The sequence below is a fragment of the Pseudophryne corroboree genome, chromosome 4 (assembly GCF_028390025.1).
Source record: "Pseudophryne corroboree isolate aPseCor3 chromosome 4, aPseCor3.hap2, whole genome shotgun sequence".
In the NCBI taxonomy this organism is placed as follows: domain Eukaryota; kingdom Metazoa; phylum Chordata; class Amphibia; order Anura; family Myobatrachidae; genus Pseudophryne; species Pseudophryne corroboree.
The window spans coordinates 673,868,313-673,940,401 of record NC_086447.1 but is presented as its reverse complement, the minus strand read 5'-3'; the positions used below and the strand labels follow the sequence as shown (position 1 = coordinate 673,940,401).

At 43.4% G+C, this 72,089-nt stretch overlaps 1 long non-coding RNA gene across 1 annotated transcript; it reads right to left on the bottom strand.

Annotated features, from left to right (window-relative positions):
* Positions 1-41,489: 41,489 nt before the first annotated feature.
* LOC134911690 (uncharacterized) lies at positions 41,490-56,983 on the bottom strand. The gene is made up of 3 exons (XR_010176769.1): positions 56,865-56,983; positions 56,291-56,457; positions 41,490-41,544 (listed from the first exon to the last, which is right to left on the bottom strand). It is a non-coding gene; the product is annotated as an uncharacterized LOC134911690 (long non-coding RNA).
* Positions 56,984-72,089: the final 15,106 nt, after the last annotated feature.

Below are 72,089 nucleotides of genomic sequence, written 5' to 3'. Positions count from 1 at the left end.
AATGAGGGCCATATTACATTTAAAATTGTGCATGTGTGCACATAAAAATGTGCACACATGCACACATAGGCAAAAACACAGAAAGCTCAGTCACACTTTTATTTTCAATTTGTAAATAAAATATAGTATATGAAATAAACAAGAAAAATAAAAATATAAATAAATATACCACATATAGATCTAGGGGAGAGATTAATACACTTTTTTTTTCTTTTATATTTCTTTTAAATGTGCAATGGACCATGGGGATAGACAGGCTCCGCAGGAGACATGGGCACTTTAAGAAAGACTTTAGGTATGGGTGTGCACTGGCTCCTCCCTCTATGCCCCTCCTCCAGACCTCAGTTTACTACTGTGCCCAGAGGAGACTGGGTGCATTACAGGGAGCTCTCCTGAGTTTCCTGAAATAAAGGGAATCTATTGAAACCAAAACAGGTGTCAGTGCATCACTGCACTCGAGTCCTGGGAAAGATGGTGGCATCTTACGAGGCCATTCCGTTTGGCAGGTTCCATGCGAGGACCTTCCAATGGGACCTACTGGACAAGTGGTCCGGGTCACATCTACAGATTCATCGGTTGATCACACTGTCCCCCAGGGCCAGGGTATCTCTCCTGTGGTGGCTGCAGAGTGCTCACCTTCTAGAGGGTCACAGAGTCGGCATTCAGGACTGGGTTCTGGTGACCACGGACGCGAGCCTCCGAGGTTGGGGAGCAGTCACACAAGGAAGAAACTTCCAGGGTCTTTGGTCAAGTCAAGAAACTTGTCTTCACATCAACGTCCTGGAGCTGAGGGCCATATACAACGCCCTTCGTCAAGCGGAGACCTTGCTTTGTGACTTACCAGTTCTGATCCAGTCAGACAACATCACTGCAGTAGCTCATGTAAACCGCCAGGGCGGCACAAGGAGCAGAGTGGCAATGGCGGAAGCCACCAGGATTCTTCGCTGGGCAGAAAATCATGTAAGCGCACTGTCAGCAGTGTTCATTCCGGGAGTGGACAACTGGGAAGCAGACTTCCTCAGCAGACACAACCTGCATCCAGGAGAGTGGGGACTACATCAGGAAGTCTTCGCACAGATTGCAAGTCAGTGGGGACTGCCCCAGATAGACATGATGGCATCCCGCCTCAACAGAAAGCTGCAGAGATATTGCGCCAGGTCAAGAGACCCTCAGGCGGTAGCTGTGGACGCCCTAGTGACACCGTGGGTGTTCCAGTCGGTCTATGTGTTTCCTCCTCTTCCTCTCATCCCAAAGGTGTTGCGAATAATAAGAAAAGGAGGAGTACAGACAATTCTCCTTGTTCCAGATTGGCCACGAAGGGACTGGTTTCCAGATCTGCAGGAGATGCTCACAGAAGATCCGTGGCCTCTTCCTCTAAGACAGGACCTGTTGCAACAGGGGCCCTGTCTGTTCCAAGACTTACCGCAGTTGCGTTTGACGGCATGGTGGTTGAACGCCGGATCCTAGCGGAAAAGGGCATTCCGGATGAGGTCATTCCTACTCTGATAAAGGCTAGGAAGGACGTGACAGCTAAACATTATCACCGTATATGGCAAAAATATGTTTCTTGGTGTGAGGCCAGGAATGCTCCTACGGAAGAATTCCATTTGGGCCATTTCCTTCACTTCCTACAGACTGGAGTGAATTTGGGCCTAAAATTAGGCTCCATTAAGGTTCAGATTTCGGCCTTATACATTTTCTTTAAAAAAGAATTGGCTTCTCTCCCAGAAGTACAGACATTTGTGAAGGGAGTGCTGCATATTCAGCCTCCTTTTGTACCTCCGGTGGCGCCTTGGGACCTTAACGCGGTGTTGAGTTTCCTTAAGTCGCACTGGTTTCAACCACTTAAAACGGTGGAGTTAAAATATCTCACTCGGAAAGTGGTCATGTTGTTAGCCTTGGCTTCGGCTAGGCGAGTGTCGAATTGGCGGCTTTGTCTCATAAAAGCCTATCTAGTTTTCCATATGGATAGAGCGGAATTGCAGACCCGCCCTCAATTTTTGCCTAAGGTGGTGTCATCTTTTCATATGAACCAACCTATTGTGGTGCCTGTGTCTACACGAGACTTGGAGGATTCCGAGTCCCTTGATGTGGTCAGGGCTTTGAAAATTTACATGGCCAGAACGGCTAGAGTCAGAAAAACAGAAGCACTGTTTGTCCTGTATGCAGCCAACAAGGTTGGCGCTCCTGCTTCAAAGCAGACTATTGCTCGCTGGATCTGTAACACGATTCAGCAGGCACATGCGACGGCTGGATTGCCGTTACCAAAATCGGTCAAGGCCCATTCCACTAGGAAGGTGGGCTCGACTTGGGCGGCTGCCTGAGGGGTCTCGGCACTACAGCTGTGTCGAGATGCTACTTGGTCGGGTTCAAACACCTTTGCAATGTTCTATAAGTTTGATACCCTGGCTGAGGAGGACCTCCTGTTTGCTCAATCGGTGCTGCAGAGTCATCCGCACTCTCCCGCCCGTTTGGGAGCTTTGGTATAATCCCCATGGTCCTTACGTAGTCCCCAGCATCCTCTAGGACGTAAGAGAAAATAAGATTTTAAACCTACCGGTAATTCTTTTTCTCATAGTCCATAGAGGATGCTGGGCACCCATCCCAAGTGCGGACTACTTCTGCAAGACTTGTATATAGTTTTGCTTACATAAGGTTATGTTATAGTTTTCATCGGTCTCCGACTGATGCTATGTTGTTTTTTCATACTGTTAACTGGTTAGTTTATCACAAGTTATACGGTGTGAATGGTGTGGGCTGGTATGAATATTGCCCTTGGTTTAACAAAAATCCTTTCCTCGTACTGTCCGTCTCCTCTGGGCACAGTTTCTCTAACTGAGGTCTGGAGGAGGGGCATAGAGGGAGGAGCCAGTGCACACCCATACCTAAAGTCTTTCTTAAAGTGCCCATGTCTCCTGCGGAGCCCGTCTATCCCCATGGTCCTTACGGAGTCCCCAGCATCCACTACGGACTACGAGAAAAAGATTTATCGGTAGGTTTAAAATGTTTTTTTTTACAACAAACAATCCATATTTGTTTAATTATTACAGCCAGCGCTGGTTTATTTCTTGTTTTTGTTAACGATTAGACAGCTGCTGAGTGCCGGCTCTTCCAGTGCTCACCTGTCACCGTGAGTATGTCCTTGTCCTACCTTCCTTCCGCACGTGCGCATGATGTCACACACACATTTTGAGGAGACGACCGGGACTGCTGTGACATTGATGGGGCTGGGACTGCACTCACTTTGTCTGGAAGCAGGCTGCAGAAGGTGCCGCACTGTCCAGCCGCTACAAGGTGAGAGGGATCTTTTTACTCATGCCTCCCCCATCACTGAAACTAAAAGCCAGCAGATATAGTAAATACCTGCTTGCTGGCTTGCCTGCACATTTGAGTGGAGGCGAAGAGAACCATGGATGCAGCATAGATGGGCAGAGGGGAGAGGATACTAATGGGCAGTGCTGCAAGTATGGCGGTACGGGGCGGTACAGCGTACCTGTAAGAAAATCCCAGCAGGTACACCATACCGCCGTGCCTCCACCTTGCAATCACCGGGTGTTTAAGAAAGGAGAGCGCAGCATGCGCCTCTCCTCTCCTGTCTGTCCGAGTCCCCTGAGTCCAACAGCGCCGTGCACTGAGCAGGATCGTGAGCCAATCAGAGCTCGCAGACCGGCAGCCAATCAGGAGCAGCTGCTGCCGGACCGCAAGCCCTTACCAGCGCTAGTTTTAATATACAGGAGACCAGACTGAGGGCAGGAGAGGGGCAGCAGGAGCACGTGCTGCGCTCTCCTCTCCCCAGCAGCAGGCCAGCACCAGAAGATAATGCCAGCCCCAGGCAGCAGCAACAATGGTGAGTGAGTTGCACTGCTGGGGCATATCTGGCACTATGGGGGCATATTAGGCACTGTGGGGGCATGTATATCTGGCACTGTGGGGGCATATCTGGCACTGTGGGGGCATATATGGCACTCTGGGACATATGTGTATCTGGCACTGTGGTTGCATATCGGGCACTATGGGGGCATATCTGGCACTGTGTGGGCATATCTGGCACTATGGGGCATAGCTAGCACTGAAGGGGCATATCTGGTACTGTGGGGGCATATGTGTATCTGGCACTATGGGGGCATATCTGGCACTGTGGGGGCATGTGTATCCGGCACTGTGGGGACATATCTGGAACTGAAGGGGCATATCTGGCACTCTGGGGGCATATGTGTATCTGGCACTGTGGGGTCATATGTGTATCTGATCTGGCACTGTGGGGGCATATGTGTATCCGGCTCAGTGAGGGCATATCTGGCACTGTGGGGGCATATGTGTATCTGACACTCTGGGGAAAAGCGTATCTGACACTCTGGGGCATTGTGTATCTGGCACTGTGGGGGCATATATGGCACTACTGGGGGCATTTGTGTATCTAGCACCGTGAGGCATTTGTGCATCTGGCACCATGAGGCATTTGTGTATCTGGCACTTTAGGAGCATATCTGGCACTGTGGGGGCATATGTGTATCTGGCACTGTGGGGCATATCTGGCACTGTTAGGCCATGTGTATCTGTCACTGGGGGGCATATCTGGAACTGTGGTGCATGTGTATCTGGCACTGTGGGGGCATATCTGTCACTGTGGGGGCATATCTGGCACTGTGTGGGCATGTATATCTGGCACTGTGGGGGCATATCTGGCACTGTGGGGACATATCTGGCACTGTAGGGGCATATGTGTATCTGGCACTCTGGGGGCATGTGTATCTGGCACTGTGGGGGCATATGTGTATCTGGCACAGTGGAGGCATATCTGACACTCTGGGGCAATGTGTATCTGACACTCTGGGGCAATGTTTATGGGGCACTGTGGGGGCATATATGGTACTACTGGGGGCATTTGTGTAACTAGCACCGTGGGTCATTTGTGCATCTGGCACCATGAGGCATTTGTGCATCTGGAACTGTGGAGCATTTGTGCATCTGGCACTGTGGGGGCATATGTATATCTGGAACTATTGGTGTCATAAGTGTATCTGCCCCCCCCCCCATATGTGTATCATGCCTCCATTTTCATTGGCCACACCCCATGTAGCATTTGGCCACACCCATTTTCAGTGCGTATGCACACAGTACCTGTAAGAATTTTTTTCTACTTGCACCACTGCTAATAGCACATAGTGATATACATAACTTTATTTGTGTGTTGTTGTAGTGGGGTGGTCTTCACTTTTCCGGCAGTTGGGCTCCCGGCGACCAGCATACCGGGGCCGGAATCCCGACCGCCGGCATACCGACAGTTCTTCTCCCTCTTGAGGGTCCACGACCCCCCTGGAGGAAGAATAGATAGCGTGGCAAGCGCATCGAGCCCACAAGGGGCTCATTTGTGCTCGCCCATCTGTTGGTATGCCGGCAGTCAGGATTCTGGCGCCAGTATGCTGGTCGCCGGGAGCCCGACCGCCAGCAACACATACTACACCCGTTGTAGTGGGTTCTCTGGGAATGAGTGAGTGTGTACGTGTGACAGTGTGAGTATGTGGGATGTGTTATGGTGAGTGGGTATGTGTGACAGTAATGGGTGAGTGGGTATATGTAACAGTGCAGGGTGAGTGGGAATGTGTGACAGTGAGGGGTGAGCGGGAAAGTGTGACAGTGGGTGGTGGCAGCATACACTGGCTGGGGGGTGGCATACACTGATTGGGCAGGGGCCTGCCTACCTGCCTGCTACAATCGGGGATGGGATAGATTGCTGTCGTCACTTTAAAAGCCATCTTGGGTTGCACAGGGTTGATAACAGAAGATAAAGCCTATTCTAGTGACATAGCAGCCCATCTCTGCCAGGTTCCAGCATCACAGCCTCTGTCACAAAGTGCCAATAAATAATACAGGCAGCCCATTTAATTTATAATGCAGTGTCCTGCATGTCCTGCAATTTTAAGATATATTCAAATACCTCTGTGTGCTTTACGATTCAGCTGCACCAGTGAAACAGAGAGGGATAACTTCCCACTTTGGCTTATTTTTGCAGATGTGCACATGTGTAACACAGATTTGGGCATTCAGTTATACCAATATGGAAAAGGTATAAAAAATTAAAATAAATTCATGAAAAAATGATTGTAAACGTTAATTCATTAAAACATTTTTAAAGTGAACCCTATCCCCTATGAGCAGGTAGTGTGGGTCATAGGGTTGACCACACTTAAGTTAACAGTGTCTAGGTCATCCACTATTGGTCAATAGTAACTAAGTCGACACCTAAAATAGGTCGACACAAGCATTAGGTCTACATGAGCAAGGTCAACATGACCAAAGGTCAACATGAGTTTCCTAAAAAAAATGGGCGTCGTTTTCTTCGTAGAGTGACCAGGAACCCCAATTAGTGCACCATGTCTCCTCACTTTGCTTGCCATGCTTCGGGCAAGGTGCCTCGCTCCATTACCACTGCACTCGGCACAGGTTACTGTTCCCAAATGTAGTCCACGTGGATCGTAAAGTATGAAAAAGAAAAAAAAAATGAAAAAATTTGTGAAAAAAGCATGTTGACCTAGTAACCATGTCGACCTAGAAACCTTGTCGACCTAATGCACGTCGACCAATAGTGGTCAACCTAATGCACGTTGACCTAAGTGTGGTAAACCTAGAGACTGGGCACCATGAGCAGGTCCCATGACCTACTACTTATATAGCGCCAGCATATTCTATTGCGCTTTACTTTACAATTGCACTATATTTTTACACACCCCTGAGAAACAATAACCAATTATTTAAGGGGCATAAATCAGGAACAAAAATATAGTGCTATTGATTGTTTGAGGAAGGGGGCCCCAAATCGGTGTCTTGCTTAGGTCCCCATGAGGTCTAAATCTGCCTCTGCCTGGGTCCCACTGGTTTCTACTGAGCTGATGCACCTGCTGGACATCTTCAATTAAGTTTCCTTTGCTGACCACTGCATCTACAGTCCTCAATGTTGCCCGTTTCTTTGTGCTTCAATGCTGAGAAATACACGCAGGTACTTATCCATCATGCAATACTATCAGGGAGGCATTTGATTGGCTCCAAATTATTCTGCTACAAGACAACAGTATCTATATACAGTTGTGAATATACACAATTGTTATAGCAGCGGAAATAGATGCAAACAGGGCATGTGAATAAAATTAGTTCCAAAAGTCCCTAGGGAACGTATTGTTTCATATACGAACAGCTAGCTCATTGTCATAAAATACCTCTCTCAGCAACAAACATGGTCACAGGATCGGTTATTACTACCTACATATAGTAATCAATTCCATATGATATTATTTGTTGCTGTGTGCCAATATTACTGTAGATGCTGTCATAAAAGCAACATCACATAATAGGACACATCTATAAAGTAACACTGTGTATTAATTTTCCTTCTAAAATATATTTTTCTGTTAACAATAATAACGCACAACAGTAATATATGTCAAATTACATGGTGTGAGTTTGGTTGTAGGTACTACCAAATTTGGGTGTAAAAGATAAATAATTAAAGACAATGGGGGTCATTCCGAGTTGATCGCTCGCTAGCTACTTTTTGCAGCGCTGCGATCAGATAGTCGCCGCCTATAGGGGAGTGTATTTTAGCTTTGCAAGTGTGCGAACGCCTGTGCAGCCGAGTTCTGCAAAAACATTTTGTGCAGTTTCTGAGTAGGTCTGAACTTACTCAGCCCTTGCAATCACTTCAGCCTGTCTGGACCTGGAATTGACGTCAGACACCCGCCCTGCAAATGCTTGGACACGCCTGCGTTTTTCCAAACACTCCGAGAAAACGGTCAGTTGACACCCATAAACGCCTTCTTCCTGTCAATCTTCTTGCGTTCGGCTGTGCGAAAGGATTCTTTGTTAAATCCATCGCTCAGCAACGATCCTCTTTGTACCCGTACGACGCGCCTGCGCATTGCGGTGCATACACATGCACAGTAGTGACCTGAACGCTGCACTGAGAAAAACTGCAGCGTGCAATCAGGTTGGAATGACCCCCAATATGAGTATTCAATTATATTTAAAATAGCAAAGTATCTACTTACATATGAGCTTGCATTGTAAGCAGAGGCGTAACAAGGGTTTTCGGAGCCCAGGGCAAGATGGAAAAGGGCGCCCCCCCAAAAAAAAAAACATAAAAAAAGAAGCGTGTACGCGCGCCGAAGGGGCACGCGTCGAAAAAATAGGCATGGCCACACACCAGAAGGGGTGTGGCCACGCTCCAGAAGGGGTGTGGTCACTGAAAATGGCCCACAGTGCCAGTTACATTGCCCCACAGTGCCAGTTACATTGCCCCACAGTGCCGGATACATTACCCCACAGTGCCGGATACATTGCTCCACAGTGCCGAATACATTGCCCCACAGTGCCAGTAACATTGCCCCACAGTGCCAGTTACATTGCCCCACAGTGCCGGAAACATGCCCCACAGTGCCAGATACATTGCCCCACAATGACAGATACATGCCCCACTCAGTGCCAGATACATGCCCCACAGTGCCAGTTACATTGCCCCACAGTGCCAGTTACATTGCCCAACAGTGCCAGATACATTGCCCCACAGTGCCAGATACATGCCCCACAGTGCCAGTTATTTTGCCCCACAGTGCCAGTTACATTGCCCCACAGTGCCAGTTACATTGCCCCACAGTGCCGGATACATGCCCCACAGTGCCAGATACATTGCCCCACAGTGCCAGATACATGCCCCACTCAGTGCCAGATACATGCCCCACAGTGCCAGTTACATTGCCCCACAGTGCCAGATACATTGCCCCACAGTGCCAGATACATTGCCCCACAGTGCCAGATACATGCCCCACAGTGCCAGATACATGCCCCACAGTGCCAGTTACATTGCCCCACATTGCCGGATACAATGCCCCACAGTGCCAGTTACATGCACCACAGTGCCAGTTACATGCCCCACAGTGCCAGATACATTGCCCCACAGTGCCAGTTACATGCCCCACAGTGCCTGATACATTGACCCACAGTGCCAGATACATGCCTCACAGTGCCAGGCCCCACTCAGTGCCAGTTACATGCCCCATTTGGTGCCAGTTACATGCCCCACAGTGCCAGATACATTGCCCCACAGTGCCAGATACATGCCCCACAGTGCCAGGCCCCACTTGGCCCCACTTGGTGCCAGATACATGCCCCACTGTGCCGCTGATGCCCTGGACGCCGGCGGCGCCCCCCTCTCCTGGGCCTGCTAAGGCGCCCAGGGCACGTGCCCCACTCGCCCTACCCTAGATACACCTCTGATTGTAAGGGATTATGAAGTTAAAACATGAGGAGGAAATAACTCAGTAACATTCAAATCTGAATTAGATCCTTATCAATATACAAGGAATAAACTGTATGTATTGTGTTTATAATCCATTATTTTAGTGGAACCCTACATGTGGAACCACCAAGCACTATAAATAACAAATGCATCTAATACTGTATAGCTGCTGAAAAATATCTCAGCAGTGTCACATAAAAGCAACTAATGTAACAATTGTAACCACGGAATGAAGAATTAATAAACATCTGTGACACTGTTGCTACTATTGTAACCACTACATAATATTACTGCTAAGAACCATCGAGTGAAGCTTTATACGCAGGGTATAACCTGAGACATTACAGAAATATGAATTATAATATGGAATAAAGACCGTACAGAAGTAATTTGTTTTAAATCACATTTTTATTAATACAGATTAATTTTTCCTTTTTCTTATCTCTACAAAAAATCATTTTGTGGTAAGGGAAGCGAGTGCTGCTGGAATGAAGCTGATTCCTTTCTCTGCCTAGTAATATCATGGCCTCTCTCTATCATCTGTCTGGGTGGGGGTGGGAGTTCTAAATACTCAGAACCCCCATCTGGGTACGCAGCTGACCTTTGGTCCCTGTATGTAAATCTAAATGCAGTACTAATGAAAATACAATAGTGAACACAATACATCTAGAATAATTCAGCTGAATTCAGCTTTCAATATACCTAATTGTATTCACTACAGTCTTGCACATTCTCAGTTAATCACAAACTTTTATATTGACAGCAAAGATTGACAAATTGTATGTAGTATGTATATTTATATATTTATGGATGTACATTAGACATGAGTTTGTCTCTCTGCCTGTAAAGCCCTTTAAAGAGTTGTGTGTGGCCTACAGTATCTTTTAGTAGTCTCATGGGTAGATTTACTAAGTGGTGTCTTAAAGCTATTGATAATTGGTGTCTTTAATGAATTTTAAACAGCTCAAGAACTGTGTTGGTGATGGATGACTGCAGCCGGGATCCTGGAGGTCAGTAGACCGACACTGGGATCCCAGCCATTAGAATGCCAGCAGCGGGGTGAGTGCTAGAAAGCCCCTTGCGGGCTCTCTGCAATCGTCATGCTGCGAGCTTGGTGACTCACTGCACTCTCCACAGATTCTCTTCCCACTCTATTAGTGTCGTGGACCCCACGATTGGGAATAGCGCTGGTGCAGCTGTCAGCATTCTCGGCAGTCGGGATCCCCAAGAAATAGATGGCAAACAAGCCTTGTTAAGCATTTATTTCTATTGCTGTTATAAAATTATTAGGCAAAGCCTCTGATAATCTTCAGCTTTGCAAATAATGGGGGGTCATTCTGACCCGTTTGCACGCAGCGGTTGTTCGCTGCGTTGCGAATGGGTCAGAACTGCACATGCGCAGCATGCACATTGCGCACGCGCCCCACTGCCCGGCGACAGACATCGCCTGGCAACGGAGCGCCTAGTGTGAAGAAAAGACGCAGTGCTTGACGGAAAGAAGATTGACAGCGGAGAGGTGGTCCGGGGCGGATACTCACCGTTGGAGGCTGTTTTCGGGGAGTGGTAAGAATAATGCAGGCATGTCCTGGCGAACGGAGGGTGGATGTCTGACGTCAGGACCGGGACCTTCATCGCTGGATCCGTCGCACTGGGTAAGTAGCTGCAGGGCTGGTCTTGTTTTGCAGGAAAATTTTTAAGCATAGCAGGGCTGAACAAGCGATCACAGCCCTGCTATGCTAAAATACACTCCCCCATAGGCGGGGATTAGTTGATCGCAGCAGCAGCAGCAAAATGTTGCTGGCTGCGATCAACTCGGAATGACCCCCAATGTGCCTTAGTAAATCTATCGCCCAAAAAATTACCAATTTTCATGCAAAAACACATAGCATATGCAATGAGTTTATGAGCCTACAGTATGTATTTTTGACGTCGCCATTGCAAAAACAGGGCAGATTATCAGTGATTTTTTTTTAACCTGTCTTAGGCAGGTGAAAACAAAATCCCCAATCAATGTCGGCTATGGGACTAATTGAATATCTCTGGGGGGTCAATAAGCCACAGTAAATTACTTTGGCTAATTGATTTCCCCCCCAAAAGATATTTATGCAGGATGAATGTTTCACTAATGGTGGGTACACACTGGCCCATATACATACAGAACACACTGTCCGGTCCATCTCTAGATATATCTGCAGATACAGTATATCTACAAGTGTGTACCCAGCATAAGATACATAGTAACAGTGTATATTTTTCAATCAATTCATTGCTATTCGCTTTTTTCCCCTTGTAAGCTATTTCAGATATGAAAGCATTTAATTTAAGAGCTGATGATTTTTAGCATTGCACAATCAATTCAGGTATAATGTTATGTGCAACTTTTGAACTCTCTTACTGTAAATCCATAAAAGTATGGGAATTGATTGGATACTAATTTGCAGTTGTTTTGGTACATCAGTATGTTGAATTGACACAGCATGAATGAGAATAAAACACAAATTATATTTTTAAATTAATTCTGATATAAAATTCAATATTTTAGTGAAGCAGTACTGTATACGAGAAGCTAATTGCTTTCAATATACTGTAGGAAACAGTTTGTGTGATATACTGTACCAAGAAGCCTTCATTTTTTCGGCCATTCCATTACTGTGGGGGTAATGTGTTAATTGGCAAAAAAAAAAAGGAAATGAAATGGGTTGAACAAAATCAAAACTGATGAAGGGCAAAAATCAAAATACAGTTTTTAAATGTGCCACATTACAAATCACCATCCTTATATTTAGCCATTATGGGGGGTAAATTTACTAAGGTGGGAGTTTTTTAGAACTGGTGATGTTGCATATAGCAACCAAACGGATTCTATTTGTTAAATGTAAAGTAGAATCTAACTGGTTGTTATGAGCAACATCACCATTTCTAAAAAAAACCTCCAACCTTAGTAAATTTAGCCCAAAGAATACAAATGAGGAAAAGCGATTGTTTAGCAGATTAAGCAGGGATTCATTTTATATCAAGTACCCATTTTGACACTTTTCGTAACTAATAAATACAATATTCAATGTAATCAATGTAGATAATTCAGGATATGGTTATCACTTTTGGATAATTACACCTCTGTTGCATACATAAACTTCTTCCAAACAAGGCTAAAATGAGGCAAATATATTTACCAGAGGTATTATAGAACTTAACTTTAAACTATAATTTTAATAATATAAATCAACACTTGGAAACATTTCTGGATCAATATAATTTAATATATTTATTTTGATGTTTCATTATAGAATGCTCAAGGATTGATTCCGAGATGGCAAATTTGTCTAATTTTATCAATTTATCATTACTACTATTTGTAAAATCCTTCAAATCACATACAAAAGATTCTACTAAGATTTTGAGGTAAATCAATGATTTTGAATGGAAGATTAATTTGATATGATTGACAATTGGTGAGCTACTGTGTGTTCCTTAATTTAACATGATAGAGCACTATAGGCTAACACTAAGGGGTTAAGCAGGGACTCACATTTTAAAGCAGAAGAAAGATAATTTATTTTGAGTAGTATCAAGTTTATACTTGAATATAATTATTTTTCATTTAATGATCATTTTTGTTATTCAAATTCAGACAATGGAGCCAACATTTGAACCATAATATACCAGTGTTATTATGCAAGAAAGGGAATAGTCTTATATCTGCCAAACACCCTTTATGAATTCTAATATAAGCTTATGTAAGTAATACATTGAGGACCTTGGGATTGGGATGAGCAACTTCTCCATGGGTCCACTTCTCCACTCTTTTCACTGCTTGATGCATTAACCAGTGGCGTAACTAGAAATTTTTCTCCCCCAAGCCAAAAAATCCTTCACCCCCCCTCCCCCCCATACCCCCCATAATTGGCACTAGTAAAGGGACAAATATGCGAGCGCCGCCAAAAGGGGTGTGGCTTTGTTGAAATGGGCGTGGCTTCACGTAAAGGGGCGTGGCATTGCAGGAAAAGACTACCTTATACCACAGTTTTGCAACCTGCACCCCCAGACGTTAGCCACCACAGGAAAGAAAAATAATCCTGATTCATGCCCCTTACATTATTTGTCATTTTTCCTCCTTATAGTAATGCCCAGTATACATTATTCCACATACTGCAATGGCCTTAGCCATTATGCCACACACAATAATGCACATGACACAATATGCACACACTGTAATGCCCCCGACACATTTTGCCACACACCGTAATGCCTGTGACACATTATGACAGGAATCGCAATGCCCATTATACATTATGCTACACACTGCAATGCCCCTGATACATTATAGCACATACAATGTCTGTGACACAGTATGACACACACCACAATGATCCTGAGACATTATACCACATACCACAATGCCCGTGATATAGTATACAACACACCGTAATGCCTGACACATTATGACACACACCGCAATGTCCGTGATACATTATGCCACACACCGTAATGCCCATTACACATTAAGTTCTACAGTAAGGCTTCTAATTACTTTTAAATTACCTGCTCGTTGCCAGGGGTTTCATGCTCTTGGTTCCATGCAAGGTGCCAGGGGTTTTCATGCTCAGGGTGTCATGCTCGTTGCCAGGGGTTTCATGCACTGGGTGTCATGCTCGTTGCCAGCGGTTTCATGCTCTTGGTTCCATGCACAGTGCCAGGGGTTTTCATGCTCAGGGTGTCATGCTCGTTGCCAGGGGTTTCATGCACTGGGTGTCATGCTTGTTGCCAGGGGTTTCATGCACTGGGTGTCATGCTCGTTGCTAGGGGGTAGTGCTTGTTGCTAGGGCCATGCTCCCAGTGCCACATATGCCCCCAGTGCCAGATATTCCCCCACAGTGCCAGGTACATGCCCCCAGTGTCACATATACCCCTCCCCCCAGTGCCACATATGCCCCCTCAGTGCCTGCTCCCCCCAGTGCCAAATATTCCCCCACAGTGCCACATATGCCCCCTCAGTGCCTGCTCCCCCCAGTGCCAGATATTTCCCCACAGTGCCAGGTATATGCCCCCAGTGCCAGATATTCCCCCACAGTGCCAGGTATATGCCCCCAGTGCCAGATATTCCCCCACAGTGCCACATATGCCCCCTCAGTGCCTGCTCCCCCCAGTGCCAAATATTCCCCCACAGTGCCAGGTATATGCCCCCAGTGCCAGATATTCCCCCACAGTGCCACATATGCCCCCTCAGTGCCTGCTCCCCCAAGTTCCAAATATTCCCCCACAGTGCCAGGTATATGCCCCCAGTGCCTGCTCCCCCCCCCCCCCCCACTCCTTTGTGTTGGAGGGACACGGAGCGCATAGCGCACCTCTCCTGGTTTAATAAAGAAAGTGCCGGTTCGTGAGCCAATCAGAGCTCACGAACGGCACTTCCTTTATTAGACCGGCCGGGGGAGAGCCAGGGAGGGACACAGGAGGGGCGCGCGCTGTGCGCTCCGTGTACCTCCTTACAGCAGCGGAGGGAAGGAGACCGCAGATTGACATGCGGACGCTCGTCCGCATGTCAATCTGTGCAAAGTCAGTGGCGCCCCCGCAGCCCCTCGCCCCCAAGCCACCGCGAGGACTGCGGGGGCAGTAGTTACGCCACTGGCATTAACCCCATAAGCTTTACACGGGAGGCAAAAGAACAGAAGATTGCCAAATGCTGAAAGCTCACTCCAAAAAAATATATAATGACCAAATAAATTATTTAAAAGTAAAACTGGAGGTTAGCGATTTTGACAAAATGGTGACCAGTACATTTTTTATTTCAATGAAACAGATGTTAATTCCTACTAGTAGTTGTCATCTTCATAAAGAAAAAAAAATAGACTTTCCATGTTTTTTTGGTTGAGAAAATATTTTACAGAAACAATAAATATGTTGAGTAAATTATTTAAAAATAAATTATTTGAGAGGTTATCCACATGAAAAACAGATTACAAGATAGTAAATTTCATAAAGGACATTTTAAATTATTAAATATATAAATACAATAAAATTGTACTGTAAATACCTTATGATGATAACACAATATAAAAAAATCTAGAACACCATTGGACACCTCAGGAGAATCATTCATTTGATATTCAACACTTGTGTATCTGTGTGCAGGTGAGTCTGAATTTGCATATGAAGTGCTTTTCACCATGCCACGTTTCATTGTGCTCCATATACAGACTAAGTTGCAAAAAGAAACATCTGTATCAAATGCATTTACATGAAATGCATTTTCAAGTGAAATAATGCAACAAAGATGCTTGGCACTAGCAGAGTAGTAGAGGAACTGGCAGCATACTTGTGCTGTATAGTGTATTGTATACATATTTGTTTTTTATATCCATAGAAAGACTTTTTAAAATTACCAGTACTTATTAGCAGTACACACATGTAGGTTATTTCTAGAAGAGTCAGTTCTCTTCCTGCTTTATCCCAGAGTGCACCCCTTTCAAAGGTCAGTCGGACCTGTTCAGCCCGTGGGCACAAGTGCACTTAAAATATAATTTGCCATCTTTCACATTTGCAAAAGTTGGCAAATGCAGGAATTTTTAACCTTATTACAGTACTGTAATGCATGGTACTCTATTTAAAGCAGGAGGTTTTATTTAATGATAGGGAGTCAAAGACAATAGAAAGCACCAATAATTGCATTCATTGCTATGCATTTGTAGCCTGCAAAGCCCTTATCAAAGCCCTACACAGGCTTTTGCTAACTATTGGGCAAAGAGTACAAAGAGCATTACCGTCACATAGCTAACCACACGGTTAGTATGTGCTCTCACCATCTATTGTAACTAATACAGTATTCCAACATCTTAATTTCATTTTTTTTCTTTATTCATGTTTTAACTCTTCTTCATACCAGTTCTTTCTGCTTCTTTTGCTGACTTTTTTGTTCTTCTTGCTTGCTTCTAAATATATTTTTTTTAATCCTTTCTTCTATCTTCTGCTCTTCAAATTTCTCTCTTCACTTGGTGATTCTCAGATGATAATTTATTATACAGACTCTAAGGGCCTAATTCCTGATGGATCGCAAAAGCAAAATCTGTCTCTAATGGGCAAAACCATGTGGATTGCAGGTGGGGCAAATATAACATGTGCAGAGAGAACACGCACGATGCCAGCCCCATTCACACCCGCCGCGCCAGGCACACACCAGACCAAGTGCACCAGCCCAGAGCCACGACGGGACACTGCTCCAGCCACAGTGCTGCTGAGCGGGAGCTCCCTCCCGCAGCAACCAAACCATTAGGTCAATGCAGCAGGCAGGGAGTCACCACTACCCGCAAAAGCTACAGGCACACACCCCAGACGCACACCTCCAATTTTCAACACACCACCCAACCTCACCCTGAACCTTCGCACCCTCTTCTTCTTCACACACATCAACACTCCACCTCCCCACCACCCACCCCTGCGTGCCCACACACACACACACACACACAATCCCTTCCCCATCCCTGCACATCCTACACTCAACCCCAACACCTCATGAACCCCTAACCCCCACACCACTACAACAAACACAAGACACGCACACCCACAACTCCTCCAAACAACAAACCGGTCACCCCACATGCAACACACACTGCACCCCACAAGCTTATCCCACAACCGAACTAGGCCCATACCTCCCACCCAGCGGGCGGCGATCCTATTACTGAGGAGGACGCATGCAATAAGCCAGATACCACAGAAGCAGAGGTTAGTACATCCCGCCCCCTGAGTTCCCCCTCTCCCGCATCCGCCCCTCTCACACCCGCAACGCCACCGGACCCCATCCACGGCACCCTCGCACTGCCCCTCCCCAACCTGTGGAGCCTCCAGACCCCCTATCCAAACCACAGCACTGCGCACCTGCTACTCCACCACCCGCATCACCTATGGACCCCATCCACTGCACCCCCGCACCTGCCACTCCCCCACCCGCATCAACTCTGCTCCTCCCCCACCCGCTGTGCCTCCTGACCCCTACCCCACTCTCAGCACCCCCACACTAGCCCCTTCCCCACCTGCAGCACCCACGCAACTACCCTTCCCCACCCACAGCACCCACCCCTCCCCCACACCTGCCCCTCCACCCACAGAGCCCCACCACCCACATCACCACTGGACCCCCATCCATGGCACCCCCGCAACCGCCCGACCCCACAAGTGGTGCCTCCAGACCACCTACCCTAACCACGGCACCCTCGCACCTGCCACTCCAATACCTGCACCACCTATGGACCCCATCCCCCATATGATGCACCCCCGCACCTGCCACTCCCCCACCCACATCAACTCCACTCCTCCCCCATCCGCTGCACCTCCCGACCCCCTACCCCACTCGCTGCACCCCAGCACATACCCCTTCTCCACCCACAGCACCCACCCCTCCCCCACACCCACCTCTCCACCCATGCCGCCCCACCACCCGCATCACCACCAGTACTCCATCTGTGGTACCCTGTCCCTCCCCCACCCGTGGCACCTCAAGACCCACTACCCAAACCACAGCACCCTCGCACCCGCCATTCCACTACCCGCAGCACCTATGGAACCACCCCCTATCTGCAGCACCCATGCACCTGCCACTCCCCCACCCGCATTAACCCTGCTCCTCCCCCAACCACTATGTCTTCTGACCCCCTACCCCACTCACAGCACACCCGCCCCTTTCCAACCCCCGTGTCTGCCCCTCCTCGACCCCCGTTGCACCATCTCCCACCCGTCCCCTACCTGCAGCGCCACCAGACCCTCATCCACGGCACCCCTGCACCCACCCCTTCCCCACCCATGGCACCTCAAGACCCCCTTCCCAAAGCATGGCACCCCACTCCTGCCACTCCACCACCCGCAGAACCTAAGGACCCCATCTGCGACACCCCCACACCTGCCACTCCCTCACCCGCATCAACTCCACACCTCCCGACCCCCTACCCCACTCACAGCACCCCCATACCCACCCCTTCCCAACCCACAGCACTCACCCCTCCCACACACACAGCACCTCTGCACCTGCCCCTCCCCCACCAACAGCACCCCAGCCTCTCCCTCACCTGCCTTGCCCCAGCACCCACTCCTCCCCCACCTTCAGCACCACTGGACCCCCATCCCCACTCTCCTACCCAAACCACGGCACCCCGCACCTACCACTCCACCATTTGCAGCACCTATTAACCCCATCTGCGGCACCCCCATGCCTGCCACTCCTCCAGTCACTTCAACCCCGCTCCTACCCCTCCCACTGAGCCTCCCTACCCCCTACCCCACTCGCAGCACCCCCATACCCACCCCTTCCCCACCTGCAGTGCTTCTGTAGCCCCTTGTCCTTTCGCAACAGCCCCAGCACCTGCCCCTCCTCCACCCGCGGCACCCCCACCCCTCCACTACCAGCAGCACCTCCGGTACCCGTCCCCCATCCATGGCCCCCACATTTTTGCCCCTTCCCCACCTACAACACCTCCTGATCACCTCATCCATCCGCAGCACCCAGTCTGCACCCACCCCTCCACCACCCACGGCAACCCCACAACCGCCTCTCCCCCACCCACGGCACCCATCCGCATATCTCATGCACCCACCAATCCCCCAACCACAGAACCTACTAGGTGATTCATTGTGCCCTGCGTGCAATGTTCATGCCATCGCAAGGGGCTACGGCCCCTTAACCATCCCATACCCTTTGTCCATGCAATATTTAACCACTCACAAAATTATGATTGGAGGTAATACTCCATATAACAAAAATATTGTGTGCAAGGGTAAAAGGGGCATAGTAGCCCCTTGTGACGGTGTGAAGAGTGCCCATAGGGCGCGATTAATCACCTAGTATATATATATATATATATATATTTATATTAATGGTTTCTAGTTTTATATTTATTAAATATTTATTACCATTTACTTACTGTATATAGCGTCAGCATATTTTGTTGTGTTTTATAGTTCGGAACATACAGTAATAAATCAATACTGGGTAATAAAAGATAAACAGGTAAGAGGGCCCTGCATGTAATCTTGCAATATATTGTATTTAGAACTATTTTATTAGATTTTAAATCCATATATTTTCTAATTGCTTCTACAAACTGCTCATTCACATTCAAAGTTATTAAGATTTTTCCTTGATCCCACAATCATTTAAAAGTGATATCAGTGCTACAAAATGCTAGCCATTTGAAGCTAACTTTAATTTATGTATTCACTTATCTATTCTTGTCTTTTTATAATTTCAAAATTCTCATGTATAGTTGTTACAAACTATATATAACGAGATAGATTAAATGCTAAATTGCAAAATGCTACATTGTACTTAGCATCACGTGTGGTTCAATAGATCTACAGTTACAAGGTCTACAGTCTATAGGTCAACCTCAAATTGTCAACATGAAAAGGTCAAGAGGGTTAAATAGTCAACAGGGTCAAAAGGTGATCTAGAAGAGGTTGACAGGGTCAAAAGGTCAACAGGGTCAAAAGGTCAGCATGGAAAGGGTTGACACAAAAAAGGTTGACAGTTTTTTTCTACTTTTTTTTCCAGAAAAACCCCCCCGTGAGTTTTGCTTGTCATGCTTCAGCAGGTTGCTATTCCCAATTGTAGTACACGTGGATGGTTAAGGATTAAAAACTTGAAAGAAGCAAAAAACAAAAAAGCTTTCGTCGACCATATGTGTGTTTGCTGTTGTAATGTCAACATTTTGAACCTATCAAACTTTTGTACTATCTACCTTTTACATGTTGACCTTTTCACCATGTCGACCTTTTATACCTGTCGACCTAATGCATGTTGAGCATTTGGGGTTGACGCATTGACTGCTGACCTTTTTACTGTCGACCTATCAACTGGATACCTTTAGCATCCACCAATACAAGTGCTACAAGGATCTGTGGAATATAATCTTACATACAGTAACAGCATCCTGCACCAGTAACATGTTCAAGGGAGTTTAATCTCCACTGTAACAGAATTCACTGGTCACTAGCTCTTTGTCCTGAATCCAAGTGGTTTGAATCATGGCAGAGGGTAACATGATAGACTATATGGACAATTAAAGCACCAGTGATAAGTGTTGTGGATTGCAAGTCACTGATCAAAGTATGCAACTCCCATTGCAAGCTAATGTATGAAATATAAAGCAACTAAATTTAGAGAACCTGACATGTGGTAGTGTGTTGATTTCCTGCTCATGGGGTTTAATGTCACTCTTAAGTGGTTATGGTGAGCAAAGTGATATCAGTGATGTAAGGTTGGATGCACTACAGAGAAAAGCCAGGAGTGTAAACTAGGACACTGTTGAGACAATTGGAAGCTGTTTATTTTATTTTATGACATTTTATTGGTGTACCACAGTACAACAACAGTATTTTAAGTTATTAAAGATAATATACACATGTTGAGTTAAAATTATGAAATAAGACAATTTTATACATACATTAATATTAACAAAATGAGTATCAAATCTAAACCATATATAATTAACAAAGAAGGTGGGAGTAAAGTTTGAGGGGAACAAAAAAAAAAAAAAAAAGGGGGGATCGCAAGTGAAAATTTGCTAAATTTGCTAATAAAGTTTACAGTTTTGAACAGTATTTAATGATACCCAATTAAAAAAGTACATTTTGAGAAACGGAATTAAGAATTAGCTGACCCTTTCGCGGAGTAATCAGGTCCTATTTTCAAAGACTCTACTAATAGTAGTTTGTATTGAGTTGGGGAAGGTGAGTAGATAGATGCGGAGGTTCCAACACTGGTAAGGCAGAAAGACACTCCTTCCAGGTATGGAGAGTAACCCGCACCGAGATAAGATAATCATATGTATATTACAGAATTGGGGTGCCATCCGTTATTTATATTTAAACCCCTATATTTGGGAATTCACATATATATATATGTGAACATAGGTTGAAGGCTCAGATAGGTGCTACCACTGGTTTGAATACGGATACAAGGTCAAATTCCCATAGAGAGGGAAAAGGAAGGAGAAAACAGGTATGATTATGGTGCACTCAATCCAATTATCAGTTATTTGATATAGTCATTGTAAACAGAAATGTATATCCACAGCAATGTGTTGACTAAAGGCTTAAATGCCCATAAACCTTGATTAATATTAAAAGATTATTGTTATTATCATGGGACTTGAATATGTCCTTTATTAATTTTTGAGTGAAGTATTAAAATCCAAAAGAAACTAAATGTGATGAAGAATAAACAATTTGTGAATAAGGATTTAAAAACAAAGCACGTGTCAATCTCTTTATATATTTTTTGTATTTTGTATAAATGTATATAAACATGCAAGTATAAATGTACTGCACTGTATCATTGCTACTTTAATGTGAGACCAAAAAAGAGAGATTTTCTTCTCTGTGTGCACTGGAGCTATATGCCGTATATCACAGAGGGAAGAGGTATAAGCTTGTTGATAGGTCACAAACTAAGTAGATGGAGTTGTTTCCCAGTAATTACATGTGGAATGAATAGATAGATGCCCCATTTTTGTCAAATTGCTTAACGCAATGATCAGTATCAAAGAGAGCATTCCGTACAGTAGCTTTCTATTCTCTAATGGAGGGTGCAGAAATTTGTATCCATCAATCTAGACTAAGCTCTTTTGCTAAGGTGACTATAAATATAAGTAGAGTAAGTAGGTCACCAATATCTGCTGTTTCCATACCTCTAAGTAAGTAAATAATAAAGGAATTGGAAGAAAGTGTAAGCTAAGGGTAAAATGGTTCATAAAAGATAAAACTTTGTGCCAGAACTTTTAAACTTTTGAACAAGACCACAAATTGTGAATACATGATACATTACCTACCGTATGTGGATTTTTGGCCATTGACCCATAGAGCCTGCTATCATATGATTCCAATGCCCAGGATGAACATTAGCTCTATGAACAAATGTTGAATGAATTTCTTGCAATCTAGCCGAGCTCAGTACTTTCAAGATTGGACTGGTGTCTAATATGAAAAGGAGCCCTTGTATGCAAACATAATAAGGAATCCAATAGATTCATGTTTTTTCATGACATTTGTATGCTGCATGGTAGCTTAGTTGCTGCATAGTGACATACTTGTAGGGGGATATAATTATGTGATGGCAATCAGGAGACCGCTGGTCCCAATACCAACCCCTACATCCCATAGATTCAAAATCCCGACAGTTGGCATGCCAACTAGCAGGGACTATTCCCTCTCGTGGGTGTCCTGCTGCGATCAACTTGGAATTACCCCCCCATGTGCAGTGCAGGTGTGGCAGATATAACATGTGCAGAGAGAGAGATAGATTTGTGTGGGGTGTATTCAAACTGAAATCTAAATTGTAGTGTAAAAATAAAGCAGCCAGTATTTACCCTGCACAGAAACAAAATAACCCACCCAAATCTAACTCTCTTTGCAAATGTTATATCTGCCCCCCCCCCCCCTGCAGTGCACATGGTTTTGACCAATTGCTAACAAACTTGTTGCTGTGATCAACTCAGAATTACCCCCTAAGCTATTCAGAAAAGAACAGAAACACCTTATTTGCATTTCTCAATTTAATTATTACTTCTGTGGATGGTGTGAAGTAGTGAAATGTTCCTTCTGTATTTGAGGGGAGAAAAACAGTGACGTTCATGTAACAACCAAAGGTTGGTTGGTATCTATGTGGTTAAAAAAATGGCAAGTAAAACCAAGTTAACATGCTTCAGAAAACCCATTATGTTCTGCATATCACTGCATATACAGACAGATCTGCGTCCATCTCCTCACATGCTGGGAGCTGCCCAGCACATGGCATGGCCACCCAGCATGTGTGATGGGCCGCCTCCTGATGCATCCACAATTACATTGTGGACACTTTGAATTAAGGTTGAATCCTGGCAGTGCAGCCTGGCTGCGCTGTCAGGCGGTCCTCCGCCCTTTTTTAAGTGAAGTGGCTGTGTGTGATGTCACGCAGATGCCCCAAAAACGCTCCCGCCGCTGTCAATCATTTTGCAGCTGCATCCTTCCTGGATGCGGCTGCAAGGCAAAGGGTTGAGCACTGAGGGGGTCATTCCGGCCTGATCGAACGCTGCTGTTTTTTGCAGTGCAGCGATTTGGTCACTACTGCGCATGCGTATGCGCAGCCTGTCCGGGACTGGAATTGACATCAGGAACCTACCCTGTAAATGCTTGAACACGCCTGCGTTTTTCCAACCATTGCCAGAAAACGGTCAGTTGCCACCCATAAACGCCTTCATCCTGTCAATCTCCTTGTGAACGCCTGTGCGAATGGATCCTTCGCACAAACCCATCACTGAGCGGCGATCTGCTTTGTACCCATGCAATGTGCCTGCGCATTGCGGTGCATACGCATGCGCATTTTAGACCTGATCGCCCGCTCTACGATAATGCAGCCTAGCGATCAGGTCTAAATTACCCTCTCTGCCTCCAGGCACACTTCTCAATGTGGAAGCCAGGTGGTGTATATGTGTAAGTAAGAAATGGGGGTTTTAGCACTCACCCTCCTGTAGTTTAGTGTTTAGCATACGGTAGTTTCTTTAACTCACTTTGGGGCAGATTTATTAAGCTCGGTGAAGTGATAAAGTGGAAGGTGATAAAGGACCAGCCAATCAGATCCTAGCTACCATGTCACAGACTGGGTTTGAAAAATGACAGTTAGGAGCTGACTGGCTGGTCCTTTATCACCTTCCAATTTATCACTTCACTGAGCTTAATAAATCTGCCCCATTGACTTTCAACAGCTCCTCTGCGCCCACGTCTGCCTAAATGTGTTGTCTAGAACTTGCAAAAGATGGGCGCGGTGCCTGCGCCTATGTTTAGGCTTGGCAGTGTCTGGTACACAGCTGTGGCATCCCAAACCCACCCTCCCAGCTCTCTGTACTCTCCGATAAGTGCCCCGCTGCCTTAGCTTTGCAGTGTAGCTAACAACTGCCTCCTGTGTGACCGTGGACTCTCTGGTTCCACTACTCTGCTCCTCACACGTCCATCTCCTCAATGTGATGGCTCCAGCTCCAACCACTCCACTTGCTCCTCCAGCCTCATCCAATCAGATCATGCCACCTCACAACAGGATACATGACCAGGCTCTCATTAACTCCTGCTGTGCCACCAATCATGATCCCAGGTTAGCAACTGCTTTTTTCAAAATTAAAGGGACGACACTCCTTTTTCTCTAGGGTACCACATTCACTGTTCTCCCCATCATCACCAGTTGCTCCTTTACATATCTCTTGTGGCCATCATTGGTATGTTGTGGAGTTCTGTACTGTGGTACTTCTTTATTAAAACATTTTTTTGTTTCATGAGTATATGCTGTTATTACTACGGTTTAATAAATATAATCAGCGTAGTCTTTATTTAGTAATGATGTACCTGTGAATTTCTTTACAGTATTATATTTTTAATCATTTTTTTCTTTATTGGATGTTTTACATTTTACAAACTACTGACAAAATTATCAATTACAAATAAAATATGTTTATATATTATGTGCAAAACATTGCAGAAAATTAAGGTTATAATAGCCACTGGCACTCCTATAGAAATGTAGTAAGGAAGTATAAATATACAGATGTGTCCTCTTACAGCTTTGCTCTGTGCACTATAAGTCATGTTACACATAAGGCGTGAGTGCAGCGTGACATAGGAGTGCCAAGCATCTTCTTTTGTGAGTTGTTTCCACGAAAATGTGTCTTAGACACAATGTAATGCAAAAAGACGCACAATCATCCTTTGCTAATTGAAATGATATGCAGCATTCCTATATTTAGTGTGTTCCCTGCATCATTCATATTAGAAGAAAAGTGTAAAAAAATATATTATATATATATATATATTGTGTATACATATATATATACACATATATATATATATATATATATATATATATATATATTAGAGATGTGCACCGGACATTTTTCGGGTTTTGTGTTTTGGTTTTGGATTCGGTTCCGTGGTCGTGTTTTGGATTCGGACGCATTTTGGCCAAATTTCCCTGAAAATTTTTGTCGGATTCGGGTGTGTTTTGGATTCAGGTGTTGTTTTTTTTCAAAAACCCCTCAAAAACAGCTTAAATCATAGAATTTGGGGGTCATTTTGATCCCATAGTATTATTAACCTCAATAACCATAATTTCCACTCATTTCCAGTCTATTCTGAACACCTCAGACCTCACAATATTATTTTTAGTCCTAAAATTTGCACCGAGGTCACTGGATGACTAAGCTAAGCGACCCAAGTGGGCGGCACAAACACCTGGCCCATCTAGGAGTGGCACTGCAGTGTCAGACAGGATGGCACTTAAAAAAATAGTCCCCAAACAGCACATGATGCAAAGAAAAAAAGAGGTGCACCAAGGTCGCTGGATGGCTAAGCTAAGCAACCCAAGTGGCCGGCACAAACACCTGGCCCATCTAGGAGTGGCACTGCAGTGTCAGACAGGATGGCACTTAAAAAAATTAGCCCCAAACATCACATGATGCAGAGATAAATAAATAAAAAAGAGGTTCAAGATGGAATTGTCTTTGGGCACTCCCACCCACCCTTGTGTTGTATAAACAGGACATGCACACTTTAACAAACCCATCATTTCAGTGACAGGGTCTGCCACACGACTGTGGCTGAAATGACTGGTTGGTTTGGGCCCCCACCAAAAAAGAAGCAATCAATCTTTCCTTGCACAAACTGGCTCTACAGAGGCAAGATGTCCACCTACTCCTCATCCTCCGATTCCTTATCACTTTCACTGTGTACATCCCCCTCCTCACAGATTATTAATTCGTCCCCACTGGATTCCCCCATCTCAGGTCCCTGTGCACTTTCTGGAGGCAATTGCTGGTGAATGTCTCCACGGAGGAATTGATAATAATTCATTTTGATGAACATCATCTTCTCCACATTTTCTGGAAGTAACCTCATACGCTGATCGCTGACAAGGTGAGCGGCTGCACTAAACACTCTTTCGGAGTACACACTGGAGGGGGGGCAACTTAGGTAAAATAAAGCCAGTTTGTGCAAGGGCCTCCAAATTGCCTCTTTTTCCTGCCAGTATACGTACGGACTGTCTGACGTGCCTACTTGGATGCGGTCACTCATATAATCCTCCACCATTCTTTCAATGGTGACAGAATCATATGCAGTGACAGTAGACGACATGTCAGTAATCGTTGGCAGGTCCTTCAGTCCGGACCAGATGTCAGCACTCGCTCCAGACTGCCCTGCATCACCGCCAGCGGGTGGCCTCGGAATTCTTAGCCTTTTCCTCGCAGCCCCAGTTGCGGGAGAATGTGAAGGAGGAGCTGTTGATGGGTCACATTCCTCTTGACTTGACAAGTGTCTCACCAGCAGGTCTTTGCACATCTGCAGACTTGTGTCTGCCAGAAAGAGAGATACAATGTAGGCTTTAAACCTAGGATCGAGCACGGTGGCCGAAATGTAGTGCTCTGATTTCAACAGATTGACCACCCGTGAATCCTGGTTAAGCGAATTAAGGGCTCCATCCACAAGTCCCACATGCCTAGCGGAATCGCTCATTTTTAGCTCCTCCTTTAATCTCTCCAGCTGCTTCTGCAAAAGCCTGATGAGGGGAATTACCTGACTCAGGCTGGCAGTGTCTGAACTGACTTCATGTGTGGCAAGTTCAAAGGGTTGCAGAACCTTGCACAATCTTGAAATCATTCTCCACTGCGCTTGAGTCAAGTGCATTCCCCCTCCTTCGCCTATATCGTAGGCAGATATATAGGCTTGAATGGCCTTTTGCTGCTTCTCCATCCTCTGAAGCATATAGAGGGTTGAATTCCACCTCGTCACCACCTCTTGCTTCAGATGATACATCTCTTGCATGCCCCTGTCGTTTTTAAAAAAATTGTGCACCACCAAATTCAATGTATGTGCAAAACATGGGACGTGCTGGAATTTGCCCAGATGTAATGCACGCACAATATTGGTGGTGTTGTCCAATGTCACAAATCCCCAGAAGAGTCCAATTGGGGTAAGCCAATCTGCAATGATGTTCCTCAGTTTCCGTAAGAGGTTGTCAGCTGTGTGCCTCTTATGGAAAGCGGTGATACAAAGTGTAGCCTGCCTAGGAATGAGTTGGCATTTGCGAGATGCTGCTACTGGTGCCGCCGCTGCTGTTCTTGCTGCAGGAGGCCATACATCTACCCAGTGGGCTGTCACAGTCATATAGTCCTGAGTCTGCCCTGCTCCACTTGTCCACATGTCCGTGGTTAAGTGGACATTGGGTACAACTGCATTTTTTAGGACACTGGTGACTCTTTTTCTGACGTCTGTGTACATTCTCGGTATAGCCTGCCTAGAGATATGGAACCTAGATGGTATTTGGTCCCGAGGACACAGTACCTCAATCAATTCTCTAATTCCCTGTGAATTAACGGTGGATACCGGACACACGTTTAACACCACCACAGCTGCCAAGACCTGAGTTATCCGCTTTGCCGCAGGATGACTGCTGTGATATTTCATCTTCCTCGCAAAGGACTGTTGGACAGTCAATTGCTTACTGGAAGTAGTACAAGTGGTCTTCCAACTTCCCCTCTGGGAAGACGGTCGACTCCCAGCAGCAACAACAGCAGCGCCAGCAGCAGTAAGCAGAGGAATCCCAGTTAGGAGAGGACTCGTCAGACTTGACATGGCCTGCAGGAATATTGGCGGTCCTGTCTAAGGAGGAAATTGACACTGAGGGAGTTGGTGGTTTGGTTTGCAGGAGCTTGGGTACAAGAGGAAGGGATTTAGTTGTCAGTGGACTGCTTCCGCTGTCACCCAAGGTTTTTGAACTTGTCAATTACTTCTGATGAATGCGCTCCAGGTGTCATATAAGGGAGGATGTTCCTAAGTGGTTAACGTCCTTATCCCTACTTATTACAGCTTGACAAAGGCAACACACGGCTTGACACCTGTTGTCCGCATTTCTGTTGAAATAATTCCACACCGAAGTAATGATTTTTTTTGTAATTTGACCAGGCATATCAATGGCCATATTGATCCCACGGACAACAGATGTCTCTCCAGGTGCCTGACTTAAACAAACCACCTGACCATCAGAATCCTCCTTGTCAATTTCCTCCTCAGCGCCAGCAACACCCATATCCTCATCATGGTGTACTTCAACAGTGACATCTTCAATTTGACTATCAGGAACTGGACTGCGGGTGCTCCTTCCAGCACTTGCAGGGGGCGTGCAAATGGTGGAAGGCACCACCTCTTCCCGTCCAGTGTTGGGAAGGTCAGGCATCGCAACCGACACAATTGGACTCTCCTTGGGAATTTGTGATTTAGAAGAATGTACAGTTCTTTGCTGTGCTTTTGCCAGCTTAAGTCTTTTCATTTTTCTAGCGGGAGGATGAGTGCTTCCATCCTCATGTGAAGCTGAACCACTAGCCATGAACATAGGACAGGGCCTCAGCCGTTTCTTGCCACTCCGTGTCGTAAGTGGCATATTGGCAAGTTTACGCTTCTCCTCAGACACTTTTAATTTTGATATTTGGGTCATTTTACTGAACTTTTGTTTTTTGGATTTTACATGCTTTCTACTGTGACATTGGGCATCAGCCTTGGCAGACGACGTTGATGGCATTTTATCATCTCAGCCATGACTAGTGGCAGCAGCTTCAGCAGGAGGTGGAAGTGGATCTTGATCTTTCCCTATTTTACCCTCCACATTTTTGTTCTCCATTTTTTAATGTGTGGAATTAGATGCCAGTAATATATCAATAGCAATAGCCTACTGTACTGTACTATATATGTATACTGCTGGTCACCAAAATGCTGCACTGTAATACTAGAAGCTATAGAAAAGTATGTATATTATTGTATATATATCAGTACAGAGCGGTGTAACTGTGACCCATGTGTCCTGACAAGCAGTATAGAAGCTATAGAAAAGTATATATATTATTGTATATATATCAGTACAGAGCGGTGTGACTGTGACACATGTGTGTCCTGACAAGCAGTATAGAAGCTATAGAAAAGTATATATATTATTGTATATATATCAGTACAGAGCGGTGTAACTGTGACACATGTGTGTCCTGACAAGCAGTATAGAAGCTATAGAAAAGTATATATATTATTGTATATATATATCAGTACAGAGTGGTGTAACTGTGAAACATATGTGTCTGACAAGCAGTATAGAAGCTATAGAAAATGATTTAAAATTATTGTATATAATTCAGTACAGAGCGGTGTAACTGTGACACATGTGTGTCCTGACAAGCAGTATAGAAGCTATAGAAAATGATTTAAAATGATTGTATATAATTCAGTACAGAGCAGTGTAACTGTGACACATGCGTGTCCTGACAAGCAGTATAGAAGCTATAGAAAATGATTTAAAATGATTGTATATAATTCAGTGCAGAGTGGTGTAACTGTGACACATGTGTGTCCTGACAAGCAGTATAGAAGCTATAGAAAATGATTTAAAATGATTGTATATTATTCAGTACAGAGCGGTGTAACTGTGACACATGTGTGTCCTGACAAGCAGTATAGAAGCTATAGAAAAGTATATATTATATACTGGTGGTCCCCAGTCCCCACAATGCAGCACACTGATCAGATATTTGCAACACACTGAGCACAGATATGTAGCGTTTTCAGGCAGAGAACGTAGATATTTTCAGCACACTGAGCACAGATTATTTGCAGCACACTGAGCACAGATATTTTCAGCACACTGAGCACAGATTACGGAGCTTTTCAGGGAGAGAACGCTGCCACATCCTCTCCGTTCAATCTCCAAAGCACGAGTGAAAATGGCGGTGACGCGCGGCTCCTTATATAGAATACGAATCTTGCGAGAATCAACAGCGGGATGATGACGTTCGGGCGCGTTCTGGTTAACCGAGCAAGGCAGGAAGATTCGAGGCTGCCTCAGAACCGTGTAAAATGGGTGAAGTTCGGGAGGGGTTTGGATCCCGAGGAACCGAACCCGCTCATCTCTAATATATATATATATATATATATATATATATATATATATATTCATACAATATATATATATATATATATATATATATATATATATATATATATATATATACTGTTCCTCCTTACTAAATCTCTATAGGAGTGCCAGTGGGTATTATAACCTTCATGTCTGCAATTATTGGTACTGTTAAGTTGACTCACCCATAGGCTGCTGGTTGGAGATTGTGCAACAGGATTAAGCCACAATTGCATTTTTTTTCATATATTATGTACATACAGTATACAATATCTATACTTAGAATGTTCAAGGACAGTATATGTTTTTAATTGCAAGTGTAATGGCACTAATAACTAATTAACTAATGTGTGAAATAAACACACTTTATACTTAGTATAAGTATAAAAGTACCTGTAAGATTAAGGTTTGAATTTTTTTTAGTTTTTATTGTATTCATATTGTGGAATCAGGGACTATTTCATAATACTTGGAATCTGTGTGGCGACTTCATAATTCCTTTATACAGTAAATGTCAAAAGTATATTCTTTTCTTATGTTGCTCTGTGCAATAAATGTTATATTATTAAAGTTCAAATATTATGATATAAGATAGTAGAGGGATACCTTGAAAAGGGGTCTCTATTATTTGTAGGGTCATTAGGGCAAGAAACTTGCAAATCCTACAAATGAAATTGTTTATGCCCCTGTGCTATCTCTTCAATACACACTACGGCACACAGCGCCCTCATTATGCCATTCAGTACCCCTATTATGCTGATTTTGGCCCCTATTATCATACCTGATAGTGATACATAAGTACAGGCCCGGCAACAGGGGGGTACAAAAAGTTCACCCATCCCGGGCCTGAGATTCAGAGGGACCCCCAGGTTTAGATGGGCACACTCACAAACAAAATGGGTCTGCAGCGCCTAATTGTGAGGCCACCCATCCGTTGCAGCGCAAGTAAACTAAAAAACCCATATAATCAAGCCAGCAGATTGCTGGCCAGGGTACCCCTCCACTGTTACCCTCGTCACCTGTTAAGTGCTGCGCTTAATATAGATCGCAACATCAGCGCCGGCCCTTCTCTGTTCTGTCCCTCCCTACCTAACCACTGCCGCGACCAGTGTTAACCTAAGAGGAGCAGGAACTGTAGCGTGGCGCGAGGCAAGTGGCAATGGAACTGCCGGACTGGCACAACATTCAGCAGCAATAGTGTCCGCTCCCTGCAAATACGCTAAGTTGTGTAGTAAGTGACAATCCTTCTATATACATCTATCCATCTATCTATCTATCTATCTGTATATTTATATCTATCTGTGTATATCCAGCAGTGTAGAATGGCACTCTAGGTTCAGTTATGCAACTGCCAGGGTGCCCTCCAATTTATCCAGATATAGGTTCAGTGATCATGTATACAGACCAGGCGGCACTCCATCGGACTTAAACAGGTGATGACAAATGTATTGTTAAGAAGCCAATGTTTCAAGACCCTCCGGCCTTTTTGTCAGGTCATGACAGAGTGACAGTGTAAAAAATGTGGATGGAGTCAAGGGGGCCCCCAGAGATATCCATTTGCCGGGCCCCAAGATTTCTGTTGCCACCCTGCTTAAGTATGCCACATAATGTCCTCATTTGCATAATTTGCCAGTGCAGGCACACTGTCTGGCTCACTGGATGCCAATCATTGTATTTTCTGAACCATACTGATTGGTTTCTTAGCAGAATTGCAGGGCTATCAGGGGACATTGCATGACGGGTAAGTATTACTGAATCGCCCCTTAACTTCATATTGCATTGATATGATGTGAACTGTTATGATACTTAACAGCTTCCACTACATATTCGTTATAAGTCAAGCTCCTTGTCATCCAGATGTAATGATTGCATTGCAAATTAGTTCAGCACAGAGAAAAAGTTGGTGAAAACACTGACAGCTACTTTTACTGTAAGAGAGCATGTTTAAAAGATTCAGACGACTGCTCTCATTTTGACAGAATTAAAATGAGATTCCCAGTGCTTAAAGGCCACTTCTTTTATAATAACTGACACAAAAAACAAAGGAAATTACATAATGCCGGAAACCTACATTACCTTCCCACAGGTTTGTAAGTAAAGCAAAAATAAAAAAGCACATTACTTTGGACCTTATTCAGAGATAGACACAGATTGTTGCATATGCAGCAAGATCTGTGTCCATCTCCTCACATGCAGGGGGCCGCCCAGCACAGAGCACGGCCATCCAGCATGCGTGGTGCCGCAATTAATTATGGACGCATTGATTTGTGGTCAACTCCTGCCTGCGCAGCCTGGCTGCACTGGCAGGTGGTCCGATGCCATTTTCTTTCTGGAGTGGCTGTGTGGGACGTCATGTAGCCACCCCAAAAATGCTGCCGACATTACCCTGTTCAGCGCACCATGCCCCCGCAACGCTGTGTCACCGCCCCCCCTCCCGATGACCACCACTGTCAATCACCTTGCAGTCGCATCCGCAAGGTGTAGGGTATAGCACTGTGCCAGTGCGCGGGCACATACCTCCTGGATGCAGCCGCTGCATGCGAACATGTGGCTGCATCCAGGTCTGAATGACTTTCTTTGTGTTTGGAACAAACCATGTTGCCATGCAAGGGGAGCAAATATGTTTAATACTGGCTGCTTTTGCATGTAACCCAACAGTGTTAACAGGCCTTATTTTTACACTGTAATTTAGATTTGAGTTTGAACACACCTCACCCAAATCTAAATCCCTCTGCACATGTTACATCTGCCCCACCTGCAATGCAACATGGTTTTGTTCAGTTGCTTGCTTTTTTGCTTTATTTACAAACATGAATTAGTCCCAATGAATCCAACAAAAGATCTTTTTGTGCACTAATAATTTTAACTGCCTCTGTATAATCAGACAACATATAATATACTGTATAAGCTGAGACTATAAAAAAATGGTTGCTGTATAACAGATAAAAAGGTGGCAGTTTATGAAAAAAAAAAATAACTGTTCATTTAAGAAAGTGTAATATGCTAGACAAAGAAATACAGTACCTGTACACAATGGACAAATTCTGAGTAATGGACTTGGATAGGTTAATGAACGATAAGGCTTTGCCTGCAGGTACAAAGACAATACTATAGAGTGATGATTGTACATACTGAAATCACTAGGGATATCAGTTAAAAGCTGATAGCCTAATATTAACATAAAAATATTTATTGGATACTCTTAATGTTTCAACTTAGTCCACATTATACAAACCGATGAAAAAGTGTCTTTAATTTTGTAATGCCTCAAAAAAAAAATTCATACTTAAAACTTTGGGTACAGTAGTTTGTGTGCTACTTTATCATTTGCCTACTTTGTCTCATCATTTAACTATTGTTGTGGAAGAATACAATAAAATATAAAATGTAATATTTGATTTTGGTTACAGCCGTTTAAATAATTGAAGAAAAATGAAGTCTCTTTGATAGATTTATTGCATTGTGAAATTCACAGGGCTCACGATAAAAGAATATCATGAACTGAACACTGATACATTGATTTCATCTTATATACTATTCATTACAGCGTTACATGATCCAATAAAATTAGCTGGCCAATCATAGACATAAACCAATCACAATTCATTTATCAGAATATATTATTAGTTCATATACTCCCCTTATGGGGAATTTCTCAACATTTTGTGATTATGACTGTTTAATATCAAAATAAATTTTACCTTTCACCTACTTTTAAATTATCTTTATTTTGCAAAATACAATTTATTATTTTGCAAAACACTAGCTAACCGCAGTCTCATGATACACTGTGCAGCTGGCCTTAACTTTTTTTTTTGACTAAAAATCACAGTTTCTGCAAACATAAAAAATCATATTTAAAACAACAGTTTCTTTTAAGCAATAGACAAACTGACATCCAGCTTCCATTTTGTATTCACTTATCCATATCAATTTTACTACAGTATTTAGTAATAAAAACTGCATGCACTGACATAAATAATTTAATGTATAGAATTTAAAACTGTAGATGGGAAATATTAGTCGTATTTCGTCTATTCAACTTATTTAAAATGTTCATATTCATCTAAGCAACTTATTTAAAATGTTTTGACAATTATTTGAAGCCTAATCTATTTCATCGTATTCCCTCTTCTGAACTTCCCAATTTTAGAACCATTACTTTCCTCTGTTCACCAGCTGAGTACCAATATACTGTTGCTAGGTTGTGGATGTTGCCATGGAAACAGATGCACTTTTAAACTGTAGAACATTTTTTCTTTTTTTTGCCGATTACTTGCATGAAAATCCGTTTATGAAACTTAAAAAAAAAACATGGTGTCAAGTTGTAAGCAATATTATACAATCTGTCTTTGTTCTTGATCACAGGGAAGTCAAAGCTGGCAGTTCACAGGAAGCTAGTTTACCTTTATGTTTTCAAGATTAATGTAATATTAAAGGTTACACAAATTAAAGCAGTGCAAATTAACATATATAAATAAAAATACTTGCAATGATGAACTAGCATCTAACTGATTTCAAAATATTTATTATAGTTTATTGCATGATATAAAATATATGCATCTAGTTAGAATATATTTCATATAATAACATTTATTTTAACAAGAAAGTTCACAAAATGTTTTTAGAATAATGTTTACTCTGGTTGTGTTAAAATGTAGTTGCAAAATAAAACTTACCTCTACAGTACAGTATGTCATTGATGGTCATCTGTCCCTCCATCTCTGGAAACAGGCAGATGTTCGATATATCTACTAATTAGGCTTAACATACTATATTTACATTTAAACCAGGACACTCATGAATTACACTGTTCTGTGACTGGCTTAATTCAAACATACATTTACCTAGTTTTAATCAGCCATAGAACCTGTGCAATTCATGACTGTCCTAGTTTAAAGGGATAGTATGGTAAGCCTATATACTGTATAGCTGATTTATTGGAGGTTAAGTAAGAAACATTTCAGCTGAGGTGCATGAAATTATGGAACACGATGGCAGTATTTGTGAAGGAGCAGATGTTTGCACAGCCATAAGCGGAGTTGAGTAAAGTGAGTGTTCCTTGCAAAGTATAGAGTATATGCGCAGATACACCTAATTTAGCAGATTACAACAGAAATACAATTTTCTTCAAAGAAATAAGCCAACCCCCAAAATAAACAGTGTTGATTATTCTAATATTTTAAATTTGCCCATACAGTACAGTACATTGGGGGTCATTCCGACCTGATTGCTCGCTGCAGTTTATCGCAGCGCAGCGAACGGGTCAGAATTGCGCATGCGCCGGTGCCGCAGTGCAACGGCGCATGCCGGATGGCCAAAGGCCGTCGTTCAGTAGCGATCGCCTCTGCCTGATTGACAGGCAGAGGTGGTCGCAGGGTGGTAGGGGGCTGGACGGCGGCATTAAGCTGCCGTTTAGGGGGCACTGTTTGGCCAACGCAGGCATGGCCGTACCATTGGGGGGGCAGGCCACGGCGACTGCGTGACATCTCATGCAGCTGCTGCGGCCAGTGGTAGCGACGATCAACTCCCGGCCAGCCGCAGGAGCTGCGCTGGCCGGGAGTTACTCCACAAATACAAAAGCATCACCGCTGTGAATACCCCCATTGTCTCCAATATTACAATAATAACAAAATAAAATGGGAGTGCCGGAGTGTCTATATTATTAAAACAGAATGGGGGTGCTTCCCCCCCTGGTATTTCCCCAGCACAATGACTGATACCTGTAACAATACCTGAAAGCTATGTAGTAATAGAATTTCATAGATATTTATTACCTACTGTATATTTGCAAATACATGATAAGCTGCACCCCTTCATGGCTTCTCTGATATCGGCAGTCCTACACTACATGATAGCAGTGCCCACATAGGGCCACGTGATTTGTCTATAGTAAGGCCTTATAATAAAGGCCCATACAAAAATACTTCGAGATTGAAGGCTAGCTTACCTGAGAGCCACTCCTAGGATCTCCCATTAGCAACACAAGGACCAACATATCTTCCAAATGCTGCTCCCATTCAATGCCTTCTCACTAGTGAGGCCACATCTTGAATACTGTGTACAGTTATGGGCACCATACTACAAAAAGGATATCCTGGAACTAGAAAAGGTTCAGAGACGAGCGTCCAAATTGATAAAGGGGATGGAGACTCTAGAATATGAGGAGAGGCTTGCTAGGCTAGGTATGTTTACATTGGAAAAATGGAGAATAAGATTTACATGATTAACATTTACAAATATATAAGGCTCAATACACAGAGCTAGCATGGGATTTGTTTTTGGTAAGGTCATCAAAAAGGACATGTGGACACCCGCTTAGGTTGGAGAAGAGGTGATTTCACACAAAGAGACAGAAAGGTTTCTTCACAGTAAGGACAATACGTATATGGAATTCCCTGCCTGAGAGTGTAGTAATGGCAGACTGGGTCACTACTTTTAAAAATGGGCTTGATAAATTCCTAATTGATAAGGATATACAGGGTTATGGTGGGTAAGTCATGTACTATAGCAATAATAAAACTGAGTTTTTTGTTTAGGGCTAAACACTCACCACAGTTAAAATTAGTCTTAAAAATAGTGTAGGATACCACTAACAGGTTGAACTCGATGGACAAATTGTCTTTTTTCAAACTCAGAAACGATGTTACAATGTTACACATACAAACAAACACAGTGATAACTGCTTAATCACTCTGGAGATACTTATCAGGTGCTTGAAAAGGGAGGGATCACACCAAACAGAAAGGAGGGGGGTTCTTTTCCCCACCTTATATCCCCCAGCACACTGATTGATACCTTTAACAATACCTGAAAACTGTCTGGTAATAGAATTTCAGAGATATTTGTTACATATATTTGAAATACATGATAAGCTGCCAAGCTACTTCACGGCTTCTCTGATATCGTCAGTCCAACACTACATGACAGCAGTGCCCACATAGGGCCATGTAATTTTTCTATAGTAAGGCCTCATGTTTGTTTGTGTGTCTATATTATTCTGAACAACAACAATACAATTAATTCATTCATACGATGTATACATGCTCTGTGTATATTCAGCTAGGTTATTTTTTTATTCATTGCTTTGTAACATTGAATATACATATATCCATTACATGTATACATTATATGTATACATATCATATATACATATATCAATTTCATGTCATAAGTTATGGAAATTATTCAGTTTTAAAAACATCCAAAAAAAGAATGTTTCATTTATACTTGTACTACCATTAAGCTGTGAGAGAGTTCAAATGAAATGCAGCCCAAACGCCGATTGATACAGTATATCAAAACATTATGTACACAATATGCTATTATCAATTGCAATGCATGTTAACACCTTAAAACATATGGCATATTCATTATTGAATGAAATCCAAACCAATCACATTATGTGATTTATTGAATAGTCCTGAACTTCAGAAGCAAAAAGTACTAGAAGCTGCCAGGCTGTAGTGCAATGCCCTATCATAGCATAATTGCGTGAGGAGAAAAACATGCAAGTACACAAACACTCAATTCACACAATACCATGTCATTCAATAACATAAATCATATCTTGAACTTCAATAGACTGGTAGAATTCTGCTTAATTCCCATCACATAGTTTCCACACAGATTTCTTAATGTATATTTTATATCTAATCCATTTATTCTTAGAATCCGTACACAGTAGTATGTCAAATGTCATTTTAAAAGGCTTCCAATTTGCCTTTGGTACAGTATTTGTTTATACATATGTCAAAAGTAAAGTGTTACCAATCTACAGAGTCAGCTGAATGTTAGAATGCCAGACAACAGTGCAAATCTATCTCCTGTTTACTCACTGTATTGGTTCTGCTCAATCTACTGTGTCTATTGTGAATAGGTGTTTAGGTAATTCCATGTCCCACAGGAGGCTACAGACTAAGACACTCCAGTGGTAGTATAATAAAATCTGTTATTCTGTCTCTCTGTTTTACAAAGGCTCTCATATAGACGAAAGGATGAGAAGCAGGCTTCCAATACACAAAGTGTCAGTGTTCATAATATAGGCAGGATTTCAGAGAAGCTCTTACTATAGCTGTGATTTGTTAGTACTGTATATATGAGTCTACTGTGGCTGAAATCCTTATTACTCTAATACAGGGGGTAATTCAGACCTTATCTCTGGGTAGCGATTTTTGCAGCTCTGCGATCAGATAGTAGCCAGCTACAGGAGCAGGGTATTTGAGTTGTGCAAGTGTGCGAACGCATGTGTAGCAGAGCTGTACAAACTGATTTTGTGCAGTCTATGCGCAGCCCAGGACTTACTCAGACGCTACGATCACTTCAGCCTGTCCGGGACCGGATTTGACGTCAGACACCCTCCCTGAAAACGGTTGGACACGCCTGCGTTTTTCTAGACACACCCTGAAATTGGTCAATTGCCACCCACAAATGTCCTCTTCCTGTCAATCTCCTTGCGATCGCCCATGCGATTGCTTTTGTCGCACCATCCCGTCGCTATGCACCGATGCCCAGTGCAGTCGTCTGACGCGCCTTCGCATTGCGGTGCATACGCATGTGCAGGTTGGACCTGATCGAAGGCTGTGAGAAAACGCAGCCTAACGATCAGGTCTGAATTACCCCCACTATATGTATCTTACAGTCTGTAGTGTTCACTAAGGCATATTGAATCGCTAATAATTCCATGCAGTATTTAAATGTTAAATATTCAATACTTTACTTTGAAGGAGTGAGATTATTGAAGTGAGATAAAATTGTAGAAAGGATGACTTTTAGGGGTGTTATTTGCTAAGTGAAGGGCCATGTCCACTGTCAAAGGACAGTGCACAGAGCTGGTGTCTTTGGATCTCATTCTTTACTATGCTTTTAAAGAGACATTCTTTGTGCCTCCATATTTTACTTTTGCAGAGAAGCCAGCTTTCAGATGCATTTTGACTGGTAAGGTATTTGTCAAGGCTTGATTGTGCCCATCTCCCTCAAAGAACTCAAGAGCTAGGGCTTCTTCATCTCAGGATTTTAAGTGGTTTATTTATCTGGTCATTGATATCATCACCTAGTAGGCAGACATTTCTTACATTGTTTGTTTTTAAAGTCTATTTCTTAAATTATCATTGTAAATAAAGACGATAAGCACTATGGAGCTTATATCTCATTTCACATGAACAGGAATGCTCTGAGAGAAGAGATACATCTATCTGAAGATCCTTTTGATAGGCCTAATTTCTGTAAAAATTCTAGTAAATGTACTCACCTAGAGCATAGGTCTGCAAACTCTGTCCTCATTACCCCACACAGTGCATGTTTTGCAGGTCTCCTCACAGAATCACAAGTGAAATAATTAACTCCACCTGCGGACCTTTTAAAATGTGTCTGTGAGTAATTAATACACCTGTGCACCTGCTGGGTTACCTGCAAAACATGCACTGTGTGGGGTAATGAGGACCGAGTTTGCAGACCTATGACCTAGAGGGCTTTACAAATGGCCACATTTGACATCTGACTTTTGTGGTGATAGCCTCAATATCTATACTGTACCACTGTTCTGCTTTCCCAGTTCACCAACTTGGTGTATCCGAATTGTTCAAAATAGTACACTACAGCATGTTTTGCTTCTTCCCTATTCCCCCCCCCCTATCCAAGAGGAAAGAATGTATATCCACTTATGGGATATGACCTATAACACAATTCATTATTTATATAAAGGTTTGACTAAGCTTACCTACTGTACAAGATCCTCTTTATATTTGGGTGTGAGGATTTAATTTACCATTTATAAACATGGCTGCTATTTGTGCAGGTTTTGATAAACCTTTTTCTTTTTTTCTACTGGGAGATCTGTTGACTAACAAGAGTAAAAAAGCAAGGCATTATTCCAGTATCCTCAAATGACACCCTATGGGTTTTATTTGATATAAAATCATTTGACTACTATGCTAGAAACAGGAGGGTAGAAATTGCACAACTGTCTTTTTCGCACCTCTTTGACATTTATCACTTTTACAATTTAAAATCACACAATTTTTTTTGAGTTTGAAGTGGATATTGGGCTGTATTCAACTATTTAGTAAGCCAAAAAAGTTAGCAACTGGGCAAAACCATGTTGCACCAGAGGTGGGGCAAATATAACATGTGCAGAGAGAGTTAGATTTGAGTGGGGTGTGTTCAAACTGAAATCTAAATTGCAGTGTAAAAATTAAGCAGCCAGTATTTACCCTGCACAGAGAAAATATAACCCACCCAAATCTAAATCTCTCTGCACATGTTACATCTGCCCCACCTGCCGTGCGATATGGTTTTGCTCAATTGCTAACTTTTTTGGTTTGCTAAAAAACCTGAACAACACCCATAGTCTGTAAAGTACGAATTTTATACTGATCTATCCATACATTTATTAAATAGAAACACACACACAGGCAGAAGTCATCTTCCAACCACATTTATCAACTTGCTTGATTATGAACTAATCGATTTTGAACAGAATATTATTAGGTAATGAAGTGTTTTTAAATAATAAGTGTTGCAACATTTTGCATAAACATATCACTGAAAGACTATCGAACCAAAACAGACACCTTCTCATTTTAAATAATTGAAACTATGAAAGACCTGTTCAGGAATATCTCAAACCAATGTGATTTACATTTCTTAAGCCATAGGGGTTCCAATATGAAACTGTGCAACCTAACTTTATTAAATGGAACCACTTTTTGAGGTCATACAGTATCTGCCAGGATCCAGTCATGTGACTGGCACTCAGGATCCCGGCGGTCACCGCGCTGATGCCGGGATCCCGTCCGCTTACCAGCCCGACAGTCTATATGCCAACTGACAGGGACTATTCCCACTCATGGGTATCCAAGACACCCATAAAGTGGGAATATAACCTGTTGCTGGCACTGTGAGCTATCGAACCAACTGCATGGTGAGCGCAGTGAGCCCTCAAGGGGCATTGTTGCGCTCGCCCACTCGCCATTATTCTGCTGCAGGGATCCCGGGGTCAGTATGCTGACCTCCGGGATCCCCAGCACCGGTCTCCCAGCCCCAACCCATATCTGCCACTTTGCGTTGCGTCTCAGAAGGATTCATTACTGTGTAACACTTACACAGTTATTTAGGTATTAGGAAGAGGAGTGACTCAGCAATACAGCATCATTGACACTGCTTTCCATATTGAGAAGCACCGTGGCATCCCTAATCTGATATGTCAGGAACGGGAGCTGCTGCACATGTCCAGCAATGGCAGCTCATGCCACATGCCATTGTAGTAGCTCAGGCAGGACTCAGTTGGCACAGAGTGAACCTAGTGAGAAAGGATGGCAAGAAGAGAATAAGTAAATTAATGCACAGTGCCAAGTCAGACACAGAATAACTAAATAATACAACTTTTTTTTGTTCTTGTATTAAAAAAGAACATGTATTCTGCAGTTACCTAATTTTCTCTGTGTAAGTACAGTACTTCATTCAAGTTTGCCATAAAATTAATTGGGGGAACTAATGTTTGGCATATTATGAACTGTGGGGACTATTATTTTGCATGAAGCTGAAGTGGAAGAACTTCATTCTGTGCGTGTTCTGTCTGGCATAATACTGTGAGCACTAGAGTAATGTCTGATGTTGACATGAATTTAAAAAAAATGAAGATTTAAAAAAAACTTAGAGAATACAGATGAAGCTTGAAAACTTTACTTCCAAACTAATGGTCATAGAAATACAAGTTCTGGTGAGGAATTGGTACTGCGACCAAAAACTAGTGAGGGGAGGGTGGGGCATTTCTAAAGCACGCTGGCATAGGCCTCGGTGGATTCCAGGGAGTTCAGTGGAAATATAACCAAGCCTCCACAATGCTCTGACCATGCCCGCTCTCTGCATGTGCCACAGCATAGCCACACCACAAGTAGTGGGTACTCTTGGGAACACCCAAGTCTAATAAAAGAATATATACATATGTATTAATTTAATAATCACAATAAAATAATGTTCTCACTTCACAATGAAGCATAAGCCTGAGAGACCTGGACATTTTCAGTTAAATCCACCATACATTGTCAGTTATAGCTTAGCCTTTGAGGTTTGAACACTGCTTTATATATCTAGACCACCATACTGAGTCCATCATCTCACACATAATAAAAGCTACATAACCCATATAGGTTTTGGACATTGATAATATAATTGTTAGTCCAATTGGACATTGTTAAACCTGCTTGCCATGAAGAACTTGACATTCCACAAATAATTGTTGGTATGATTAATTCCATTTGTAGATTTGACATGGAATACTACAGTATATTTTTCTTTATACACACACATTTTACTGTAGGAACATTCTACCCACACTCTTACCCTTCCTAATACCTACTTTGACTTATAAAAATTAACTTATTACTTCCTTTCCCATCCAATCTATTCATTTCATACATTAACACACTAAATAATACAGAAACTTTTTAATTTGTACATGTTATCTGATTATTTAGTCTTTCTATTTCTCTTATGTCATTCACTATAGAAATCTGAACCTTGATGCACAACTTTCAGATTACATATTTCATAAACTTGAACTAGGCTGTTGCTAATAATGTCTGATTGGCCGAATTGTAGCTCATCACAACAGTACAAACTAAGCAGGCATTTTATATGCATCTTTGCAAAAACAAACTTAGTGCTCACTACATCTCTGAACTGCCAGTGTCTAACTTCTGCATTGTATTTGCAATGTTATCAATGTTATTATTGTTTATTTTTAAGAACAAACTTACTACTCAATGTGGGCTTAATTATGAGTTGCATGTAGGTCCATGTGTGACCATATCAATAATTCACTTGATTTGCCAATGGAATGCTAATGTGACTACTACACATATGCTTATTATACACTGTCCCATTGTGTTCCAGCAGCTAGTATTGGAACTTTCATTTACATACTGCATGCCATGCGGTGTGCAAGAAATCTATCCGATTTGTAATAGACATCTCACTGGCATAATTACAACTCAATATATAGTGTAACTCTGACAACAGGCCCACAACACTCAACTGATGCTCCCACAAGATGGTTCTCATGCATGTATACACACAGTTGCTGCTCAACTGATACACAGGATTTCCTGTTTCACTAAGGGTGGGATGTATTAACATACATCGCTGCCCCTCGCCGCCCATCACAGCGATGTGGATTGCATATGTACTAACATATGCGATCAACATTGCAATGCAGTGATGTAGGCCCCCCGCAATACCTGTGAGATGGTGTGCGGAGGGTCTTCGTCACCTCCCTGGGCTCTCCACACTCCCTGTATACCAGGAAGCAGCAGCAGGCTGTCCCAGGTGCCTCCTACTCCACCATGCAGCCAGAAGGACCTCCAGCTGCATTGCTAGGGGGAGGAGGAGTTTACCTTTTGGGTCCAGGCTTCCTGGAGGAAGGTATGCCAGGGGGGAGGCTTCTGCGGCAGGGGGCGGAGGAGGCGGTGGGTTGCAGTGGCTAGCTATATGAAGCCCATAGGCTTCTATAGGGTATCACCATCCAAAGATGGCGATACCCTGGTCGGCAAAAACCCGGCGGCCGGGTCTCAGTACATTTGAAAATGCGGTAAAACCCCCGAAAACTTACATCCCACCCACAGAGAGAATTGGCCAAGATCTGTCTGACACAGAATTCCCCAGAGGTACGTAAAGATGTGTACAGTATATTCACTAGAGTGCATGCACAGTCATTATCCTTGGGAGGAAACTACTGTAGCAAAGCTATTGGTTCCCTCATTTCTCTGAATGGCTCATTCTTCTTCCATAATGAATTAGGACTTTCAGCAATACAATGTTGACATAGCAGTAGGAATCCCCAAACATGTCAGGATGGCAACTAATCATAGCCACTTGCAGCCTCTATGTTGAAGTACTTCCCACAATCCATGGCAAAGACGTGGAGTCAATGACCAAATAACAATGGCAGCCTTGTCTTCTCCTGTACAGCTAATTAAAATATGAGGTCCCAGGCTACTATCAGACTTGTCCATGAGCTCTCTCCTCTTTCCCTCTTCAGGCACATGCTACTTCTTGAACTTTGCTAGCACCTCTTGGTCTTGCAGTGCATTGAGCAATACACAAACACACTCCAGTGCACTGCCACTGTACTTTAAAGTTAAAGCAATTTAATTTATTTTTCAACAATACAGTAAATATTTCATATTGCTTTGGAAGTCAGTGTTCTGGCAGTGGACAATAGGAAGTGCTGGCATAAGGTATAGTACACAGCTGTCTGTTGACACTGCTGTCCAATCACAATTTTGTGGACAGCCCATGGTAAATATCTGCATCCTTGTACATCTATCTTTTGTATGAAGTGCTAATATTCAAGCAATACTCCAGTTTATGGATTACAAAAAATAACTAGGACAAAGCAATGTTTTGACCAAAAATAAATAAATAAATAAATAAATAAATACATTTTACACCAGTGGCTTAGTAGTTCAGTTAATTATCAATAGATTATGTTCTGGTTTTAATTTAATAGTGGGAAACATTAAACTGAAATCATTGGACATTTCATAGTGAAATTAAACACAGAATCTGTCTTTAGAAAAAGCCTTCTCCTGGGTATTTTTTTGAATTTATTCAGTAGAGCTAATTGTATCTAATAACTGCATTTAGTGAAATGACATGCACTGTGAAATTTGTTTTAATGTATTACCCTGTATGTCAAATCATTTCATGTATATTAATGTTGATGCAGTAAATAATATACAGCACTATATCTATCTATGTACTGTATGTTAATAAAATCTAATTCAAATAGCAAGGGACTGAATAATTAAAATAAACAACCTGATGCATGAAAATGCTGAAAAATACTGTATAAATAGAAAATGGGAAACATTTCTGAAATCTACTTCATTGGTATATAACATGCAGATAAGATAATATTGTCCATAGCAACCACTTCTTTAAAATAGCTGTAAACATGATCTATATACCCCTTTCACATTGCACAAATAACACGGTATATCGTCGGGGCGACACGGTTCGAGGTGCGGTGTGAAAGGGATATGTTACAATTTGCTGATTCGACTGACCCTCTATTTCAACCCGGGAATATAGCAGGGTTATCCCCGTGTTGAAGTGCAGTGTGAATTGGTTGCCGGGTCGATGCGACCTGGGACCCGTTCACACTATAGGGAGAGGCGGCGCTATTGGGACAGGTGGCGCTTTGATATGATCTGATCTCCAAGCGCTGGCAGGGAGCCACCCATTGCTCTCCGGATTGCAGCGCATGTGACGTCACGCAGTTGCCGCGGCCTGCCCCCGCACGGTTTGGGCACACCTGAGTTGCCAGCCCTGCCCGCCCAAAACAGCAGCTCAACGCCGCTGGCCCGCCCCATCCCGCTCAGCGAACCCCTCTTCCTGTCAATCAGGCACAGGCAATCGCTGGGCTGAGATGCCGATCGCATCTCTGGCTTGAGCCAGTGCACTGCAGTTCAGACCTGATTATCTGCTGTGCAAAAATGCACAGCAGCGATCAGGTCTGAATTAGCCCCATAGTACAGACTCAGCAATGGCTGAATAAAAGAGCAGCAGCAGCTTTTGTGGAACACTTTACTTCCTAAGTTGCCTCAGGATGAACAACCTCTGCTGCACCTTTTTTACAGTAGAGTCGATGTTGGAACTACATTTCAAGTCCCGAGAAAATGTGGTCCCCAGGAACTTAAATGAGTCCACCAACGACACCAAACTATCAGCAAACACAAGCAGGGGTACAGTGGCTGACTTCCTCCTAAAGTCTACCACCATCTCCACTGTTTTGAGTGGATTTAACTCAAGGTAGATGCTTCTGCATCACACTGCCAGCCGGTCTATTTCCCGTCTATGGGGCAGATGTATTAACCTGGAGAAGAGATAAAGAAGTGATAAAGCAGTGATAAGCGCAAGGTGATATTGCAAATGCCAATCATTACAGATTTGAAAAATGTCAGTTAGGAGCTGATTGGCTTGTGCATAATCACCTAGCACTTATCACTGCTTTATCACTTCTTTATCCTTCTCCAGGCTTAATACATCTGCCCCTATATGCAGACTTGTCCCCATCCTTGATTAGACCAATGACTGTGGTATAATCTGCAAATTTTATAATTTTTACTGGTTGTGCCTCCAAGGTGGAGTCATTTGTGTACAGAGAAAATAGCAAAGGGGGAAAGGACACATCCCTGGGGGAACCCAGTGCTAATTGTTTGCGCACATTAGGTAAATCCCCCCACTTTCACGACCTGCTTTCTGTCTGACAGGAAATCGACAATACAGGAGCAAGTAGCTTCCGAGACCCCCCTGGTTTAATTTGAGGAGCAGAACACTAGGAACAATTGTGTTGAATGTCAAGCTGAAGTTGACAAACAGGACCCTCGCATAAGTACCCAGCAGGTCCAAATGCTGCAGAATATAATATATGAATTGTTGTCACATTTATAGGCCGAGCCTAAGGTAATTCAGAATAGTAAACCATACTTACCATTTAGGGGTGAGATATTTCGTGGCCCAAAATGGCTGTCTCACCTTTTGCATGCTCCTGATCATCTCCATAAAACAGCTTAAATTCTCCACAACTGACCTATGAATCATCATAAATATCCAAGTACTTACCTTTAACTTGTACTACTCTACGCGGACATCTCATTATAACCAAAGGATTGCATTCCTGCACTGAGATACACACTAGATTGAATCCTCTGCAACTCTCTACTGAGAAGTCCTTCAGTTTGTAATCTGCTGTACTCTGCATTGGACATCCCAGACTACAACCTATATTTGGCTCCATCCAGCCCCTCATTTAGTAATCATCCACCTCTGTTCTTTGAGCAACAAATAACTCTGACTTCTTGCATCTTTCAACTAATATCAGTATATTCAGGCTCTGAATGGCTTAAGGGTCACCATTTCAAATTGCAGGATCCCAGCCATTCTACAGGACAAAGGCTATCACTAACCCCACAAGAAATCTACTTCAAATGCCTCTAACACTGAGACTTTTCACACCTCCACAATAGGAATTGTATTCTAACACCTTTCCACAATCTTGATTTGTTCCGGAATAATTTACTAAATCAGCAACAGAAAAGTAAAGTTATTTTGTTTATCACTTGTTTCAAATATACACATTGGATTATTGGAGCAGCAATAGGTTATAGCAATAACTCTGTTCATGTACCCATCATAATTTTTGGTTCACATACCGAATTGGGGAAAATAATATATATATATATATATATACACACCAAATCTGAGGGCGCTAATGACTTCTTAATCTATTACAGACAGTCACAATAATTTAAAAAATTTATTCATAAAACACAATGTTATCTCCATTTCATAGTGTCAACAACATTATCATCATACAGGATGGATTTTCAATCTGACATATATAGATTTCAATATACACCAATTAGTTTAGATAAAATACAAAACCCAATTTCAATATAAACCAATTAGGTTTAATCAGATGTAGAACCCGACGCGTTTCGTCCCTTAGGACTTCCTCAGGGGTATTAGATCAAAATATGTCGGAAGCTAATAACTCCAGACGAATTCCATATTTATAAAATCAAGATAAGCCTACACCAATAATAGACCAATCAAACTCATAGACTGATACCAAAGTGACTTATTCCTTTGACCATTATTTATGAAAATGGTCAATAAGAATGGAGTGGGTCTAAACGTTTATATCAGACCCATATACTGTGTGTTTTCACGCAACACTGGATAAATGTAAATTTTATTGGCCTCAAATCATGTAGATTGAGTGCTTCAATGCTGCCTCCTCTCTCAAAATCCAGTGAATGACTGAGAGTGGTAATAAGTCCACTTATTTAAATAAGTGGACTTATTACCACTCTCAGTCATTCACTGGATTTTGAGAGAGGAGGCAGCATTGAAGCACTCAATCTACATGATTTGAGGCCAATAAAATTTACATTTATCCAGTGTTGCGTGAAAACACACAGTATATGGGTCTGATATAAACGTTTAGACCCACTCCATTCTTATTGACCATTTTCATAAATAATGGTCAAAGGAATAAGTCACTTTGGTATCAGTCTATGAGTTTGATTGGTCTATTATTGGTGTAGGCTTATCTTGATTTTATAAATATGGAATTCGTCTGGAGTTATTAGCTTCCGACATATTTTGATCTAATACCCCTGAGGAAGTCCTAAGGGACGAAACGCGTCGGGTTCTACATCTGATTAAACCTAATTGGTTTATATTGAAATTGGGTTTTGTATTTTATCTAACCTAATTGGTGTATATTGAAATCTATATATGTCAGATTGAAAATCCATCCTGTATGATGATAATGTTGTTGACACTATGAAATGGAGATAACATTGTGTTTTATGAATAAATTTTTTAAATTATTGTGACTGTCTGTAATAGATTAAGAAGTCATTAGCGCCCTCAGATTTGGTGTGTATGTAATATTTTTGAATTCTTGCTGACGAAGGATTCTTCTAGAGGTGCTGCTTATATATCCCAAGCGCAATTTGGTACCATTTTTGCTCATATATATATATATATATATATATATATATATATATAGCTTTCTCTCCCTCTCTCATCATCATCATAGGCAGCTCATACTTATAGTAATCTGTCATTGATGACCCAATGTATACGTATTACTCCAGCTTCATTCTTTCACTCCGCCCACTACATTCCGCAGTTCCTATTACACCATCACAGGTGTCTACCCTCCAATCCCTTGGCATTTTAAAAAGAAAACACAGGCGCATTCGTGGGAAGTGAGGAGGCCGGAAACTTATTTTCCCCGGCAACCACCTAAGTCTTTTGCCCACCAGCTCACCCCCAGCTTCAAAGAACAATCAAATAGAAGTGATACCCAAAAGACGGCTCTGTGCTTGGAAGAACAGAATTGTCAATTCTCGCTTGGTATCTCCCATATCAAGAGCGTCTGCCCCTAACATAAAGAAAACTGAAGGCCCTCTGGTATACCCAATCAGGTCAGTCCTTTGTAATGCCAGATCTAGAAGAAACAAGACTGCAACAATAGCTGACCTTATTGAATCTGCAGATCTAGCCTGTATTACAGAGACCTGGCTAGATAAAAATGCAGCACCTATATTGGAGGCTGCAGTCCCAACAAACTACTCTGTCATCCACAACCCAAGACTGGACAGCAGAGGTGGCGGGGTCGCTATCTGCTTCAAAAAAGACCTTCAACTTCGGGTCCACCCTATTGAAATTACTCGCTCATTTGAGTGCATTGCTGCCTGGAGTTCGACAGGATTAGGTTTCAGAGTACTTCTCATTTACCGCCCCCCTGGAGATGGAAAGATATTTCTACAAGAAATTGCAGACACTGTTGCTGGCCTGGTTCTGGAACATCAAAGATGGCTCAACCTCTGGGATTGCAATGCATGGGTGGATGATGAGCTCTCTCGTCTTGGCCAAGACCTCCTGTGCACAATGAATGGTCTGGGCTTCACACAGGTCATTCCTTCTGCCACACATAAAAGTGGTCACACTCTTGATCTTGTCTTTCAGATTGGATTAGAAGTCACTGACCTAAAAATATACCAAGTCATCTGGTCAGACCACCACGCCCTTTGATTCTCAGTTGCAACCCCTCAAATAAAATCTCTGCCCGTGGAGTTGACCAGGTATCGTCCCAGGAGGGGTATGACTCCCCAGGCTCTAACAGCAAATCTGGATCTCTCTGCTATACTGGGTGCCTATTAAGATCCCTGTTCCCTAGTCCATTATTATAATAGGGATGTTATGGCTGCAATTGAAATTATCGCCCCTGTGCGTATGAGACCTCGTAAACCACAACGTCAAGCTCCCTGGTTCAACAACAGTGTTAGTGAGCTCAAGAAAAGGGGGCGTAGACTGGAAAGACGATGGAGGAAGACTAACCTAGTGCATGACAAAATAAAACTAATAAAGCATAACGAAGAATATCAATCGACTATCACCCATAAGAAATCACAGTTTATGTCAAATGAGATCACGGCAGCAAACAATAGGCCAGCTCAACTTTTCCGCACAGTGGAGATGCTTTACAAGCCAGCATGCCTGCAGACTGATGAAACCCTCTCCCAGGCAAGATGCAACGAGTTTGCAGACTTCTTTGTAGATAAAATATCCACCATTCGGGCTGGAATCTCCACAGTGCCATCAAAGGAGTGTCAAACTACAAAACCTGCCAATATAAAAGACACCTGCCTTCATGGACCAGCTTTAACCCAGTGGATGTAAAGGGCATTGCTGAAATTGCTCTGATTTTGCGTCCCACCACCTGTGATCTGGACCCTGCCTCAACCAAGTTTCTAATAGTTTGTATGGATATACTGTAATTGGGCCTGTCTTTTCAATAATTGTTCAATGCTCTTTGCAGACAGGCATATTTCCTGGACCCCTAAAGGAAGCAATTGTTACACCTCTTCTTAAAAAAACTATTTTAGATCCTGACTGCATGACCAAGTATAGACTGGTATCAAACCTTCCTTTTCTAGGAAAGGTTATTGAGAAAGTGGTTGCAAATCAACTGGAAACCCGCCTGACAACCCATGATATTTATGATCCATTCCAACCAGGATTCAGGAGAAGACATAGCACTGAAACAGCCCTGGTGTGTGTTAAATGATCTTCTAATGGCAAGAGACAGAGGTAACTGTTCAATGTTAATCCTTCTGGATCTCTCTGCAGCATTTGATACCATGGACCATGGGCTTCTGATTGAGCGACTGATACATTTTTGTGGACTAGATGGCACAGTCCTAAGCTGGTTCAAATAATTTCTCACAGGCAGGTCACAGAGAATATAGTCTGGATTATACTCATCACCACCAGTGCCATTGTCATGTGGTGTCCCACAAGGTTCTATACTATCCCCCATGCTTTTAGCAGTATACATGCTCCCGCTGGGTGAAATAATCAGGCGCCAGGGGCTAGTCTACCACTGCTATGCAGATGATACACAACTGTACTTGTCCTTTGCTCCGGGCACTGATAACCCAATAGCAACCCTAAATGGCTGTCTAGCTGAACTCCAGGAGTGGATGAGTGCTAGTTGGTTGCAACTGAACCCAGTTAAAACAAAGGTTCTTATGATAGGGCCGCAACATCAAAGGACAAGACTGCAGCATAGCCAACCAACTGGACTTACACTCGGGGATTCAGAATTACAAACCACTGATTGTGTGCGGAATCTTGGCATTGTGCTGGATGGTGGCTTGACACTTAAACATCAGATATCAGCCACAATCAAATCCTCATTCTTTCACCTGAGGAACATAGCCAGAATCAAGCACTTAATTCCCTCAGATGATCTGCCAAAAGTCATCCATGCATTTGTATAATCTCGATTAGACTACTGTAATGCCCTCTACCTTGGTCTCCCAGCAAAAGAATTGCACCGCTTACAGCTGGTGCAAAACACAGCTGCCAGGCTGTTAACCGACCAGCCCTGTTCTAGCCACATAACATACTGTACTCCCTTCACTGGCTGCCTGTAAGATGGCGAATCATCTTCAAGATTGACTTTCTGAGTTTCAAATCACTACATGACCAGGGCCCAAGGTACCTGAAGCAGCTACTGACCCCATACTGCCCCATTCGATTACTGTGATCTGTAGATGAAGGACTTTTAGCAGTACCTAGAATCTCCCATAATTCATCTGGGGGTCGAGCTTTTAGTCATGTGGCTCCGACTCTATGGAACTCACTTCCCCGCACAGTGCGAGAGGCCCCAACTATAGAATCCTTCAAAAGTAGACTCAAGACTTTCCTTTTTACTCAAGCAGTCCCAGAATTGTCCCTTTAGTATCTCCATGCTTCTGTATTTTATGAAAAGCTGTTCTGTACTTCATTATTTTCTGTACTATATTATGCTATGTATCTGTTAAGCACCTTGAGTCCTATTGGAGAAAGAGCGCTATATAAATAAAATTATTATTACTACAAGTCCACTCCAGATACAGTGTAAGGAAATCCAAGACTTGGTTATAGTAGCAATTAAAGGACAGTGTATACCTGTTACAATAGCATATATAAATTATATTAGAAGACTAATAAATAAATGCAACAAGCTTTGCAAATAGGCTTTTTTTCTCAATCATCTCTGACTTTCAGTAACTTTAATAACTGTATCCACTGAGGTGGTGGCCCTTTTGGGAGAGACATTTTCACATTTAAAGCAGGCAGGGGAGAACGGCAACCCCCTGCCAGGATAGCAGACTTGCAGCTGTAGCAGCAACGGTCTGGGGGGGAGGGGGAATCCGCTGACAAAGAGCAGAACCCCTGACAACGAGCAGGTACTGGGCATAATATGTGTAGGAATAATGTGGTGACAAGGGCATTACTGTATGGGGCATAATATGGTGACAGGGGCATATCTGTGGGGGCATAATATGGTGTTAGGGGCATTACTGTGGGGACCTAATACAGTGCAAGGGGCATAATTTGGTGTTATTCCATAAGTGCATAGAATTCTTTAAAAAAAAAAAAAAATATATATATATATATATATATATATATATATATATATTTATTTTTATTTTTTTCATTTATACATATATTTTTCTGGGGGGAGGAGCTACCTATTTTGTCAGTTCTGGGCCCCACAATTTCTGATGGCAGCCCTGATTCTGTGTGCAATGCAGTAAGATGGAGTTACTTTTATATTTACACATAAGGATAAAACACCAGTTTTTTATTTCTAGAATTATTTACATGGCAGTAAACAAGGCTAATTAATGTAATTATGATGCAGGATTATGGACAAACTGGTAGAGTACTATCAGCACTTAAGCAGTGTTCCGTGGTTCGTATTTACTACCATGCATCAGTAGTGTATAAAGGCCCTCATTCCGAGTTGATCGCACGGTAGCGGTTTTTAGCTGCCGTGCGATCAGATAGTCGCCGCCTATGGGGGAGTGTATTTTTGCATAGCAAGGCTGCGTTCGCTTGTGCAGCCGAGCTATGCAAAAACAGTTTGTGCAGTTTAGGAGTAGGTCTGGACTTATTTACCCACTGCAATAACTTCAGCCTGTCAGGTCCCGGAATTGACATCAGACATCTGCCCTCCAAATGCCTCAACACGCCTGCGTTGGACTCACCACTCCCCGAAAAAAAGTCAGTTGACGCTCGGATCCGCATTCTGCCTGTCAATCTTATTGCGTTCGCCGCTGCAAAGTTTTTCTTCATAGTTCTTGTCGTTGCCCAGCGAGGGGCGTCGCCGAGTAACGACGCACCTGCGCATTGCGACCGCAGCGCATGTACAGTTCTGACCCGATTGCACGGCTGCGAAAAAGTGCAGCATGTGATCGGGTTGGAATGACCCCCAAAGTGAAGATGTGTATAGGTTCAGTCACTTTAATTAGAAGGAAAATGGAGAACATATTCCTCTGGAACACAAACGTGATTCTGCTGTCAAATATCTGCATGTGGTATCTTGACAGAGGAATATTTTTGGTTTGACAGGAACACTGCTTCTTATTCACTGTTCTGCAAGACTGATTGAATGTTCCTAATCATATCCTCTCTTTAGAACTCCATGTTATTTTCTAATGAGTTTATGATGCTGCCTAATCAGTAACCAATTTCATTTTTAGACATTTTGGAACTTATTTAATTTATGAAGCATATGAAATGAAATTTTGACCTTAAATTAATCTTTCTTGATAAACATTATGAACAAACATTGGGCCTAATTCAGCAAGGATCGCAAAGCATAAAAAATAGTTAAAAAAAGAGTAAAAACGCAAAATCTGCGACTAAAACAGCAAAAACTGAGAAAAAAATCCAACTTCTGAGACTTAGCAAAAACTGCGTATGCACTATGAAAAGTAAGCATGTAGGGGGCGTACTAAAGGGCTGGACTCGCAAAAACTATGAGCAGGGGTGTGTTGTGGGTCGTGTTGTGGACGTATATGCTGATGGTCGGTGGATGGTGCATACACAATTTTTACAACTGATCGCACATTTCTAATGTGCAGTTTCTGAGTGACTACAGGTCTATAGTACCTTAAAAACTGCACAAGCTGACCTCAGTTGTAGACTGCATGTATACTGCAATCATTGCTTCATTACACCCAGCTGAAGAAGCTCACACCTCAGACCTCAAATCACTTCATTCAGCTGTATTGAAACTTCTAAACATGTAAGGGAGCTTTAAATTCTGTTACACATGTTTATTTAAAAAATATAGGTTAGTAACCTAATTGTTTTTACACTTACTAACAATCGAGGTTTGACAACCACACTATTTTTTAAAAGCAAACGTTAATTAACATTTCCAAGCATTTTGTTTTGTAAGATCTGCTTAATGTCTTTTAGCTTCCTAACAGTTTTTTAATGCTTTTTAAGCAACCAACACATTTTTTGTTAATAAAACATACCCACGTACATTTGGTTATTTATTTATTTTTTATATCGCCACACCCACAAACATATGTTCAACAACAGCAATGCCATTTTTTGGGGGGCCTGGAAAGTAGGTTGTGCAATATTTGAGGTTAAAACACAGTTGTTTGCAAAAATTGCAACATCAGAAACATGTAAGCAAATAATTAGTAAAATTGTAAATTTATACGCAAATAATTCGTATTTTTTAAGGTCTTCCCAATATTTGCACATTTCACAAGCCCACCTTGTTTTTGTAACTTTAAATTAGTGTTGCAGTTTTTCCGTTTGGGCGTGCTTTCACAATTTTGCGATTGCTCGCAATTTTTGCAAATTTGCAATTTTTACAATCCTTTCTGAATTGGCCCCATTGTCAGTAAAAATATACACAATCCATAATTATTGAAATGGCATATTGAGAAACAGAGGTTAAGATTACAATTACAGAAGGCAAATGTTATAACTTGAAAACTTTATTTTTACATTTTCTCTAATTAGGCACAACAGACACTAAGCCTTACTATGTATTTATTGAATTAAGACACGCAGGTGTTAATTAGTTTAAAACATAGCTTGATCTGGAGAGATTTCAATACAGAATAATTTAGTATTTTTTAATTATTTTATTCTGAGTCTCAGCATGTGGTGTGTGAGCTATGTGTTCTAAGTCTCCTTTGATGTTGATAGTCTCAGTCTCATAACAGATGCTCAACTTCGATCTGCTTGCTATTTACAAGTACAGCAGGGATTCATCTTGTTCAATAAATGTAGTACCAAAGGCACTGTTGAGATCAATTCTGAGGCTTCCCGAGGCTGGGTAGAATTGTGTGGTTGCCAGAAGCCAATCAAAGTGTTGGTTTTACAAATACAGTATGAGTGTACTTTGAAAATATCCTTCAACAACCTATGGGCTCATGTAGTTGAGCATCATGTAAATGGGACAGTCTAGCATTCTTTAAATGAACTATGTTCAGGAGCACAATAATACAGGTTTAGCCTATTGGTCAAATGTGCTCACTTGGTTCCTGTATCTGAGTGGCACACACTGCCGATGTTGAATGCAATGGAGCAATTTTTTTCTTCTGCATATGCATCTGTGTTGCTTTGTTACAATTGTGGTGACCAGGAGATGCACAGTCTCAGAAATGTATTGGCTGATCCTGGTGGTGACAGGGAGGTAGCTCAGTGGATAGAAACATATAATTTGATGGCAGATAAGAACCACTTGGCCCATCTAGTCTGCCCTAGTGGATGCATTGTAAATAGCCAATCTTATGGATGTGTTTTGGAAGTGGTACAGCTGTGTCACTGAAAGTGGTTGAATGTAGAGGAACTGCTGACATATGAGGCAACACTCTGAAGGAGAAACTGCAGCTGTCACAGGGCTGGTGCTAGTTCCCATGGTTTCAACTGATGATGTATCTAATGATGCACCAATCAGTATTTCAGTTTCTACGGATACTGACAGTGGATGTCTCAGTACTTGTACATTTAAATGCATGTAGTGGTATACAGCCTCCATTAACTTCTTTGTTTCTCCATACTCTTTATACAGTACACTGCTTCTCTATCTCCTGCATTTTCATAAACCTCTCTAAGTTCCCTCAGGGTTTGGTATGATCTATCAAATTACCTACCTCCCATTCACTCCTTGTTGTCACACTGTGGATTCTCATATCCTCTTAACTTAGCCAGCACTGCCAATTCACTGACTATCATGTCTCCACATGTCAGTCATCTCAGGGTGTTCCTGTTTATTCATCTTCAGTATGATGTTCCTGCTGCATGGTTGCAGACATCTTGCCTGAGGTCAGAGGACACAATTAAAGCCAGTTACAGAGACCTTACTACTCACGTGTCCAATTCAGGTGTAGACTGCCCTATATAAACCATTCCCAGGCACCTGTACTTTGCCAGTTAAACTTGCAATCTTGGAATACACTTGTTCTTTGTTCCTGCTCAGCAGCGCTGACTATTGACTGCTGCTTCATTCCATTGTACACCATCAGCCTATGCTCTCCAGATCAGCAATGTGTCACATTATCAGTTACTCACTGCTGCCTGTCCTGTGCACATTCCACTGTGCACATTAAGTACAATTCCTTATCTGGCTTCCAGCTTCCTGCATTTCTGTTTGTGCTCAGTGCTTCCAGCTAGACCAGATGCACATCATTACAGATCCTAGTGCACATCATTACCAGCCTGCAATACCTTTTACTCTGTTACAGTACATGCAGTGTGTCCATCTCCAAGCTCTGTGTTAGTGCTGTTGTGTTGTTCCTGCCATTCAGTTTGGTCCTCAGCCTTCTCTAATTACACCAGTGTGCTTTTCTCCCTCAGCCTACATACCTGCCTGTGAACTTGCCTTGCACATACCACAGACCCTCCAACATGACCCGCCCCACTAGGTACAAAATGCTCTGTTTCTGGACTTCCCTCTTAATTTATGATTTCCATCACCTGTGTTGAACTAGTTAAATGATAAGAAAGCTGTTTCTTCACAGGTGATGGCAATAATAAATTAAGAGGGAAGTCCAGAAACAGAGCATTTTGTACCTAGTGGGGAGGGTCATGTTGGAAGGTATGATACCTACCTGTACTTGTGTGCATAGTCTCTATCAATATAGTCATGCAATGCACTTCATAATCATCTGCTAATCACTGTATCACTCATCATGAGATTGAATCACAGTCTCAGTCAGCCTGAGCATTCCTGTATACATCTCATACACTTGAAGGTTTGAGACCCCTTCAGACTAGGTTAGCACTCCTCCTCCCTCTTTCACTGATTGATCTTAAGTAGGGAACCTAGCATTTTCTGACTGCACATTTAAAATAAAGTACAATGAAGGTAAGACCTAAAAATATATTTCATATGTCAGTTGTGGAGTGAGTTTTGAGGCGTGCGTCCCCCTGAATTGCTTTGGCTGGGAAGATCTAGGGCATAACAATATAATACTTACTTTAGCACTCTCTGGCACTTTAATTGTTTGTTTTTATATATGTAACAATTTTCCCATATTTATTTCTCACTGCTGTAACACTAACACATGCAGTATCTGCTCTTATATACAGTATCCAACTTTTCACACACTTCACTTTCCTCACTAGTGTGTGCGTTGGGGTGGTTCTGGCTGGGCTGTTTTTGGGGGTGTCCCATGCCCTAGATTTGAGCCTTTAGAGTGTTAGGGACTTACCCAATGATGAAGTTACCATGAAGTGGTGAGTAAACTTGTAAACTTGGCCAACATTATGCGAAAAGCCTCATATTGTAAAATGTATTGCAAATGTATTTGAATTACAGTAATAATGTTTGAATAGTGCACCTGCCCTCATTCTCTTTGTGTACATCTCATACAGCACAGATGGTGTAATGGTTAGCATTACTGTCTCACAGCACTAAGGTCATGTGTTTGAGTCCCACCATTGATCTAACTGTGTGCACTTTGTTTTTGATCTCTGTGCTTGTATGCATTTACTCTGGGTACTCCGGTTTCCTTCCACATTCCAAAAATATACCGGCAACTTAATTATTTCCCAATAAAATGAACCCTAGTGTGAATGTGTGTTCATGTACATGTGGTAAGGAATATAGGGGGTATTTCTGAGTTGATCGCAGCAGGAACTTTGTTAGCAGTTGGGCAAAACCATGGGGGTAATTCCGAGTTGATCGCAGCATCAAATTTGTTAGCAGTTGGGTAAAACCATGTGCACTGCAGGGGGGCAGATATAACATTTGCAGAGAGAGTTAGATTTGGGTGGGTTATTTTGTTTCTGTGCAGGGTAAATACTTGCTGCTTTATTTTTACACTGCAATTTAGATTTCAGTTTGAACACACCCCACCCAAATCCAACTCTCTCTGCAAATGTTATATCTGCCACACCTGCAGTGCAAATGGTTTTGCCCAACTGCTAACAAATTTGATGCTGCGATCAACTCAGAATTATCCCCCATGTGCACTGCAGGGGAGGCAGATGTAACATGTGCAGAGAGAGTTAGATTTGGGTAGGTTATTTTGTTTCTGTGCAGGGTAAATACTGGCTGCTTTATTTTTACACTGCAATTTAGATTGCAGATTAAACACACCTCACCCAAATCTAACTCTCTTAGCACATGTTATATCTGCCTCCCCTGCAGTGCACATGGTTTTGCCCAACTGCTAACAAAGTTCCTGCTGCGATCAACTCAGAATTACCCCCACAGATTGTAAGCTCCACTGGGGCAGAGACTGATGTGAATGGCCAAATATTCTATGTTAAAGCGCTGTGAAATATGTGTGCACTATATAAATAACTGGTAATAATAAATAAAGAAATAAAGAAATGCTACAAGACTACTCAAGTACTAAGTACAACTTTTCCTACACCAGTACCACATGTAGTTCCCACTGCTAAACTACCAAGTACAAAAATTTGTTCTACAGCAATTGCTCAAAAGCACCACCTGAAGTTTTACACTATCCATGGTCCAAGCACAAAGGTAAGGTGTGTGTGTGTGTATGTGGGGGTGGGGGGTAGGAGAAGGGGGGGTAGGTTTAGGTAGCATGCTTGGGGGGTTTAGGTTAAGGCTGCGGGACGGGGATTTTTTTTAGGCACCCCCCCAGGGAAAGTTAGGGTTAGGCTGTGGTAGAAGGGGGAGGGGAGGTTTAGGTTGTGGGAAGGGGGGGTTAGGGAGTCAGGGAGGGAAGGTAAGTATATGTACCTTTCCCTATCGGGATTCTGATCATTGGGTTACTGCATCTGTATCCTGATTGCCAGCATCCCGACCACCAGCATTTCAATCCCAATCCAAAAGAAACGTCATTGACTAATATCCTCATTTTTACAATATCTGCTGACTCATTAGATAACAACATCCATACTACAAAACAGATACATCAGCATCAGTCTCATCACATTTGTGTTTAAACTTGCCACCAACCACACAACCCTACTTACGTTTATCTAGAGTTTACCATACTTAAACTATGTTAATAATGAGCAGGCACAGCACTGTGCTGTCACTAACAATTCCAATTTCTCTACTGTACAGTATATAAGATAACACAGCACAGGTGTATCCCATATTGATGGACAGACCCTCTGGTTAATGACAAGAGGATCCTCAACATCCAATCATGACCAAAGCTGGACCCAAAATGGCAATTCATTTCAATACAATCAAGCACCAAATTTACCAAAATCACTCACAGAGGAAGGCTTCTCAGTCAATAAAGATATACCTACTAACCAGTGACATATCTATAATGAGTTCAGTGTGTGCAGTACACACTGGCCCACGGGGTCCAGGAGGGCCCACACTGTCACCCTGCGCCCATTGTCTTAATACCTCTTTGGATTGCCCTGCCAACTGCAGCGTCTATCCACAAATCTCTAGGTAAATGGTGCAACAGCCATTTTCCCAGAGTTTTGCGCATGCGCATTAAGGCAATATCTGGGAAAATGCCCGTCGTTCCATTTCCCTGGAGATTTGCACATGTGCAATAGAGTCTGTGCTCTGCCTGGACGGACAAGGTTGCACACCAGCGTCCTCATCTATATAAATGCCCCTGCTACTAACCCCTACATGTAAGAAGCCACTGGTAGTCAGGCGTCAGTGGGAAGGTTGTACCTGTTTTTACTGTTGCTGTCGTCTATCCTGCCTTCCTGATGTCTCCTGGTCACACTTACTTCTGGACCCCCTAATCAGATAGGCAGAGAGTGGAGGATCCCCGGAGACCCTCCAGATAAATCACTACACATTTGGACTGTGACAAAGGATTTATTAAATAGAAGCAATATGTCACTGCTGTTTGGGATAAATAAGGGTTCATTTTGCCAAAATTCATTCAAAGCAAGGGATATGCAAACAACAGTAAGTGTTACAATAATAACTCTCAATCAGGCTCACATACAGTATGTAATGTAAACTGTCAGGAAAAACTTCACGTGAAAGACAGCAATCTCAAAATAATAGTACACTCACCACAACACGTATTTTCTTAAAATACCCTGTCCTTGTTATCTAAATATTAGCTCCAATAAATTATCTGGAAATAATTAGTCCTGATTCTGCTTCCTGTCTGATGTACAGTTCATCAATTAAACTTCTCCCAAGGTGATGGTACAATACTAAACTTTGGTAGTAAAAGGGATCAATAGCTCATTCTAAGTATCACTGGCTTAAGGAACGTCACTGTAATTTCCCTCAATAATCACTAGGTAGCAGGGGTGAGATGATAAACGTAGAAATGAACAGGCAAGCTTACTAGTTGCCTAATGGTTGCTGGTGTGAAGAAGCTAATGCAGTTTTCCCTGCTTGTAGTGCTAGCAAGAAAATACAATCCTCCTGTTATGCACACCAGTGCCTGCAGGAATGTACTGGTGTCTGAACTGTTATGCACACCAGTGCCTGCAGGAATGTACTGGTGTTTGAACTGTTATGCACACCAGTGCCTGCAGGAATGTACTGGTGTCTGAACGGATAGGGATGCAAAACAAATGAACTCACAGACAGACTAGGGAATATGACATTACGTACACAGAAGGTGATAGGGTAACAAAATAAACACAAAGTGAACAGAGAAGCCCAGAGGCTAAGAAACTGGGTGTCCCCCTAGTATTAGTAATGCTCTGATGGAAAAAGCATGATGTTGTGTTTTAATACGTAGAGAACCCGAAATGCTGTTGCTAAGGGCAACAGCAAAACCCTAAAGGGTCACCAACGGGTGTGGCAGTAAACTCCTTGGTCAGAGATGGAATAATAGACACAAGGAGAGTCTCCACAATCCTAATCCTCACTTGCAGTGCACAGGTTCAGCTTACTGCCACTAAACTGACACCTGAACCCCTTGCACAGTGAGACAGGATTTAGGCAGGCAAATCTGAGAATACAGCCGCAAACTTGCTAAGTTCACAGAGTAGCAAAAGAACCCCAACAAATTAAACGACTGACTCCAGTCTTACTGCTAGGTCTGGACTGGCAGAGTGTAGTACCAAATCCCCAGGCCTATTTGCAGTAAGCAACAATAAATACAAAGCTACACAGTACTGGCTAACTTTCAGGAACTGACTAACCAACAAAGATTCAGCAGCATCTGCTTAACCTGAGAAGAGGCCTTATATAGCAGGTGCTGTCCACGCCCCACTCAGACCTCACAGACTGTGAGCACAAAAACCAGCACCGGATCCCCTGCCGTGCACAGAGCCTGTAACCACTGCACAGCAAAAGACCCGAACCGGAGTATCAGCTGCGCTCAGGTTACTCTGCTAGCACTTGTCTCCCGGTTGCCGTGACGACGTGGCAGGACAGGGCAGGAGACCCTAACAGTACCCCCCCTCTGACGAGGGGTCAAAGAACCCCTACCACCGGGTTTATCGGGGAACTGCGAGAAGAAAGAGCGTATCAGTCTGGGGGCATGAAGATCACAACTGCGCACCCACGACCGCTCCTCCGGGCCATACCCCTTCCAGTGCACCAAAAATGACAGCCGACCCCGAACCATCTTGGAGTCAAGAATCCTTTCAACAACAAACTCCCTCTGGCCACGTATCAGAAGAGGGGAAGGTCTTCCACTGGAAGAAGGATTACTAATCGCCCGTTTTAAAAGGGAACAATGAAATGTTTTATTAATACCCAAAGAACGGGGCAGATCTAACTGAAATGCCACCGGATTGATAACCCTGGTGATCTTATAAGGGCCGATGAACCGGGGGCCTAACTTATGAGATGGCTGTCTCAACTTCAAATTCTTGGTAGACAACCAGACGAAGTCTCCTAATTTGAAGCTGCAGGGTCTTTTCCGCTTATCAAAAACCCTTTTGGTCACTAATGACACAGACACAAGGGCTTTCTTCACTTTCCTCCAAATACCTCTAAGGACCGAAACCACAGAGGAACCACCAGGCGTGGAGTCCAGGGGGTCAAAAGAATTGGCCTTAGGATGATGCCCATACACACAAAGGAAGGGAGAGATCCCTGTAGCAGAGTGAGCCGCGCTGTTATAGGCAAACTCCGCCATGGACAGATGAGCAACCCAGTCAGTCTGACACTTGGAGACATAACACCTGAGGAACTGCTCCAAGGACTGGTTCACCCTTTCAGTCTGCCCATTAGACTGCGGATGGTAGCCTGACGACAAGCTGACAGAAATCTGGAGATCGGAACAAAATGCCCTCCAGAATTTGGCCACAAACTGGGATCCGCGGTCAGAGACCACATCAAGTGGCAACCCGTGGAGACGCACAACATGCAGCATAAATAATTCAGACAGGCGTCTGGCCGATGGCAGCCCAACCAGTGGAACGAAGTGCGCCATCTTCGAAAACCTGTCAACGACAACCCAGATGGCTGTCATCCCCGAGGATTTGGGCAAGTCCACCACAAAATCCATTGAAATGTGGGTCCATGGCTTAGATGGGATAGAGAGTGGATGTAATGGGCCAACAGGAACCCCTCTAGGAGTCTTATTTCGGGCACAGATGTCACATGCCCGAACCCACTGATCCACATCCTTAGCCACCGAGGGCCACCAAACCGCCCTAGATAGCAACTCCCGAGTTCTGGCAATACCCGGGTGACCTGCCGACTTCTTGGCATGGAATTCAAGGAACACTCGCTGTCTTAACCTAGGAGGCACAAACAAAAGACCTACCGGAAGGTCTGGAGGAGCCTGCTCCTGTGCTCTAACGACTAATGATAAGAGGTCCTGGGTAATGCCCACTTTAATACATGATGGGGACACAATGGGCAACGACTCCTCGGTGGTCTCCTGGATTGGAGCAAATCTCTGCGAGAGCGCATCAGCCTTGATGTTTTTTGACCCAGGGCGATATGTTATCAAAAAATTAAAGCGAGCAAAAAACAAAGCCCATCGTGCCTGCCTGGCATTGAGACGCTTCGCTGACTCTAAATATGCCAGATTCTTATGGTCGGTGAGAATTGTTACCACAAACTTAGCCCCCTCAAGCCAGTGTCTCCACTCCTCGAGTGCATCCTTAATAGCCAACAATTCCCGGTTACCCACGTCATAATTCATCTCGGCAGGCGAAAATTTACGGGAAAAGTAAGCACAGGGATGAAGGCGATTATCAGACACTCCCATCTGAGAGAGCACTGCCCCAATACCCATCTCAGAGGCATCCACCTCCACCACAAAAGGACGCTCTGGATCTGGGTGTCGCAGCACCTTGGCCGATACAAATGCCCTTTTGAGACGGGCAAAAGCCGCTTTAGCCTCACAAGACCAGTGAGCAACATCCGCCCCTTTCTTAGTGAGTGCCACCAAGGGCGCCACTATAGACGAAAATTCAGCGATAAATCGTCTATAAAAATTCGCAAAGCCCAGGAAACGCTGAAGCGCCTTCAAACTAGTGGGCTGCACCCAATCCAGGACTGCCTGTACCTTGGAACCCTCCATTTGGAAACCTTCTGGGGAGATAATATATCCTAGAAATGCGATTTGCTGAACTTCAAATTCGCACTTCTCCAGCTTCGCCCCAAGCAGGTGGTCTCTGAGTTTCTGGAGGACTAAGCGTACATGCTTCCGATGTTCCTCCAGGGAATGGGAGAAGATTAGGATGTCATCTAAGTATACAACTAAGAATCTATCCAAATATTCCCTGAGTACATCATTCATGAAATCCTGGAAGACTGCCGAGGCATTACAGAGCCCAAAAGGCATCACCAAATATTCATAATGCCCTGAGTGGGTATTAAAGGCAGTCTTCCATTCATCCCCCTCTCTTATTCGGATTAGATTGTACGCACCGCGTAGGTCAATCTTAGAAAAAAATGGTGGCAGTACGAAGCTGGTCAAACAAGACCGAAATGAGAGGCAGTGGGTATGAGTTTTTAATCGTGATACGGTTCAATTCCCTGAAGTCGATGCAGGGTCGCAACGAACCGTCCTTTTTACCCACGAAGAAGAACCCCGACCCAACTGGAGACTGTGAAGGTCTGATAAATCCCTTAGCCAAGTTCTCCTGAATGTACTCTGCCATAGCCTGAGTCTCAGGACGTGACAGGGAGTACAACCTGCTCTTGGGAAGCTTAGCATTTGGCAACAAATCAATGGCACAGTCATAGGGGCGATGGGGAGGTAGTACCTCTGCAACTTTTTTGGAGAACACGTCCGCAAAATCTGCATAACACCCTGGCAATCCTGGCAAACTTAGCTGCGAGAGCCTGACTGGAAGGCTCAAGCAACTCCTGAAACAATCAGTACCCCAACTAAGAATCTCCCCAGAGACCCAGTCAAATTGAGGATTGTGGGCCCTTAACCAGGGTAACCCCAACACCAATGGGGCAAAAGTACAGACAGTCACATAAAAGGCCAATTTTTCAGAGTGTGTGGCTCCAATAAACAAAGAAATCTGGCTAGTGCAAGAGGTAATTTTACCTTGGGATAATGGTTCCCCGTTTAACCCACAAATCTCAATTTCCGATGCCAAGGGTACTAAGGGAACAGAGTGTTTGGCGGTCCATAAAAACCCAGTCAGCCCCACTGTCCACAAAGGCCTCAGTCTTGACAGTTTGACCGAGGATCTTCAAGGTCACCAGAATGATAAAAGTCTTCTTGGGAAATTCTGACTTCTGGCCTGACAGGATATTTCCCATCACCCTCAGGCCCTGAAGTTTTCCGGCTTTTCTGGGCATGACACTACCACATGACCTTTATTCCCACAGTACAAACACAACCCCTGCTGTCTCCTCCGCGTCTTCTCACGCGAGGAGAGGCGGGTAGCCCCAATCTGCATAGGCTCCTCGGAAAATTCCTTAGAGTCTGAGGTTCCCTTGGGAAAGAAGGAAACCTCGGTCTCCCTTTCAAGCCTACGCTCTCTCAGCCGTCTATCCACCCGGATGGATAACTGCATGAGCTGATCCAAGCTATCAGGCAAGGGATATTGTACCAGTTGGTCTTTTATCTGGTTAGAAAGACCTCTTCGGTACTGGTGTCTCAGGGCTGGGTCATTCCACTGGGTATCATGGGCCAACCTCCGAAACTCCGTACAGTAAACCTCAACTGGCCTTTGACCTTGCTTAAGGATCGAAATCTTAGCCTCGGCTGAGGCCGTCTTGTCAGGGTCATCATACAACATGCCCAGGGCCGTAAAAAAAAAGCATCAACACTTTTAAGCGACGGACAGTCAGGCTGCAACCCATATGCCCAGACCTGTGGGTCTCCTTGTAGCAAGGAAATCACTATGCCCACCCGCTGAATCTCCGACCCAGAAGACTGAGGCCTAAGCCGGAAGTATAGCTTGCAGCTCTCCTTGAAACAAAAGAACTGCGAGCGATCTCCAGAAAAACGATCCGGGAGATTTACTTTCGGCTCCTTAACCCCTGAAGGTGCTGCTGCTGCTGGAGCTCCGCCAGCGGCCTGGGAGGTGTGCATTTTAATGGACAAATCATTAAATTGTCGAGTCAGGACCTGCACCTGATCGACCACCTGTTGCAATGTATTTTGAGGGGTATGCTCCATATTCCCACAAAATTTCAACAGGAGTATTGGGCTGCTGAATATGTTATGCACACCAGTGCCTGCAGGAATGTACTGGTGTCTGAACTGTTATGCACACCAGTGCCTGCAGGAATGTACTGGTGTTTGAACTGTTATGCACACCAGTGCCTGCAGGAATGTACTGGTGTCTGAACGGATAGGGATGCAAAACAAATGAACTCACAGACAGACTAGGGAATATGACATTACGTACACAGAAGGTGATAGGGTAACAAAATAAACACAAAGTGAACAGAGAAGCCCAGAGGCTAAGAAACTGGGTGTCCCCCTAGTATTAGTAATGCTCTGATGGAAAAAGCATGATGTTGTGTTTTAATACGTAGAGAACCCGAAATGCTGTTGCTAAGGGCAACAGCAAAACCCTAAAGGGTTACCAACGGGTGTGGCAGTAAACTCCTTGGTCAGAGATGGAATAATAGACACAAGGAGAGTCTCCACAATCCTAATCCTCACTTGCAGTGCACAGGTTCAGCTTACTGCCACTTAACTGACACCTGAACCCCTTGCACAGTGAGACAGGATTTAGGCAGGCAAATCTGAGAATACAGCCGCAAACTTGCTAAGTTCACAGAGTAGCAAAAGAACCCCAACAAGTTAAACGACTGACTCCAGTCTTACTGCTAGGTCTGGACTGGCAGAGTGTAGTACCAAATCCCCAGGCCTATTTGCAGTAAGCAACAACAAATACAAAGCTACACAGTACTGGCTAACTTTCAGGAACTGACTAACCAACAAAGATTCAGCAGCATCTGCTTAACCTGAGAAGAGGCCTTATATAGCAGGTGCTGTCCACACCCCACTCAGACCTCACAGACTGTGAGCACAAAAACCAGCACCGGATCCCCTGCCGTGCACAGAGCCTGTAACCACTGCACAGCAAAAGACCCGAACCGGAGTATCAGCTGCGCTCAGGTTACTCTGCTAGCACTTGTCTCCCGGTTGCCTTGACGACGTGGCAGCACAGGGCAGGAGACCCTAACACCTCCCTGTCGGTTGAAGAAGGAAGTAACAAAGTCCTCCCTGCTTGTGGTGGTAGGAAAAAAGTTGCTCCTTGCTGTGTGGATTAGCACGCATTGACTAGTGCTGGATGACTGGTACTAGCACTGGTTGGTGGGTCTGGCTGGTAATGCCGTATAGACAATGCTGTCCTTACCCCTGATGGGTACTGGCTGTGTAACATAACAACTGGCTGGAGTGTTGGCTATTATCCTCTCATGCTGTCTGTTGGTAATGGGCAGTGGTTGCAGAGCTTTCTTACTGGCTTTATAGCTGATGCTGGCAGAAGCTTTCACTAATCACGATGGCAGACTGCACGTCAGCATGGAACTACTAACAGTAACTTTCTTTCACAGTTGCCCCATTTCCCTGTGCAGCCAACTGGATGACAAGCAGTGTCTCTAGACTTTGGTAATTCTCAGGCTTAGAACAGGTAGGTAAATGGGCTGAGTGAGGTGTGGTGTGTAGGCAGCTCAAACCTCTCCTTTGGTGTTGCAGCTCTTACCACCACTATGACTGCATCCTCACTCTCTCTCTCTCCGAATGGTGGTGTCTCGCTCTAGCTAACTGCTGCAAGTATTTTACAGGAGCCATCAGTGTCTCTCTCCCCAGCACTTCTTACCCCATGGTCAGTCATGCAGTCCTTGTCAGCTTTAAATGGTAGGTAGCCTCTGTCCCTCATGCAGTTTTTGAAGACTGGGTTGTCCTGAGCAACTTGCTGCTGTGCTGGACACCTCAGTGCATCTGTAGTCCCCCCACTGCTGACTCCCTCTCCACCAGTTCCCAGCCCAAGTTCTCTCCACTGCTCTGCTGCTAAAATTAGACCTCATGCTGCCTCCAGCTCCACTCTTCTCAATGGGACCACTTATGCAGGATGTGGCTTCACTTACAGGAGGTCTACTTCATACTATTTTGGTGGTCTCCCTGCCCATTTAGTTACCACTCTACTGGCTCTGCCTCCTGGGTCACAGGTCAACCAATCCTGGTAGACTTGACCTCCCGTTGTCCGAGTGCAGTTACTTCTATCTCCTAGTTCCTGGCACTCCCTTTGTGTTATTGCTGCTGTCACTCAGTAAGGGGTGGTTTATTTTAACCTCTGCAGCTCCGGTCCACTTTCCTAACACTGCCAGTAATGATACATATAAGGGTCATGAAAACCGCATCAGAATTTTAAATGAGGCTCTGTAGTGGGGTATCACACCTTACGCACGTCTAATACCACTAATATTTTCTTGAACAATTGATAGAACTCTTCTTAAAAAAACTAATTTAGATCCTGACTGCATGACCAACTACAGACCGGAATCAAGACTTACTTTTCTAGGAAAGGTTATTGAGAAAGTGGTTGCAAATCAACTGGAAACCCACCTGACAACCCATGAAATGTTTCATCTATTTCAATCAGGATCCAAGAGAAGACACAGCACTGAAATAGCCCTGGTGTGTGTTAAATTATGTTCTGATGGCAAGAAACAGAGGTGACAATTCTATCTTAGGGGGTAATTCAGACATGATTGTGGCAGCAAATTTGTTAGCAGTTGGGCAAAACCATGTGCACTGCAGCTGTAGCAGATATAACATTTGCAGAGAAAGTTAGATTTGGGTGGGTTATTTTGTTTCTGTGCAGAGTAAATACTGCCTGCTTTATTTTTACACTGCAATTTAGATTTCAGTTTGAACAAACCCCACGCATATCTAACTCTCTCTGCACATGTTATATCTGCCCACCCTGCAGTGCACATGTATTTTCCCAACTGCTAACAAATTTGCTGCTACGATTAGGTCTGAATTACCCCGTTAATACCTCTGGATCTATCTGCGGCAATTGCATACCCTCCAACATGACCCATTCCATTAGGTACAAAATGCTCTGTTCCTGGACTTCCTTGCCAGTGGCAGTTATGGAGGTGGGGCTGTAGAACAATCCAAAATTCAAATAAGGGAACCATACCAACAGCCACCCCAAACACTGCCAAACATCACCGGCCAGAACTCAATGGCAGTTGGTGTGTCTCCCCTATTTGAATTTTGGACTGTGCTGCAGCTCCACCTCTGGAACTGCCACTGGCAAGGAAGTCCAGGAACAGAGCATTTTGTACCTAATGGAACAGGTCATGTTGGCGGGTATGCAATTAATACTGTGGACCATGGGATTCTGATTGAGAGCCTGAAAAATGTCAGACCTGATCGCTGTTGTTTAAAATTCCCAAGGTGACCGATTATCGATCGACTGCGCATGACTACGGATCGTAGTGCGCACGCACAAGGTCAAACTGCAAAAAAATTCTGCATCTGGGTATTCACTCTGTCTGAACGGTGACTATCTGATCGCAAACCTCTGCAAATTGACAGAGGTGAGATCAGGTCTGAATTAGACCAAAAACAGAGGTCCTTATGATAGGACTGCAACATCAAAGGATAAGACTGCAGCAAAGCCAACCAACTGGATTTACACTTAGGTATTCAGAATTACAAACCACTGATCATGTGTGGAATCTTGGCATTGTCCTGGATGGTGGCTTGATACTTAAACATCAGATATCAGCCACAACCAAATTCTCATTCTTTCATCTGAGGAACATAGCCAGAATCAAGCACTTACTTCCCTCTGAACATCTGCCAAAAGTCATTCATGCATATTAGAGATGAGCGGGTTCAGTTCTCTGAGAAAGAAACCCTACCGAACATCACGTCTCGAGCGTGGATCCGAGTCCGGCGCAGGACTTCCCGCCAGACTCGGAAACCAGAATGAGGCAAAACGTCATCATCCCACTGTCAGATTCTCGTGGGTTTTGGATTCCATATAAGAAGCTGCGTGTCGCCGCCATTTTCACTCCAGTCCTGGAGAATGTAGTGAGAGGACGTGTCTCCTCAATGTCTGTGCGGGAGAGTGGTGTGGCGCGTGGGGTGGAGACCTGCTCTCTTATGTGTCATTCCAGTGCTGTCTTGTGCTGCATCAGTCCAGTGGTGGTGTCTTGTGCTGCATCAGTCCAGTCACAGTGGTTGTGTCCTCTGCTGCCATAAGTCCAGTGCTGCTGCTGTATAAGTCCAGAGCAGTGGTGCTGTGTTGTGGTACATCAGTCCAGTGGTGGTGTCCTGTGCTGTCATAAGTCCAGTGCTGCTGCTGTATAAGTCCAGTACAGTGGTGCTGTGTTGTGCTGCATCAGTCTAGTGGTGGTGTCCTGTGCTACAATAAGTTCAGTGCTGCTGCCATAAGTCCAGGGGTACTGCCATATAAGTCCAGTCCAGTGGTGTAGCCATATAAGTTCAGGGGAACTGCCGTATAAGTCCAGTGGTACTGCCGTATAAGTCCAGTGGTACTGCCATACAAGTCCAGTCCAGTGGTGCTGTCTTGTGCAGCATCATTCCAGTAGTGGTGTCTTGTGCTGCCATAAGTCCAGTGGTGGTGTCCTGTGCTGTATATTATTTACTCCAAATAAAAGGGTTATATACTTATATTATTATCCAAATAATTTTTACGGGATTTGCCCTGTGTGGTGTAGGGGTACGCTCGTCTGTGCTGCATATTATTATATTAACTCCAAATAAAAGGTTTATTATTATCCAAATTATTTTTAAAGGGTTTGCCCTGTGTGTGTGCTCGTGGTTTAGGGGTACGCTCTGGGCTGCTGGGCTGCCCGGAGTCTCTCAGTATAATGCTTCGATGCAACATGCATGCCAGTGGCATCGATTCACTACAGAGAAGCAGTGAAAGCATGACCTCCCAAACCCTTTCCCCACAAGGGGACACTGCAGTTTGTGTATGGGATGGCAGGACAGTGCCTACAAAGTGCAACTGTTTGCCTAGAAATGGATGGAATGCATTTTGCTGTTATGATCTAATTCTTTAAAAATGTGATGGATTCAAGGGTCAGGCCACCATAGACATGATATTTTTGGTGCTAGCTCCCCCACACACCCCACAGACTACCTGTTTTTTTGTCCATTTGTTAGCTTCTATGGTAAGCTAAGAAGCTCCTCTTCCAGGCTTCAGTATTTCACATGCAAATGTTCCCATGAAATCCCCTGATATGAACCATACTACTGTGGCGTCCTGGACTGCACATGTGTCCACTCCTGAGACTCACCTTGATGCACCATGGGGTATATACAGTAATCTTTGTTTTGTATAGAAATAGCCATGGCTCACTTGTGGCCTTAGAAATCTTGGATTCAGGGGGGGGGGGGGGGGGGGGGGGGGCACTGTGCTGTCTCCAGCCACTTGCTCCTCAGAAAATACCTATGGAAAATGAAAGCAATTGACAAGGTAAAATAGCCATGACCTCATGGGCTAAGTGTTACATTACGCTATTCTGATGTTGATGATTTTAAGTGATGCAGATTGAATAGAACTGCTGTTTGAGCCCATGAACAAGGTGTTGCAAAGCTTATGCAGAATGCCTGAATTCTGATTGGGGGACTGCTAAAGTCAGAGAGTAGTCAGTAATGCCGTGGCGAGTCAGCAATGTGAGCTTAAGAGTACAGCATGGGCAGAAATCTGTCACCTTGTCTTTGAGTACTATAAGTCATGTACAGTAGTGTGCAATTGTTTTGTCTGAGAAGCAACCAGCCGAAGAATGCACTTAGAATCTTGAGTACAGTATATGTGAGAATGGAGAGAGGGGAACCAGTATAATGTCTACATTAGAAAGCAGAGATAATAACAAATATACAGAGACATATAAGTCATTACTATACAAATTCAGCTCCTGTGTCTAATACTGAACTGCCTAAACTAGGTGGACAATATTGGCATGTGAAATTGGAAGCTTTAAATTAGGACATACCTCATATATCATAAAAATAAATGTTCTGGCACACTTTTTTTTTTTTTTAAATCTGTTTATTATGATTTTCATGGAATTCAATATAAAACAGAAACAAATAGCAAGTATTTGGTGAATAAAGCAGAAAAACAACATAGGTGTATACATCAATC